The following is a 72,089-nucleotide window of genomic DNA, read 5'->3' as shown; positions in this document are numbered from 1 at the left end:
CCATAAGCATGCGTAGGACCGCGCGCACATCCATCTTTAGTTACCTGAAATACATGTGAGTTTTGGAAAAACGTCAACATAATGTTGGTGTGGATTCATGCAGGGATTGTTTTTGAATGTTTAATATCCTTGAATGAAAACATAGTATGAAACTTGTAGAATGAATGAATGTTTGAATGTAACTCGTAAAACGTATATGTAACCGGGTACTATGACGGTTTGAATGTGTGAGATTGCTAGTGGTTTGCAAGGCCACTAACATATGTCACGACATAGGAAGCCACCAAACCTAGGCATTTTTGTCACCTTGACTGAGACACAGAAGCACTCATTGGTAGAAGTAGGCCAAGAGTGGGGTTGCCTGAAACCCATTAGATCTAACCTTTTGTTCCGCGGTATGAATGTATACGTTGATTAACGGTGCTTATGATACCCTATTCGAGACATGGTCTAGAATGTTTCACTTGAATGTTTTTGTACCCATCATAACACATGTAAACAATATAAAATTTGTGACATGTATTTCACCCCCGAAGTGTAAAACAAAAACAGTTAAAGAAAAGGGGGAGCATGAACTCACAACTTTGCGTTCCTGTGCGTTGTAAACTTCACCGGGTTTGCTTAATTAACGTCGTGACCTATACGCGTTTTCTTAACGTTAGTTACTAGACTTGCGTCGCACAAGTACAGTCACTCTCTTTTGTATTCGTATTGTTGTGTTAAAAATATTTTATATTTTTAACTAGGTATCTTACTTATATTATTTTCTCTAAAATTAATATAAGTATCTCGTGTTTTACACTTTGCACCCGAATTATGTATCTTGTATGTTGTTTGTGTATTTTTTTTGTTTATACTCCTTATGAGTATTTGGTGTATTTTTAAGTCTTAATACACTAGCACGTATAACACATACTATATACACTTAGCACAAAAGTTGGTGATCATATAATATATATATTTTTCTCTCAAAAATATACATACTTATCATAAATTTACACAAGCGTTTTACTATGAAACATATATGCTAAATATATATTTAACAAGTTTCGTTTACGAAAACCCACTTCCGACGCTTGGAAAGTTTGTAACAAAAATCATGGCGAAATTTATTTGGAAAAGCAAGTTAAAAATATATTCTTAACACTTGTTGTAGAAGTATTTCCAAGTGTTATATTTCTGGAAAAATTTTGCCAGAGTTTCCTCTGTAAATGGAGGTGGCCACGCTTTCTAGCGTATCATTTTCTTTTCAAAATTTAATCATTAATTCTCCCAACATCAATCAACAAAGTTTCATCATCAAAATAGTCAAAATAGATATAAATCGCAAAACACATGAACTTGTGGTTTATCTAAAATATGTAGTAACTTTCCTCATGTTTTTAGTAGATCTTTTTATAATCCACTCGGTTTCTTGAGAATCTCGTTTTTAAAGAAAATACATTTCCACAACTTCTTGTCAAAAATTTCAAAAATAATTCTTTGTTAAAACCTTCGTTACACAAGTGTCTACATACTTGTTTGTTCACAAAAACGCCTTTTTGTTTATGAAAGATCCGGCCTTAAAACATGATTTCATCATACACTTGGTTCTTCGAAAATACCACTTGTAGGTCTTTAGATCTACTAGTTTAGGACTTCATTTTACAAGAAAATTACTTTTACACAAGTTCATGTTATTATGTAGTAGTGTTCATCATCTAGTCCTTTTTATACTTTAACATACACTAGCTCATGTTTTATGAACATAACCTAGTCGGGTTAGATGACGATCCGAACTACTACTAGCATTAAACAACACAAAATAATCATCACAAAACAAGTTTAACAAGTTTTACACCATTACTTTCCTTTTATCCAACGAGTTCATCATTTTGCAAGACTTTTAGTTAGTGATCTTTAGTGTTTATGATTTTTAGCCATTAAATCATCTATTAACCATCATAAACAAGAACAAGATGAAGATTTGAAGCACTTACTACTAGCACAAGGCTAGGGAAGTTCAAGAGTGCAAATGAAGTGGATAAAAGCAAGTGGTGATGGTCCTTCAAGATCCGCTTGCACCGAGCTTCGTTAGTGGCCTTCTTACACCTTCTAGTAGCCTTAGAATGGAAGTTTGAAATCGAAAAATGGTGGTGGTGTGGCCTATGGTTTCGGCCGAAAGTCAAGAGAGGGGAGAGAGAGATGATCAAGTTTTGTGTGATGGTTTAAATGAATGTGATAGTCCTAGAGATATATTTATAATCCACTTCAACATAATTGTCCATAGGATCTCATGTTCACTAGATATGAAACAAGAGGGATTATTTTAATCAAAGATGTAAGAGGGTGTCCCCTCATTCTAACCGAAATCGTTGGGGGGGGGGGGGGGTTCATGGGTTGGTTTCTAACTATTTAGTTAAGTAATCTAGTTTATGTTAATTAGGTGTTCAAGATTAGTGTCATGTGTGTTGTAATTTACAACGGGTGTTAGGGTACTCGGGGACCCCTACTAGCTCAGAAAAATGAAAAACAATGTCAATGACAATATTTTTATGTTCCGGGTGATATCCGGTTGTTCGGTTAGGAACTGATTCGTTAAAGTGCTTAATTACACTTTTTAGTGTCTTTTATGTACCCTTTTTGTATCCTTTCAATTCCCAACACCTAGGGAAATATTCTGGATAATAAAATGACATTTTTGCATAATATTTCAGTGCCATAATGCTGATAATAGCTGAATTATGTAAATTTCTGCACTTAAAGTGCGTTTCGGGTGCTTTTTGGTGCTTATTTTTGCTTCCGTAATGTATATATATTAACCCTTATATGTACTCTTGGGTTTTAATGTATTTTTGTTATTGGACCTACACCTAGGCTCCAATTTTATTGTCTGCTTGCTTTCTGCAGTTCTGCTGACACAGTGTGTCTTACCGGTGAGTTCACTAGTGTTCCTGACGCAACGCTCTCGATTATGCATAAAGCAATATTTTATATCATACAACGTGCATGAATTCACTTGTTTAGCATCTAATCAGTCAATGTTGACATTTAAGCACACAATTGTAATCATTAAATAGTAATTAAAGTGTATGGAAGTTACCGGTTCTGTGCCAGTTGTCACAGTCTCCCCCCGTTAAAAGAATTTCGTCCCGAAATTCAGGCTGAACTAACTCTCGCTGGAGTCTTCTTGAATAGGTGGGGGTACTTTTCTTTGAACTGGTCTTCACGTTCCCATGTGTACTCGGGTCCGTGTTTAGAGTTCCAACGTACTTTGACAAGTTTCACACTGCTCCTTTTGGTCTTGTTGATTTTCCAGTCAGTAACCTCAACGGGTTGTTCTGTAAATCGGAGGGCGTCATCAATATGCACTTCATCCGCAGGGATGATCACGTCTTCTTGTGTTGGACTCTTCTTGAGATTGGATACATGGAACGTATCATGTACCCCATTAAGTTCCTCCGGCAACTCCAACTTATACGCCACGGTACCTATTCTTTCTAAGATCTTGAATGGTCCGATGTATCGTGGATTCAGTTTTCCACGCTTTCCAAATCTGACTACGCCCTTCCAAGGTGAGACTTTCAACAAAACTTTGTCTCCCACCTCGAATTCTAATGGTTTACGTCTTCGATCAGCGTAGCTCTTTTGTCGATCTCGAGCCGCCTTAATGCACTCTCGGATCTGTGTAATCTTGTCGGTCGTCTCTTGAACCAATTCAGGACCAACCATTCTTTTGTCTCCAGCGTCTGCCCAACATAGAGGCGATCGGCACTTGCGGCCATACAGAGCTTCGAATGGTGCGGCTTTGATGCTTGTATGATAACTGTTATTATAGGAACACTCAACTAAAGGTAGATGAGTATCCTAGCTGCCGCCTAGGTCCATGACACATGCGCGAAGCATATCTTCTAATGTTTGTATAGTCCGTTCGCTCTGGCCGTCTGTTTGTGGGTGGAATGTCGTGCTTAGATCTAGCTGAGATCCAAAGGCTTCCTGAAATGATTGCCAGATTCTTGAGACAAAGCGTCCATCTCTGTCTGAAATAATGGAGGTTGGCACTCCATGACGTGCCACAATTTCCTTCAAATATATCTCTGCCAGTTTTCCAGTGCTATCCTTTTCTCGGATTGGTAGGAAATGCGCGGACTTTGTTAGCCGATCGACTATCACCCATATCATATCGTGTCCTCTTGGGGTCCTGGGCAATTTCGTTATGAAGTCCATCGAGATTTGCTCCCACTTCCACATGGGAATCTCTGGTTGTTGTAATAGGCCAGACGGTTTCTGATATTCAGCCTTAACCTTAGCACAGGTCAGGCACTTTCCAACATAGACAGCAACGTCGCTCTTGAGTCTTGGCCACCAATAGTATTCTTTTAAGTCTTGATACATCTTGTCCGACCCTGGATGGATCGAGTATATTGACTTGTGCGCTTCATCAAGGATGACTTCTCGTAGTCCACCATAGAGCGGAACCCAAATACGCTTCTTAAAGTATAAGGATCCCTCTTTATCTGGCGCCATGCACTTCAATGCACCCCAGAAGTATTCAGCTTTGCGGTTTTCCACCTTAAGGGCTTCTTGTTGTGCGTCACGAATACGTGAAATGAGGTTCGTTCGAATAGTCATTTCCAATGCTCGAACCCTTAGGGTCTTAACCCTTTCTTTTCGGCTCAACGCGTCCGCTACAACGTTTGCCTTTCTAGGATGGTACTTGATCTCACAGTCGTAATCATTTAGCAGCTCGACCCATCGCCGCTGGCGCATATTCAATTCCTTCTAATCAAATATGTGTTGCAGGCTTTTGTGATCTGTGAAGATTGTACATCGAGTACCATATAGATAGTGTCGCCAGATCTTCAAGGCAAATACCGCTGCGCCCAGTTCCAGGTCGTGAGTGGTATAGTTTCTTTCATGCGCCTTCAATTGCCTTGAAGCATAAGCGATGACCTTTTGGCGTTGCATGAGCACGGAACCCAAACCTTGTCGTGAAGCGTCGCAGTATACCACGAAGTCTTCTGTGCCTTCGGGTAGTGACAGTATTGGTGCATCGCATAGCTTGTTTTTGAGTAGCTGAAAAGCTTCTTCTTGTTTAACACCCCATTCATACTTCTTGTCTTTCTGCGTAAGGGTTGTTAGCGGCTGAGCTATTTTTGAGAAATTCTCGATGAATCGCCGGTAATAGCCCGCTAAGCCCAAAAATTGCCGAACTTCAGTTGGGGTTTTGGGGGCTTCCCAATTCTTTATGGCTTCGATCTTGGATGGGTCTACGTGAATGACCTTCTCATTCACAACGTGACCAAGAAATTGAACTTCGCGAATCCAGAATTCGCACTTGGAGAACTTTGCATAGAGTTTCTCTTTCTTCAGTAGTTCCAGAATGGTTCTGAGGTGTTGATCGTGCTCTTCCTTCGTACGTGAGTAGATCAGGATATCATCGATAAATACAATCACAAATTTATCAAGGTATGGTTTGCATACGCGGTTCATCAGATCCATGAAGACCGCTGGTGCGTTCGTCAGTCCGAATGGCATAACAAGAAACTCGTAATGCCCATAGCGTGTTCGGAATGCAGTCTTTAGGACGCTTTCTTCTTGTATCCTTAACTGATGGTATCCAGATCGAAGATCGATCTTGGAATAGTAGCTTGATCCTTGCAACTGATCAAATAAGTCATCAATCCTCGGTAGTGGGTACCGATTCTTGATAGTGAGCTTGTTCAGTTCTCTGTAATCGATGCACATTCACAGAGTTCCATCCTTTTTCTTCACGAACAATACTGGAGCTCCCCAGGGCGAGAAGCTTGGCCTTATGAATCCTTTATCCAACAACTCCTGGAGTTGTGTAGATAACTCTTGCATTTCGGATGGTGCAAGTCGATAGGGTGCCTTGGCTACAGGTGCGGCTCCTGGAACCAGGTCTATATGAAATTCGACTTGTCGTTGCGGAGGAAGTCCTGGCAGATCTTCGGGAAAAACATCAGGAAATTCCTTCACCACAGGAATGTCTTCGAGTTTCGGCTCCTCAGCCTTCTTATCTACAACGTGTGCTAGGAAGGCAACACATCCTTTCCTTAAGCACTTCTGTGCCTTCATGCAACTGATGATTCGGAGTGGCGCGTCTCGGTTTTCTCCATGTACGATGAGAGTTTCATCATTCGCCAAAGGGATGCGAATGATTTTCTCATGACAAATAACTTCAGCTTTGTTCTTGGATAACCAGTCCATTCCGACTACTACATCGAAGCTACCTAATTGGATAGGTAAGAGGTCGATGCTAAATCTTCGTTCACCAAGTTCTAGTGTGCATCCTCTAACAACTTCGCTTGACTCAACAAGTTTACCATTGGCTAATTCTATGGTGTATGGAATATCCAATCTACTAGACTCTATCCCAAGCGTACGTTTAAATTCCACAGACATGAAACTATAATCGGCACCAGAGTCAAATAATATGGATGCAAAGTGATTGTTAACGAGAAACGTACCGGTGACCACGTTAGGGTCCTCGCGTGCATCCTTTGCTCCAATCACAAATGCTCGAGCCTGAGCGTTGTTTTTCTTCGGGCAGTCTCTCATGAAATGTTCATGGCTTCCACATCTGAAGCATCCTTGGTTTCGCCCAGCTTCATTTCCAATTCGGTTATTGTTGCCATTTCCATTTCCGCCATTGTCCCCATTACCAGCACCGTTACGGTTTCCATTCCCGTTCCTATTACCATTGCCATTGCGGCCTCCAATACCTTTACCCCAACAATCTTCGGTGCGATGGCCTGACTTTCCGCAGTTCTCGCACTTCCCAACACGACAATTTCCCACATGATGAAAACCACAGCGGTTACACTTGGGCAGAGTGCCCTGATACTTCTTAGCTCCAGACTCATTTGTAGCTGCGAAGGTTTTTGCCTCCCTAGGTGGGTTAGTGTCACGCTTCTTGTTGTTCAAACCCTTGTTGTTGCGAGTTGCTTGATTCAGATTCGAATGCTTCCTCTTCTTGTCACCGGACGACTCAGCATGTGTCTCGGTCTTCTCTGTTGGGTTCAACGATAATTTCTCCATACGAACACAATCTTCAGTAAGGCTGACAGCCAGAGTTACAGCCTCGGTGATTATTTGAGGTTTGGCCGAAGTTACCATGCCGCGAAACTCTGGGGCCAGTCCCCAAATATAGCGCTCAACGCGCTTAAATTCCGGAGTCACCATGTAGGGAATCACTCTGGACAAATCATGGAACCTTCGAGTATACCAGTGATGTCAGCACCCACCATAGTCAAGTGCCAGAACTCTGTCTCCAACCTTTGGAGTTCGGCACGAGAGCAATACTTCTCTCGCATTTTCTCTTTCAGTTCCTCCCAAGTCATGCCATACGCGACATCATCGCCTAGGGTTTGGACTTGTAGGTTCCACCAAGTCAAAGCTTCATCGACAAATAACCCAGTAGCAAAGGTGACTTGTTGATCCGCGGTACACTTGCTCATGCGGATAGTGGCCTCAGTCTTCTCCGTCCAACGCACAAATGCTACCGCTCCTCCAGTGCCATCGTAGTTCATTGGTTTGCAGTCGAGGAACTACTTGAAGGTGCAGCCTGTAATTAACCCAACCAATTCACATATGAGCATTCGAAGAAATAATGAAGCAAGGACCGTTCATAAATTTCTCCATGCTTCGAAAATTGTCTTAAGGTTACCTTGGGCTGCGTTTCCTCCCGACGAATCTCCATGTTCGTTACGCCTAGCATTGCTTGGCCCTCCACTGTCTTGGGTACGGTTTGCCTCGTACTGGGCGATAGCAGCAGAGATTCTCTCTTCCAGTAGAGCGTTCAGCTCTTCAGTAGTTCTTGGCAGTGGGGAGGAGGAGGTTGATCACCATTTCGAGCATTCACAGCTCTCCTGGGTGCCATGTTCTGACAGAACATAACACAACAGGGTTAAATACTTGTTTGATGTCGTCGTACTAAACAGTAGTAGCATATATATTCACAGGTATATACCACATAATTAACATCAAACACTTATTACTCTAGCAGAGTACTTAGTAGGCTTGCACTGAGGGAATCTACACGTGACAAGACTTGCTGTGGTTTCTGTGCACTGAATTCCATAATTATGTATGCATCCATAATTACGTAACTCCTTGCACAGTCCGCACAGTTCGTTTCATCCTCGTATTTCTTCCTTCAGTTAAGTCATTGTTTTCAGGCAAAGTCATGTATACTAGGGGTATTCTACATCTAGTACATGTATATGCTAATTATCACACATAATTGCAAGTAATCCTTAATCATAGACAAGTGCTACCCCAGTGCACCCTAAGTCACGTAGTGTCCTTTCTAGACTCATGTAAACAGTTTCAGGCAGTGGATGTCGCGGGACGTTTTATGCAATGAAAACTTTTTGTAAACTTCACCGGGTTTGCTTAATTAACGTCGTGACCTATACGCATTTTCTTAACGTTAGTTACTAGACTTGCGTCGCACAAGTACAGTCACTCTCTTTACGAAAACCCACCTCCGACGCTTGGAAAGTTTGTAACAAAAATCATGGAGAAATTTATTTGGAAAAGCAAGTTAAAAATATATTCTTAACACTTGTCATAGAAGTATTTCCAAGTGTTATATTTCTGGAAAAATTTTGCCAGAGTTTCCTCTGTAAATGTTGGTGCAGTCATCTGTCGTCTTCGTCTTATGTCGAGTATCGGGTTCGTTGCCGAATTGATCAAACATGATGTCATCATATATGATGATGACATCATATTGATGACATCACATATTGCATCATCACATGTCTTTTACAAGAAATTCAAGTCAATCATATTTGCCAAACAGTAAACGACAAAGATTAAATTGGTTTTGAAATTGTTAAAGTGACCGTTTGTTGTGATTGGACCATTTGAAGGTCCAATGAGGTGTCTACATTTGAAGGTCCAATAGAAAGGTTGGCTTGAAGGTCCAATAGAAAGGTTCGCTTGAAGGTCCAATAATGTGGTTCGCTTTTATGCAGTTGGAGGTTCGCTCTTAATGTAATTCATGTGGTTCGCTTTTATGGTTGTTGTCATTACAAGCGAACCAGAAAAAGTATATATAGGCTAGTTGTCATTTCAGTTGTAACGATTCCAGATTTGATACCGAGGTATTTCCCGAAGTATCATCTGAATTTTGAAACATGGCTGAAGAGTTCTACAATGCGTTCGCGACACCCGTTGCCCCTGTAACCACTGCTGAAGCGTTGTATAATGAGAATGAGACGGGAACTCATCAAAAACCGCCGAAACTCATGTACATTGAAGATTTTCAAGGTTGGAAGAATCGATTCGAGAACTGGGTTCAACTTACAGATTCGACGCATGGTGTTCATTGCTGAAAGATTATGAGAAACCAAAGAATGAACGTGGATTAGAGAAGGGTTTTAATGATTTTACAGAAGCTGACAAGTTGAAATACACAAGTGAGAAAATGATGATCAGCATCCTTCAGCAAGCTGTTAAAGAAGACATCTTTGTTTTACTTCAACATAATGGTACAGCTAGATCAATCTGGGAAGCGTTGATTCAAAAATTCAGAGGAAGTGCTGATATGATCAAAAACAAGAAGGCATTATTGAAGAAATCGTTTGACATGTTTACTGCATTTGATCATGAAACAACCAAGCAGACTATAGATAGATACTGTCATTTGGTGTTGGAAATGGGTAGGTTGGATATCAAGAAAGAGGACGATGAGTGGGTCGACAAACTAGCTGAGGCGTTACCAGAACACAAGTGGGGAACATATTTGATGGTTGTGAAACTCATGAGAAAGTCTGAGAGCATGAATTTGGCTCAGTTTATTCAGAAAATCGAAGAGCAGGAGCTGGATATTCAAAAGACAGCTATCATGACAAACCCAAATGCAAAGCAAGATGTTAGTTTGTACTATCGAGGGAACAAGTTTGAAACCACTCCCAGTCAAAGTCCAAAGATTAGTACTGCATTCAGTGCTGATAGTTCTGCAAGTCCAAATGCAAGTACTACAACTCAAAGTGGTGGATCTACTTCATCATTCTCAAGCTTTGATCCAAACAACAACACACCTAGCCCTCAAAAGCAAAATTCTACAAATCTGCAGTGCAATGTGACACTGAACATCCAGAATGGTCAAAATCTTTCTCCTGAGGTGGCAAAGCAACACATGGCATCTCTTGTAGCCATGTTAGAGTCGTATGAAAGTTTGATTGCACGAAGAATTGGTAATCCAATGCTCACAAAAGAAGATTACGACCAAATTGATGCAGAAGAGCTTGAGCTGATGGATGTGAAGTGGTGCTTAGCTAGTGCCTGCAGGAGAGCTGAAAAATTTCAACAGATTACGGGCAGAGACGAGTTTCGAGGAATGGCTACCTCTCCACTTGGTTTTGACAAGTCAAAGGTAACCTGTTTCCGATGTAAAGGAAAAGGTCACTTTAAACGGGAATGTAAGAACCGAGAGTCAACCGGTAGTCAAGAAAAGAGCAATTACTATCAGAAATCAATCTTTCATCAAATCGATCACAAACCTCAACAAAAGGAACCGCAAACTGCTCATGGGAAAATGATTGAAGAAGCCAATAGGAAAGCTTATTATGGGATAATAGATCAAAGTGATGAGTTTGTTGCACAGGGATTTAGCTGGGACAAGTATATACCTAGTGGAACTAAATCTGATGTTGCACTTGTTACCAGGATTCTGGATCAAAATGAGGATTGTCAGAAAAGAATTCCAATATTTCCAGATCTTGGAAGTGATGTTGATACGGATGATGAGGAAGAGTATCTTAACAAATGTAGAAAAAGCATTAATCCTGACAGTTTTAATTTTTTCTATGCAGATAAAGTTGAGATGCTGAATCAGAAGAAGATTGCTCGATTGCAGAGAGAGCTAGAAACAGCAAAGCTACTCGCTGAAGAAAAGGCGAAGACTGAAGCTGTAGAAACAAAAGATGAAGCAACTGCTGAGATTGCAATAGAGAAGATTGTTGAAATAGAGAAAGTAGTGGAGAAAATTGTCGAAGTCGAAAAACTCGTGGAAGTTGAAAAAATAGTTGAAGTTGAAAGAGTGGTCGAAGTAGAAAAGATTGTCGAAAAGATTGTTGAGGTCGAGAAACTTTTTGAAGTTGAAAAGACTGTAGAAGTTGAAAAGATAGTTGAAAAGGTGGTTGAAGTTACTAAGCCTTGTGAGAAGTGTTCAGAATCTTGTAAAGACTGTGATGAGAAAGATAGAAAGATTGCTGAGCTAGAGAAAATGAAAGAAGATTTACTGTCTGATGTGAAGTATGTTAAAGAGTCATACGATGTACTGAACAAGACAGTTGACAGTTTAAAAAGAACAAATGCAGAAATTGAAAAGGCAAATGACAAAATGAGTGCAACTTTGATGACAAAGCAAAGTGTCATTAATGATTATATCGAAGATTGTGCTAACTTGAAGAAGGAGTTGGAACTTGAGAAGATAGAGAGTGAAAGGATCAACCGATTATTTTTGAGTTATACTACTTGTGATTATCTGATTGATCGTGCTTATCCTACTGTTGCAGGTCTTGAAGCGTTCAAGAAGAAAGAAAAAGAAGAGGATACTGGTAAGAAACCAAGTGTCAAGTATAACAGATGTCCGCGTCCTATCTTTGAGAGTTATTCCCCCAGGAAACCAAATGAGGAACAAGTAGACAAGGCTCTAAACATCAAATTAAAGTCTGAAATCACTGATGAATTACCAGACAATATTGATGTTACATTCACAGCGTCTGACACTGATCATGAGTCTGAGTTAGTTAAGAAAGTTGTCGATCAGGTGTTGGATATGGATGAAGAGTCAAAGTCGGAGTCTAAGTCATATAGTTCGAGTTCATCTAAGAAAAGTCCAAGTTCGCCGGTTAAGAGGGTTTACAATAAAGAATTCCTGTTATCAAAATCTAATTTGAATGACGAATCAATCAAAGTAGCATATACGTTGAATGATTCAGACAAATTATATTCTGATGAGGAATTTCCAATAAGAAGTGTCAAAACTGAAATGATCAAACAGGTTTTCAAATTAACAGAAATTAATATTTCTGAAATAAAAGATGTAAATCTCACTGAAAACCCTAAAAATACACTTCAAGAGTTCAACAGAGATTGAACAAGAAAAAGGGTTACGATTATGGTTCAGGTTATCGAAAGAAATCAAACCATAATGGTAATCTCAAAAAGAAAGGTCTTGGTTTCAATTCTTCAGAAAATTATAAAAATCAGAAAACTTATAAACCAAAAATAAAATTTGTTTCAGGTGGAAGTTCTGAAGATGAGCAGAAGAAACCTTTCTGGAAACAGTCGAATCAAGAGTTTCTTGCTGAAGTAAAGAAGAATGTAAGGAAGTTTGCTTCGAGAGTTGACAGAAGAACCTGTTTCAAATGTCAAGAAGTTGGACACATAGCTTGGAATTGCCCCAAGACCAACTACCAAAAACAGGGAGTTTCTTCTAACTCTGTTTTGAGAAAAACTTGTGTTGATAAGAAAGAACAATCTGTAAAAATTGTTAAAAAGTTTGAAAAGTCTACTTCTGAGGAAGGAGAAAGTTCAAACAGGTTTTATAAAAGAAGAGGTGATTTAAGTAAACAAAAATGGGTTGTTAAATCTGCGAGTAATTCTGACAATGAATCTGATTCCATAATCAGAGGAGTCACTGGTTGATAAAAAGATTGTGAATTCCGTTCCAGTGGTGAACGATGAGAATTTTCCGAAATTGTCAAAAGAAAATTTGATGAAGAAAGTTGGAAAGGTTGAAATCTCAAATCAATTCTTTGCTGATAAAGGAGAATTTGATGTTGAGAAGGCTTTCAATGGGAAAGTCAAACACATTTTTGGGAAGATGGTTGATAAGAAGGTAAAGGGTGCTAAAGAGTTTTATAAATCAAAATGTTGGTGGGACAGATGTGTTCCAAAGTCACCCAAGGCTGGTGAGGCTTGGGTGGACATTATGTTTGAGTAATACACCGGACTTGCCGGAGATCCCAAGTTGGTAATCGTGGATCAGGAATCGGCATCTTTCATGTTTAATTAGGATAATTTGAAAGTGTTTGAAATTGTTAAAATTTTTACAGGTTGAAGGACTATGCTGGAGCTTCCAGGTTGGTAAGCGAGGAGCAGGTATCGGCATCTTTTTTGAGGAATTTACTATGGTAATGTCAATCATACAAACGGTAAAAAAGGTTTGTTTGTGCTTGTTTACAAGTGGTTAGAAGATTTGTTTGTGCATAACTTGTGCATATGGTAAATCAAGGACATTAATTTGTACTTGCATTTTCCTACAAGCAATTGAGAGACAAGATGATGAACCATATCCCCGAACTTAGTATTGATATACCTACAAGTGGTAAAATCAACCAAACTTATTTTCCGGAACAATCATTTTGATTAAAACAAACTTAAGTGTTTTGAAATCTAAATGAGAAAATAGTTTGTTGATAGGGGGAGTTCTGATTGTTTATGCCAAGTGAATGGCGAATTAAGGCGATTTAATATCGGTTGTCATGTTTCTGTACAGTTTGTTTTCAATTTTCGTTAATGTGTTTGCATTTTAGGGGGAGTAGAAATTTTCAGAAAATCCAAAAACATTATAAAATTTGAAAAAGACAAAAACATGATAAAATCCAAAAATGAGTTTGTTATGAAAAAGAGGAAATGATAGTACATCAGCGGACTATCACAACATGCTAAAGAATTGGAATGTTTAAAAGTGTTAAACAATCTTACTGCGGATGTGTCAGTAGATTTTTACACATTTAGTAGATTGTGTCGAGATATAAACTAAATTTCAAACTTGCTTGTTCTGTGGGTTAACACAAACTTGGATATATAGGTAACCCCTGAAATCTTGTTTGAAAGGTCCCTTATTCTGAGATACTAGGCCTTTATGCTCAGTGATATCTGGGGTATTATCCCGGGACTTCTGCTGTATGGAAGTACTGACCTAGTCCCCGGATAATACTTTCTGCAAATGCTTGAAAAAGCGCCACCCTCAGCAAATAGATGAAACAATAAAATTGATAGTCATTGCTGTTGTAAAAAAGATCCTCTAAAGGGGACCCACCAAAAGTCGAGCCGTCATCTCTCTGCTGAACGGAAGTTCTGACCTGAGCTCTCACGGTTTCGCACCTAACCCCTTACAGATATCATATGTGGTATATTCACCTGTAAGACTGAATATTGGGATCTGGATACGGGAGTATATTCAAGTAGTGGGACACACGGATAAGTTTAAGTGCTTAAAACATTAATATCGTATCTCGGATCAGTTGAACGTTGTGTGAAAATTTAAGTGGACCAGTATACTGACAATCTAGGTAAATTGTTTAGAACTTAAAATGAAATCAAGCTTAACGGTGCTGGTGATTTGTCTCATAAGCTGATATGATCCTCTTACACAAACTCACAAAAATAATGTTTGTAAATATTTCTTTACTGCATTTTATTTCTTTTATGTCAAAAATCCAAAAAGATTTTCAGTGTGTTTTAGCATAAATTTTTTTTTGAAAAATTCAAAAAGATTTTCGACAACTGGTATTGAAAAGTTGATTTTCAAAATTCCGGGTGCTAAACATGATGAACAGATGGTTTGGGAGAGTGTGTTGTTTTGAAAATTAAAATGATAAATCTTCGAGTGGTTCATAAAAGATTTACATTGTAAAATCATTCTTTGTGATTTATTAGATTTTTACAAGTTATCATTAGAAAATTTATTGTGAGGTAGAGGATGTGCAGGTTTCTAAGAGATAGAGATCCAGGTTCCGATACCTGAAGACTTTGTGATTACAACATGCCAGACTGCGATCCCAGCATATCGAAAGGGGGAGTCTGAAGACATCCGAGTAGAGATTGTTCGTGGGGAGTCTGTAGATGATGATGAAAAGAGAAGAGAAAGACTTGAGGATGCTTACACTGTGAGATATTTCAGACAACGTTCAGACTGATAAAGAATGAAGTTGTTGAAGACTCGACATTTAAGACTCATCAACATCTGAGGGGGAGTCTGTTTGTGCAGTCATCTGTCGTCTTCGTCTTATGTCAAGTATCGGGTTCGTTGCCGAATTGATCAAACATGATGTCATCATATATGATGATGACATCATATTGATGACATCACATATTGCATCATCACATGTCTTTTACAAGAAATTCAAGTCAATCATATTTGCCAAACAGTAAACGACAAAGATTAAATTGGTTTTGAAATTGTTAAAGTGACCGTTTGTTGTGATTGGACCATTTGAAGGTCTAATAAGGTGTCTACATTTGAAGGTCCAATAGAAAGGTTGGCTTGAAGGTCCAATAGAAAGGTTCGCTTGAAGGTCCAATAATGTGGTTCGCTTTTATGCAGTTGGAGGTTCGCTCTTAATGTAATTCATGTGGTTCGCTTTTATGGTTGTTGTCATTACAAGCGAACCAGAAAAAGTATATATAGGCTAGTTGTCATTTCAGTTGTAACGATTCCAGATTTGATACCGAGGTATTGCCGGTGTTCCTTGTAACTGTAAACGCTGTAAAATCAATATACAAGAGGTTTAAAGAATGATTCAAGCTGTTTTCACGACCGTTTCTTTGTTTCCGCCTCTGAAACGGTTTTGAGCTCTTCCAAACGACTCGTTTAGGTCACAATCGATCCTACAGTAAATGGAGGTGGCCACGCTTTCTAGCGTATCATTTTCTTTTCAAAATTTAATCATTAATTTTCCCAACATCAATCAACAAAGTTTCATCATCAAAATAGTCAAAATAGATATAAATCGCAAAACACATGAACTTGTGGTTTATCTAAAATATGTAGTAACTTTCCTCATGTTTTTAGTAGATATTTTTATAATCCACTTGGTTCCATGAGAATCTCGTTTTTAAAGAAAATACATTTCCACAACTTCTTGTAAAAAAATTCAAAAATAATTCTTTGTTAAAACTTTCGTTACACAAGTGTCTACACACTTGTTTGTTCACAAAAACGCCTTTTTGTTTATGAAAGATCCGGCCTTAAAACATGATTTCATCATACACTTGGTTCTTCGAAAATACCACTTGTAGGTCTTTAGATCTACTAGTTTAGGACTTCATTTTACAAGAAAATTACTTTTACACAAGTTCATGTTATTATGTAGTAGTGTTCATCATCTAGTCCTTTTTATACTTTAACATACACTAGCTCATGTTTTATGAACATAACCTAGCCGGGTTAGATGACGATCGAACTACTACTAGCATTAAACAACACAAAATAATCATCACAAAAACAAGTTTAACAAGTTTTACACCATTACTTTCCTTTTATCCAACGAGTTCATCATTTTGCAAGACTTTTAGCTGGTGATCTTTAGTGTTTATGATTTTTAGCCATTAAATCATCTATTAACCATCATAAACAAGAACAAGATGAAGATTTGAAGCACTTACTACTAGCACAAGGCTAGGGAAGTTCAAGAGTGCAAATGAAGTGGATAAAAGCAAGTGGTGATGGTCCTTCAAGATCCGCTTGCACCGAGCTTCGTTAGTGGCCTTCTTACACCTTCTAGTAGCCTTAGAATGGAAGTTTGAAATCGAAAAATGGTGGTGGTGTGGCCTATGGTTTCGGCCGAAAGTCAAGAGAGGGGAGAGAGAGATGATCAAGTTTTGTGTGATGGTTTAAATGAATGTGATAGTCCTAGAGATATATTTATAATCCACTTCAATATAATTGTCTATAGGATCTCATGTTCACTAGATATGAAACAAGAGGGATTATTTTAATCAAAGATGTAAGAGGGTGTCCCCTCATTCTAACCGAAATCGTTGGGGGGGGGGGGTTCATGGGTTGGTTTCTAACTATTTAGTTAAGTAATCTAGTTTATGTTAATTAGGTGTTCAAGATTAGTGTCATGTGTGTTGTAATTTACAACGGGTGTTAGGGTACTCGGGGACCCTTACTAGCTCAGAAAAATGAAAAACAATGTCAATGACAATATTTTTATGTTCCGGGTGATATCCGGTTGTTCGGTTAGGAACTGATTCATTAAAGTGCTTAATTACACTTTTAGTGTCTTTTATGTACCCTTTTTGTATCCTTTCAATTCCCAACACCTAGGGAAATATTCTGGATAATAAAATGACATTTTTGCATAATATTTCAGTGCCATAATGCTGATTATAGCTGAATTATGTAATTTTCTGCACTTAAAGTGCGTTTCGGGTGCTTTTTAGTGCTTATTTTTGCTTCCGTAATGTATATATATTAACCCTTATATGTACTCTTGGGTTTTAATGTATTTTTGTTATTGGACCTACACCTAGGCTCCAATTTTATTGTCTGCTTGCTTTCTGCAGTTCTGCTGACACAGTGTGTCTTACCGGTGAGTTCACTAGTGTTCCTGACGCAACGCTCTCGATTATGCATAAAGCAATATTTTATATCATACAACATGCATGAATTCACTTGTTTAGCATCTAATCAGTCAATGTTGACATTTAAGCACATAATTTTAATCATTAAATAGTAATTAAAGTGTACGGAAGTTACCGGTTCTGTGCCAGTTGTCACAGTCTCCCCCCGTTAAAAGAATTTCGTCCCGAAATTCAGGCTGAACTAACTCTCGCTGGAGTCTTCTTGAATAGGTGGGGGTACTTTTCTTTGAACTGGTCTTCACGTTCCCATGTGTACTCGGGTCCGTGTTTAGAGTTCCAACGTACTTTGACAAGTTTCACACTGCTCCTTCTGGTCTTGTTGATTTTCCAGTCGGTAACCTCAACGGGTTGTTCTGTAAATCGGAGGGCGTCATCAATATGCACTTCATCCGCAGGGATGATCACGTCTTCTTGTGTTGGACTCTTCTTGAGATTGGATACATGGAACGTATCATGTACCCCATTAAGTTCCTCTGGCAACTCCAACTTATACGCCACGGTACCTATTCTTTCTAAGATCTTGAATGGTCTGATGTATCGTGGATTCAGCTTTCCACGCTTTCCAAATCTGACTACGCCCTTCCAAGGTGAGACTTTCAACAAAACTTTGTCTCCCACCTCGAATTCTAATGGTTTACGTCTTCGATCAGCGTAGCTCTTTTGTCTCAACATGGGAACGTGATGCTTGCACATGGAACCATGGATAGAGAAGCTTGGCTTTAGCATAGAAGATTAGGGCATCCTTCTATCGGTTATTTACATCTTTTATTTCCAAAATTATTTCCTTCAAATAAACCTTCAAATTGTGAGACTTGTGTTTTGGCTAAAAGCCATATACATACTTACAAATTTAACAACACCAAAGTTGATTCTCCTTTTTCGCTTATCCATTATGATGTTTGGGGGCTTGCAGAAGTTATTGGGGGACAAAATTTTCGATACTTTGTTCTTTTTATCAATGATTGTACTCGTATGACTTGGATTTATTTTTTAAGAAACAAATCAGAAGTGTTTGACAAATTCACCACTTTTTATACAATGATACAAACACAATTTAAAACGAACATCAAAATTCTTCGATCCGATAATGGGGGGGGGGGGGCATTTGTAAATGATCCAATGAAATTTTTTTGTCAAAACAAAGGGATTATCCACCAAACAACTTGTCCGCATACTCCTGAACAAAACGGAACCGCTGAAAGAAAGAATCGTATTCTCTTAGAAATAACTCGAGCACTTCTAATAGAGTCTCAGGTCCCTAAATCCTTTTGGCCCGAAGCTCTAGCCACTGCCACCTATCTTATTAAAAGACTCCCTACCAAAGCTCTTAACCTTAAAACCCCCCCTAAAAGCCTTGTTTGACTTTACTGAACTCCCACCTACTCTAACACTTGAACCACGGGTAATTGGATGTTCCGCCTTTGTCCATCTACCCAAAACAGATCGAGGAAAACTTGGCCCATGTGCAGAAAAGTGTGTCTTTCTAGGGTATGGTATCAATCAAAAAGGATATCGTTGTTATAGCCCAAAGAGACGCCATATGTACACCACCATGGACTGCGACTTTCTTGAAACCGAATTTTTCTATACCACCCAACACATTGGTCAGGGGGAGAAAGACATCGACACCCTGAGTTGGCTAAAATGGGTTCCTTCCGTTCCTTCCTCGCAAGAAACTGCCCACAATACCCAAGATGAGTCACTAACCTCTCAAGAACTCGACAAATCTACCAGTGCCACTAACCAAGATTCTCCTATCCTGGTACATGAGGTAAGCGACTCTCAGAACTTTGAGGATGACCCTCAAAATAATTTTCTAGACCCTCATGGGTCCAACAATAATAATGCATCTGATGATCTTGAAAATAATATATCTAATGACAATGAGATACCTGTAGAAACTCGTGTGCAGGAAGAACCTGTACAAGAAGAAACAGTGGAGAGATATATTTTACCACCCAGAGCCAATAGAGGTGTTCCCCCAAAATGCTATTCTCCTGAAAAAGAACCAAAGTCGTCTAGGTACCCCATGGCAAACATTTCCATAGGCAACTTCTCCAAGGAAGCACAAGCCTTCACTTCATCCTTATATAATGAAGAAATTCCTAACACGATGGAACAAGCCTTGAAGTCACAAAACTGGAAGAAAGCAATGGAAGAAGAGATGGGGGCTCTTATGAAGAATAAAATATGGGAGAAGAGTGTCCTTCCTTCAGGGAAGAAACTCGTAGGATGTCATTGGGTTTTCACAATCAAACACAAACCCGATGGAACCATTGAAAGATATAAAGCCCGGCTAGTTGCGAAGGGATACACCCAAATGTACGGGATTGATTACTCAGAAACCTTCTCCCCAGTAGCAAAAATTGATACAATTCACGTCCTTTTTTCCATCGCCGCAAATCAAGGATGGCCTCTTCACCAGTTTGACATCAAGAATGCCTTCCTACACGGGGAATTAAAAGAAGAAGTTTACATGGAACCTCCACATGGGTTCACAGAAAAGTTCAAGGATAACAAAGCATGTCGACTAAAGAAAACTCTTTACGGGCTTAAACAATCCCCTCGAGCTTGGTTTGGAAGATTTACTCTAGCAATGAAGAGTTATGGCTTCCGTCAAAGCAACTCTGATCATACTTTGTTCCTTAAATGCAAAGGTAAACTTATAACATGCTTGATTATACAAGTTGATGATATGATTATTACAGGAAATGATGAAGAAGAAATTACGAAGTTAAAAGCAAAGCCATTCACGAAATTCGAAATGAAGGACTTGGGAAGACCAAAATACTTCATTGGAATTGAAGTCTTGAGGTCCAAGCAAGGGATCTTTATATGCCAAAAGAAGTATATCCTTGATCTCCTAGCTGAAACAGGAATGATTGATTGTAAGCCAGTTGATACTCCAATGATAGCCAACCAAAAGCTTTATATGGAAGACGGAGCAAAATTGGCCAAAAAGGAAAGATACCAACGTCTAGTGGGTAAACTTATATATCTTTCACATACTCACCCAGATATTGCATATGCGGTTGGAGTTGTCAGCCTTTTATGCATCAACCTCAAGCTGACCACATGGAAGCAGTATGGAGAATTATTAGATATCTTAAGGGTACTACAGGGCACGACGTTCTCTTCCAACCTAACAAACATCTAAAAGTTCAAGCGTATACAAATGCAGATTGGGCAGGAGATAAGGAAGACCGAAGGTCCACATCCAGCTATTTCACTCTAGTTGGTGGGAATCTCGTCACTTGGAGAAGCAAAAAGCAAAAGGTTGTTGCCCTATCCAGTGCAGAAGCAGAATTCCAAGGAATTGCACGAGGTTTGGCAGAAGTCTTATGGATACGCAAACTCCTAAATGAAATTGGATTTACTCAACGCGAAACTAGTACGATAATGTGTGATAACAAAGCCGCTATACAAATCTCAGAAAACCCAGCCCAACACGATCGAACAAAGCATGTGGAGGTTGACAGACACTTCATCAAAGAGAAACTTGAAACAAGGGTTATTAAACTCCCTTTCATTCGATCATGAGACCAGTTAGCAGATATTCTAACTAAAGCCGTTAATGGGAAAATATTTCATCATTGTCTTGGCAAGTTAAGTATCGGAAACCCCACTACTCAACTTGAGGGGGAGTGTTAGAAAGCGAAAATATTTCGGGATCAGCTCTACATCATTTCCCTTTTTATGGTTTCCTCCAATTCAGCCATTAAGGACCGTTTGTCCTTCAATCAAGGAGAGCCAGCCATATTTTTTATTTTGTTTCCTTGTATAGTTTTATTAACCATCTATTTAATGTCCCTGTCTCTTGTAAATTATCATCAAACAAATCAAAGAAGCAATAGGAGTAAAAATCAGCCTATGTAATCCCATTGAAATAAGTTACAACGGCTAATTCCCTAAAACAGAACACTGGCTTATATAGCCTTACAACTAAGATAAACAACCCTAACAAACTACAACGTTCAAGCTTAACAGTCGGATCTGGATGGCTACTGACCCACGAACCCTAACAAACGACGCCCGACTCAAACAGAGAAAATGCGAACAAACAATAGACCAAATCAAGACTAAATACTTTAAAAAATAAACCAGAAAATAAACCCGGTCCAAAGAAACCAGTCAGACCCGTTTTATTCTTCATTGTGTACCTCTACCTTAAGCCGAATACATTTTAAACCATGCAAACCGAACATGAAGCCTTTAGCCGTGTTAATCTAAATGTGATAAAAGAGTTGAGAAGTTGTAATAAAGCTATAAATGGATCATAAACGTATTGACGCCTTGACGAGTTATAAAATGGTTGTAATATAGTTGTACACGAGTTAAATACATAATACACACACTTTTTATGTTCCTAATCTTATAAAATGATTAACGACAATTTAATTTTTATACAATCTGAATACTACACCCTTTGTTTCCATTAGTTTCGTGCCGTAACCTTTAGAATGCCATCTGCACACAACCTAAGTTCCGCTTTACCCCTTCCTAAATGTTAGTAGGGTATTTTCAGCTACATATTAAAATTAGGGTCGTAATATTAACACATGGGAAAAACTTATTTACACATGGTGTATACGGGCCGTATACTGTTATACGACCCGTATAGACTTAAAAAAACTGACAAAGTCTGTGCCAGCAGACTTTGTCAGTTTTTTTAATTTCATACGGGCCGTATAACAGTATACGGCCCTTATACACCATGTGTAAATATTTTGCCTGGTCGTATACAATGTATACGAACATGTATACGGGCCGTATACTTTTATACGACCCGTATTCTTCGAAAATTAGTTTTTTCTCAAAGTATTTAAGGGATTTAAGGTGTCAATCACACGAGACATTTTACAGTCATGAGGGTGCTCAAACCTTTCTAAAAGTAGAAAAAATAAAACATTAACAAGTAACAAAGATTGAAGAACAAAAAAACGTGTCGTATGACTGTAATAAAACGAAAGCTATCAATGCGGGATTACGGGCATGGTGTTATTCTTTATTTAATATTTACAGAATATAAGGAAGGGTGAGGCATTTGATGAGAGTTGTAAGGAGTCTGAGTCTTCGGTTTCATCAGCCTGTACCGAAGAAACCAAATTCGCAACAATGAGTCTGAGTCCATTGTTGTTCATGAATGTTTCGAATCATCATAGAAGACGTGTCGGGTTCTTCTGCTAGTGGTCGGGCTTCCAATGCTCACACAGGGTGATAAACAACGCTGATATGAACACAAACCAACTGCTTTATCTTGAGTCGTCAGGAAAACTTTTCCTCAGGGGAGGGTGAGTAGTATGAGTCTGAGTCCATTGTGGTTCGTGAATGTTTCGAATCATCATAGAAGACTATCAGGATTTTGTTGGTTTGTTTCCAGGTAGGGTTTAGAATGTTTGAAGTATTCTTGGTTCAATACTAACTCTTCTGAAAGACAAGAATACAACGTTCATGTATCACAAGGAATGACCGATCTAAGGCAGAGAACCTGATTTAGATACACAAATTCATCACCGGTTTCTACAACACAAACACATACACAATTTGTTGAAAGAACCCGACACGTCTTCTTCTAGTTACTCTTTTCTTCGATTTCAACAAATCTTTCAAGGTCTTAAGTGATGGATAATTGGTTAAAAGATGTAGAAGAGTTTGTGTAGAGATCTTTACGTACAAATTTGCATCATCCTTACGGTTACAAATGAAGTATTAAAAGATGTTAGTTTCTTGACAGTATGGTTTCTCGACAAATGAAGTATTATCTGACAAATGAAGTATTAAAAGATGTTAGTTTCTTGACAGTATGGTTTCTCGACAAATGAAGTATTAAAAGATGTTAGTTTCTTGACAGTGTGGTTTCTCGACAAATGAAGTATTATATGTCCTTGCCGCCTCTTCGGTTGGTAAAAGACATAGGATGGTTTCTAATACAGGCTCTTTTAGAGAAGCGTTGGGATTCAAGGGTTTATGAGTTAAAGTTAACATTCAGATTCAGAAAGCAGATGATTTTGTACTTGGTTTATTCTCTTTAATCTATTAGAACGATCCTTGTTTTGTCACGTACATGCGTTTAATTCCCAACATCCTTGTTTTGTCACGTACATTTCGTAAGAAACTTTTCGTGCACTGAACCTTCAGTTGTGTACGCAAATTCACCACCGGTTTCTACAGCACAAGCACATACACCGGTTTCCAAGTAGGGTTTACAACCTGATTCAATATAAACAATGGTTCTCCAATTCCAGAGTAAGCAAATACACAACGGTTCTCCAATTTCAGAATAGTAATGAATGTTCAGTTGTGTATACAAATTCATCACCGGTTTCTACAACACAAGCACATACACAGGGAGAATGTTCTCGAAATTGAAGGAAAAGAAAAAATGGTTGCTGATGTTTTACACTATTAGGATTTTGTTGGCTTGTTTCCAGGTAGGGTTTAGAATGTTTGAAGTATTTGTGGATCAACAGAAATAACTGAAATAACAGCTATGTTGGTTCGGTTTAGTTATTTTCCGATTGTTTCAGTTTTGATTCAATAAATAATATCTTATTAAGAAGCACTAAAACGGTTGCGGTTGTCCAATTGAGGGTTACTCTGTTATATACATCAACAAATCATTGGTTTAATACCAACTGCTCGAAATCCCTTTCGTTTTTTGGATCGTTCTAATAGATTAAAGAGAATAAACCAATTTTTACCATTTTTTACCATAAGAATACGGGTCGTATACAATTATACGGCCCGTATACACAAAGTTAAAAAAAATTACCGGATCGTATACTATGTATACGATCTGTGTATACGGGTCATATACTATTATACGGATCGTATACTATGGGTAAAAAATGATTGTATCAGACTCTTTTTTCCTTTCCTTTTCTCTCTCTGACAACCCTAGACCCAAACCACCGCAATCCACCACGTTCTGCGAAAAAAAAAAACATCATCTGTTCATCATTGTTCTTGAAGATGAAGATGAAGAAACGAGGGTTTATTCTCTTTAATCTATTAGAACGATCCTTGTCTTAGAACCTGATTCTGATTTAAACAATGCACGAAGATCCTTGCATTAGACACAATTTGATGGAATTTGTGGATCAACATAAATAACTGAAATAACTCGCCATTCTCTTGCACCTGTATACATTGATTGTGGATTTAAGTTGCAATACTTGAACCTGTATACAGTGGTGCCAATGCCCTACTACTACAATCCTTCCAACGCCTGATTCCGATAGGGCCCACAAGAGTTGAGCAAGAATTGGGTCCGTCGCATGATAGAAGATACATATCGTTCAAGTTGTGCTTCCTGATACATATCATCCGTTCAAGTTGAGCTTCCTGATACATATCGTTCGTAAGAAACTTTTCGTGCACTGAACCTTCAGTTGTGCACCCTTCAATCTTCTTGAGTATTTTTCTAACTTTGTGCTTGCATCCACCACAGTGAATATTAACTTTGAGTGAAAGAGTTTGGAAACCGAACGAAATCTACGAAGAAACTGTTGGAATTTATGGATTTCGGTTGGGTCAGAAACTTAACAAGAGAAGAAACTAAAACAATACAATTGATTACTCGGTCAAATAATGGCCAATAATCCGTCCATGATAGACGAGTTGAGCAAGAATTGGGTCCGTTGCATGATAGAAGATACATATCGTCCGTTCAAGTTGAGCTTCCTGATCTCACAATCGTCGACGTCGTCGCTGGGTTTTTTCTCTTACGGTTACCAGGCCTATCATCTCCGTCTACGTTTGGTTTCCTCAACGAAGAACCATCAGCCATTATCTTGATTCAGGGGAGGGTGAGGGTTTTGAATTGATTCATGCGCTCAAGTTTCAAGTACTGGAGTGAAAGATTTGTTGAAGTTTGTGGATCAACAGAAATAACTGAATACAACCGGTCAAATCACACACTATATAAAGTGTAAACTTATCGTGTATTGTAGTTTGGAAAGATGACCAAATAGAGATCTGAATCAAGATTTACGTCTGATGTCTAAGTTTGATCACATTTGACTTTGTTCTTCATTTTTTAGATCGTTCTAATAGATTAAAGAGAATAAACCATTTTTTTACCCTGAGAATACGGGCCGTATACTATTATACGGCCCGTATAGACCATGTGAAAAAAATTTACCAGATCATTTTTTACCATTTAAATACGGGCCGTATACAGCATGTGAAAAAAATTTAACCGATCGTATATAATGTATACGATGATTTTATACGGACCGTATAATATTATACGGCCCGTATACTATGACTAAAAATTGGTAAAAAATGGTTTATTCTCTTTAATCTATTAGAACGATTTTTGTAATCATCAACCGGCTTTGAACGAGTGTAGAACACTCGTAATCCTCAACCGGCTTTGAAACCGGACGGAATCTATGAAGAAACTGTTGGAATTTGTGGATTTCGGGTGAATAGTTTTCAGTAGATACCATTGGCAGCTTTCATTTGAACTTGTTTGTTTTCATAGGATTCACTTGAATCGTGTCGGAAGTACTGAACGACTTTGAAACCGGACGGAATATACGAAGAAACTATTCGAATTTGTGGATTTTGGTTGGTTCTTGAAGAAGAAGATGAAGAAACGAGGGTTTATTCTCTTTAATCTATTAGAACGATCCTTGTCTTGAGAACCTAATTCTGATTTAAACAATGGAATTTGTGGATCAACAGAAATAACTGAAATAACTCGCCATTCTCTTGCACCTGTATACGTTGATTGTGGATTTAAATTGCAAGAATTGGGTCCGTTGCATGATAGAAGATACATATCGTCCGTTCAAGTTGAGCTTCCTGATACAATTTGTTGGAATTCGTGGATTTCGGTTGGTTCATATCTCGGAAGTACTGAACAACAGAAATAACAGCTTCAGTTTCATCAACCGGCTTTGAAAACCGGACGGAATCTACGAAGAAACTGTTGGAATTTGTGGATTTCGGTTGGTGTAAAAGCTTACATTTTACTACGTTGACCATGTTTTTTGACAAATCATCTGCTTCCTGAATCTGAATCTGAAAGTTAACTAGACCCCTTAAGTTGTCATTCATAACAACTAAGCGTCTGGAGAAGAGTATGTTGATATAGGAGAGTTGATGCAATTTTCCAAGCATTTTATCGTGTGTTGTAATTTTAATGAAGCAATGAAGATTGAATATGCAAACCGCATCCGTCTTCTGTTATGATTCGAAACATTCCGAATAACTAGCAGAACCCGACACGTCTTCTGTGATGATTCGAAACATTCCGAATAACTAGCAGAAGAACCCGGCATGTCTTCTGCTAGTTACTCTTTTCTTCGATTTCAACGAGGCAACTTTCCTTATCAACCGAACCAGTGATTTCTTATCCATACTATTCTTCATAGCCATATTCCCACTCACAAGTTGTTGATCTTTAAGTGCTGATTTACTCCCGAACAAACCATGCCCACCTTGACCAGAATAGATAAGCGTATCACTCGATCCACTTACATTCGAATAACGCTGAGAATCCACAACGCTTATGGCCAGATTCTTTCCTTCAATCTTGGCAAAATCAATGCCTGCTTGTTTTATTATCACGAAAGTACTGAACTACCGAGATAACAGCTCCGGTATTTATCACCAACTCATCTTTAGTAGTGTTTGTTTGAGAACATGATTCAGATACACAACGGTCTCTTTGCTTCGTCCACTAGAACTATTTGTGTATGCATTCTTTTGATAGTTAACAACGCTAATTAGAAAAAAATCTGTAAAATTAATCATATCGATTGCTATAACAGGATGGATGTGACACACACAGATAGATAAGTTGTCACAGTTGTCAAGACTGTCTGTCGGGTTTCCAATGCTCACACAGGGTGATAAACAACGCTGATACGAACACATGTGTTTCGAAATAGGCTTTGTTCTTGGTTTAATGAAGTTATACGTAACATCTAGTTATATTCAGATTTAAACAATGCCCGCCTCAACTGAGATAACAGACATCCATCAAGCTCAAAAAGAAAACTTGTGTTTCCCATAGTCACAAAAGATTGTGGTTTGTATTTCGCATAGCCACCGTTTCCGTAGTAAAAAACGGTTGGGTTTGCACATTCAATCTTCAATACTTCATTAAAATACCAATAGTAGAAGAACCCGACACGTCTTCATGTTACGGAGAATGTTCTAGAAATTGAAGGAAAAGGAAAAGATTTGTTGAAATCGAATTTGACAACTATGACAGCTTATTAAAAGTAGCAATCACCTCCAATCATTTCCTGGTCAAATCACACACTATAAAGTTTAAAGTTATCGTGTGTTGTAGTTTGGAAAGATGACCGAATAGAGATCTGAATAACAAACTGTGGAGAACTTGTCTGTGTCGGGTTCTTCTGCTAGTTACTCGATCAACGGACTGATCGGTAACGTTACTCTACTTGTGCTCCGATTTAAGCGACGTGTTCCGATCAACGTTGTTAAAGGTGATGAAGAGTTTAGAAACCCTAGAATGATGGTGTTTTTATTGGAAAAAAACGTGATACTTGAAAAAACATCCTTATATACGACCCGTATATATTTGGTAACATCAAAAACCTACCAAAATAATTCCATTGAGCCGTATACGTTTTACAAATCGTATAAACATGTATACGGCTCGTATAACTATATACGGGCCGTATATAGTAAAATAAAAAAAAACATTCTCTGCGTATTTTCCTATTCAAAAACATTCTATACGACCCGTATATTTTGTATACGGCCCGTATATTTTGTATACGGCCCGTATACATTAAGGATGTGAAAATAAGATATAGGGGGTGTGGGAACAAGGGGAGCCTAAAATTATTATATTACTCAGACCATGTGTAGTGACGAAGTGACATAAAGCCCCTCTCTTGGGCATGAAGTGACTTGTGGTATATGGGGTATTATGGGGGGTTAGTTAAAAAGGGGTGTAGTGGAGATTTGTGAAGATATGGAGAAATCTGATTTTTAATTTCTTTTTTGTTTAAGTTAAAAAAGGGTTTAAAACAGATATGGGAGGATCTGATTGGCCATTCAAATTCATCTCAGATGTGTTTAAAGAAACGCCATTAAAAAGGCAAAAATGCCGAGATGACGGTGTAGTAGGTTTTATGAGGCGTTTTCGGGGCATTTTATGCCCAATTCCACCTCACTACGGATAGTCTCACTTATTTATTATTATTACTCAAAAAAAATAAACAATCTACACCCACTTTTTAGACACCAATCCAAACACGGGAAAGTAGCATGTTATTCTGTTGTAAAACCTGGTCAATGTTTCGAATTTTCGAAGACTTGGAATCTTCCTAAATCTGATCTTCCCCTTTTCTTTCTTTCTTGTAGCCCCCCACCCTGCGATTCCACCTAATTCCATCACTACAGCTGTTTTCTGTCATCCAATATTATCCCGATTCACTTAACAGCACCACCTCCCTTCACAATAGTCCATCATGGATCCAGAAATATTTCTTTCTAAGTAGTCCGACCCGTAAAAGGCTTGCTTGCTTACAACAAATCTCATCGGGTTTTGGCTTTGATGGGTTCAAAGCAGTGGATGCAACCAGCTCCAACCTATCATCCATTACAGACTTTTTGGGACACTGAAGATGACGCTCCGGGTCCCCGCTGCGCCCACACTCTCACCGCCATCGCACCCACCAAAACCAACGGCCCCCGCCTCATCTTATTCGGTGGCGCCACCGCTATTGGCGGCGGACCCTCCTCCGCAGTCCCCGGAATCCGTAAACTATTATTTGTCCATCCTTCATTCCTTATTTTTATCAGAATTGTGTACTAATTAGTTGAAATGTTTGAGTTTCAGGGTTAGATGGTGTCACGAATTCGGTTCATGTGTATGATGTTCTTACTAGGAAATGGACCAGGTTGGTTTCAGTTATACTTTGTTCGTGGATTAACGCAATTGGTTATTGTAGAATTCGAGTGTTAATTTGTGAAAAAATGGCAGAATTCAACCAGCAGGCGAGGCACCTTCACCGAGGGCTGCTCACGCAGCAGCGGTTGTGGGAACCATGGTTGCGTTTCAGGTGACTTTACTTTGAAGAGTAGGTTTACGATGAAATGTGTAGAGTTTACGTTTTTTGGTTTGATAAATTTGTGATGTTGTTAGGGTGGGATAGGTCCTGCTGGGCATTCGACGGACGATCTTTACGTGCTCGACTTGACTAATGACAAATATAAATGGCACCGGTAAATGCGTGCAGTCAAGTTTATGTCTTCTTGTTATTTTGAAGTAGTAGTTGTTTTTGTTATTTTTTTTTTTGGTGTGCAGAGTTGTTGTTAGAGGGGAGGGTCCCGGCCCTCGGTATGGACATGTAATGGATTTGGTAGCCCAACGATATCTTGTTACTGTTAGTGGCAACGATGGTGAGTTTATCACATCTATGCACATTATGAGTTTCTCGAACTTTTTGTCATTTGTTGTTGGAATCTTGAAATCAGTTAAAAGGAAAAGGGGGTTAATTTGTTATGTGAAATGCTTGAACGTCTTTTATTTGCAAACTTTTTTTTTTTTAAATTTGTTTTTTTTTTCTGTTTTTATAATGGAAAATCAACGCGCTCTAAACCGTGGCTCGTTTTGGAACGTGCCATTTCATAAACTACATCTTTAGTACATAGACTTAAAATAGCAACGTCTTCTTGTCTTCTAGGAAAGAAAGTGCTTTCAGACGCTTGGGCTTTGGATACTGCGCAAAAACCATACGCTTGGCAGAAACTAAATCCAGAAGGTGATAAACCGTCTGCTAGAATGTAAGTACATAATTTAGTTGTGACTAAAGTATTAATTTGTCATTTGTCATACGACTTCAATGGCCTTTTTGTTCGCCTAGTCATGGCTCTGAAATAGTCAAAATAGTTCCTTACCATTATATTAGCCTTTTGAATACATCTTAATCTTTTACTGTATAGCCCGGTTGATTCTTATTCGTTGTTAAGAAGTGAATCAAATATTGCAAGTAGTTATTTATAAAAGATTACAATTAGAAAACAAACTTATCGTTACAAAACCAGACCGTACCAAAACTTTCATTATAATTATAAGAGTAAACTGCCATTTTGGTCCCTGAGGTTTGGTTACTTTTGCCACTTTAGTCCAAAACTCAAACCTTTTGCATCTGGGTCCCTGTGGTTTCAATTTTATTGCCATTTTTGATAGCAGCGGGTTCGGGTCATTCGAAACGGGTGGGCCAATGACCATGGGTTGTTGAAGAAAAATGGAGCCCCATTATGAAGAACCCCACGTTAACATGTTTAAAGGCTTCACCCATTTTCTAATACTTTATTTCTTTTTCATGCATTTTATTTCTTTTCATGCAGTTGGTTTAGTTTATTTCCATTACCTTAAAAATAGGAACGTGGGTTGTTAGTTTTTTTATTTTCCTATGTATTTTGTAAAGCACGAGATGGACATCAGTGAGTTTATGTTTTGAGAAAAGAATTTTGTTGATTTATCTCTCGAGTGTGAGAGTTAAATTAATTGTCTATGCTAGCTCAATTTTGGCACATTGGGTGGTGTTCTTAGACACGATTTCTGAACCGAAGTGGTGAATCTGTATCTTCGGTTACGACATCGCAGCCCTACCGTTTGTTTGGTGGTGTTTTCTATATCCAAACGAACCGTAGAACTATCTTAAATTTTATTGTTTGTTTTGAACCGGTGATTCGAGGGTCGATTCCTATCAATTTTGGTCCAAAAATGAAATCAGGTCATATTTGTCTTATAAAATCCTGCAATTTTGTCATTTTTCTCAGAGGCAAATCAGGTCATATTTGTCTTATAAAATATGGTATTTATTTATAAAAAAGAAATGATCATTTTGTCCTTGCGGAAAAGGACAAAATAGCAGGATTTTATAAGACAAATATGACCTGATTTTATTTTTGGACCAAAATGGCAATAAGACTGAAACCACAGGGACCCAGATGCAAAAAGTTTTGAGTTTTGGACTAAAGTGGCAAAAGTGACCAAACCACAGGGACCAAAATGGCAGTTTACTCTAATTATAAAAAAAACTTAATAGGTAAGAGTAAAGTAAGTCACATGGTTTTTCGAGTTACAAATGAAGTATCAACTATCAAGTCAACTACATACAAGGGCGTAGCTTTGTGGGGGCGGCCGACCCCCCGAACTTTTCACTCAGTAGTGGAGAGTATGTAGCTTCCGTACAGAAATTTTTGGGTATATACGTTTTTGACCCTTCGGTTTTATAGAAATTTTTGGTATATACGTCTTCGACCCCCCGGTTGGAAATCTCAAGCTTCGCCACTGACTACATACATCCAAAGAGTAAATTTAAGGGTAAGATGCATAATTACCATATTCGTATGTTACAATTCGCAGGTATGCAACTGCTAGTGCCCGCACAGATGGTATGTTTTTGCTTTGTGGTGGAAGAGACATCTTAGGCACGGTATGCGCTATTTCTATAGCTTATTCTCAGCATTGTCTTACTAATAACTCTACTTATAAATGTATGGAAATATTATAAATTTTATTTTGAATATATACTAGCATTATATTGTCCTTGAAACTATTGTTTTTGTGTGTGTATTGCATTTGCAGCCGCTAGCAGATGCCTATGGATTGCTCATGCATAAGAATGGTCAATGGGAATGGACACCTGCACCCGGAGTTTCACCGTCACCAAGATACCAACATGCAGCCGTAAGTAGTATTATTTATTTTTTGTATCCCTGTCAGTGAATATTAATAAAACTGAAGATATTAATTAATCATCTAATATGTGTATATAAATTTGTTGGTCATCAGGTGTTTGTTGGTGCTAGATTGCACGTTACCGGAGGTGTTTTGAGGGGAGGACGAGCAGTAGATGGTGAAGCAGCTGTTGCAGGTTAATTTTGGTTATATTTATAACATAAATTGTAATCGCTGTTGTCAGTTGCGATAATAGTGTTTGCTATAGCGCGCTTCATAGCCGAGCGACCCTATCTCGGCGTTGCGCAATCTGATTGTTAGCAACTCCATAGCGTGAAAATAGCGGGATTTCGGGTTTTTTTTCGTTTTAATATAAATAGCGGGATTTTAGGCCCTTTTTACGTATTAATATAAGTATTTAATATAAATTGCGGATTTAGATTAAAAAAACAGCCTATTGGAAGATATTTCTAGAAATTTCTTCTAGTGTATCGCTAAACATAAAATAGCGCCCGTTATTTCATCGCTATTGCTACGCAGCGTATAGGTAGCTTGTCGCTATCGTCTGTTATTCGCTATTGACAACTATGATTGTAACCTTATTGATGAAGTATGTATACGTTTTCAACATGATTACGTTTACAGTTTTGGACACGGCTGCTGGTGTTTGGTTAGATAGACACGGCATGGTGACTTCTTCACGTAATAATAGCAAGGGTGGTCAAAGTCAAACCGAAGATTCTTCTTTGGAGCTCATGCGGCGTGGTAGGCATGCCGCTGCATCTGTTGGTGGTCGCATATATGTCTATGGCGGTCTTAGGGGAGGTAAGGGTTACTTCCCAGAATACCCTTTTCTCATCAAACGTATCATGTAACTTTATTTATGTATTGTTACATAATATTAAATTGTTTCATGTATTGCAGATGTGTTACTAGATGATTTTCTTATCGCTGAGGAATCGCAAAATTCGGATTCTCGAGCTCCTATGTTAACATCTGAAACCACCTCAGGTGTGACAAGTCCCAGGTCAAACAATTCGAGCCCGTTTGGTCCTACTCCTTCGTCTGGCAGATTAAGGTTAGGCCTGGTTTTCTTCGCATTCCTATAACCTACTGTAGGCTTTGTTTAAAAATGCGCTAGTCGAAGTCTAGAATTACACGAGTCATAGCTGTTAGTAACGAGCAGAGCGCCTGCTATAGCGAATAGCATAGCGAAGCGGCAGTATGTTGCATTCTGATGGTTAGCAACTCCATTGTGGGATTTTAGGTTTTTTTTTTCGTTTTAATATAAATAGTGATGCCAATTAAGTTTTTTTTTTTGTGTTTTAATATAATAATTTAATATAAATAGCGTATTTAGGTGAAAAAACGGTGTATTTTGATAAAATATACATATAAAATATTTCGTAATTTTCCTTCTAGTGTGTCGCTGAATATGATATAGCGCCCGCTATATAACCGCTATCGTTAGTAGCGTCTAGGTAGCTTGTCTCTTAACGTGCGCTATTCGCTATTGACAACTATGTCAAGGATTAACATTAATACATTATAATAAACATTATCTAGAATTTCATTTTAGTTACAATATATATACATGGCGCCTTGCGTACGTGATGGGTGCGACTCATGTTTTCTAAAACCAATAATGTAGGTTAAAGTTTAGTAGAATTTTCGACCCTTTTACTTATGAATGCGACGAATTGGGTTGCTTTTTTTTTTTTAATTCTAAAATGGGTCAAATTATTAATTTTTTTTGCTAACATGGGTTAAAAAGTGCACAAAGGTTTTTTTTTTTTTTTTTTTTCAAAATTAGATAATTATTACAAAAATTAGCTTTCCAGTATGAACAGGGAATCTATGGAGCGGCTGGCAGAAGCATCTGCCGCTGAAGCACAGGCTGCTAATGCTGTATGGCAAGCCGCACAGGCACATGCTATGATTTCAAATGTTTCAGATGACTCGCAACCTGCCGAAAACAATTCAGAGGGTAGCGATACCGAGAGAGATGTTACACTTCACCCAAGAGCTGTATGTGTTTCTTAACCTTAGTCTTGTGTTTGTTATGGACCAATGAAGTTACAGTCCTTTTCATTGTAATAAAAACTCGCTATATAACACTTTTTTCTCGTTATATATCCAATAAGCTCCAACCCTTTAATACACTAGGTCTTCTTAATTTTCAAAAATTTCAAAAATTTTTCAAAATTTACTATTTTTTTTTTTTTGTAAACTTATTTGATAGTTTCTTGATCTTTTTAGTCATATACATATGTATAAATAGTGTGAAAAGCTAATGAACACATGGTGTTTATACACTGCAGGTTGTGGTTGCCAACGAAACTGTAGGAAACCTCGGTGGGTTGATCCGGCAATTATCTTTGAATCAATTTGAAAATGAGAGTAGACGAATGATTCCTTCTCAAAATGACCGCGCATATCCAACCAGAAAGTTCACAAGGCAACCGTCACCTCAAGGCTTGCATAAGAAGGTAGACATGTACAAGTCGTTTTTTTTTTTTTTTCCAAACCGAACCGGTTTATTTTGCTGATAAAGACCGGTTCAGTTTTTAAACCAAAAAACTGAAGGTTAAATTACATTTTCATTTCACATTTTTTATTATAGAAATACCGAGATATTTATGTTAAATTTTGCAGGTCGTATCTACTTTACTTAGGCCTCGAAACTGGAAACCTCCTGCCAACAGGAGGTTTTTCCTTGATTCTTACGAAGTAGGAGAGCTTTGCCATGCAGCCGAACAAATATTTTTGCACGAGCCTACGGTTCTTCAATTAAAAGCTCCAATTAAGGTGTTTGGCGATCTCCACGGGCAATTTGGTGATTTGATGCGGTTGTTTGATGAATATGGATTTCCATCTACTGCTGGAGACATAACGTATGCTTACAAATTTACTATCCAATTTTCATATTTAAAATCTTAAACCTGTTGGATTTGAGTCGTGCTGAAATCGAATTGCGTTGACCAGATACATTGACTATTTATTCCTTGGCGATTATGTTGATCGAGGACAACATAGTTTAGAGACGATCACTTTACTTCTTGCGCTTAAGGTACGCGTACAACTTATAGCTCTAGTTACGAATCTATATTCACCTTTTTTTGGCTTTTTTATCGTTTTCAGATTCAGTATCCCGAGAATGTGCATTTGATACGTGGGAACCATGAGGCTGCTGACATCAATGCACTCTTTGGATTTCGGCTTGAATGCATCGAAAGAATGGTAATTGGTGATTTCATTTAGAGTACAGGTGGCAGATTTGACCCGTTTAGGGGTAAATGGGTCAAAAAAGTTTACTGGTCAGTCCACCTGATTTGACCCGAAGGTCTTCAAAATGTTCTTACAGTTGGTGTATGATGATTGTACAGGGGGAGAATGACGGGATCTGGGCATGGTCACGGTTCAATCAACTGTTTAACCATCTTCCGCTTGCGGCGATGATTGAGAAAAAGATAATATGTATGCATGGTGGCATAGGGAGGTCGATACATTCAGTCGAACAGATAGAGAAAATAGAGAGACCGATAACAATGGATACTGGATCTCTCGTCTTGATGGATTTATTATGGCAAGTTTTGTTAGGTTTCACTCACAAGGCTTGACATAAACCATGTTTTGACTTTTTTTCCCTTTGACTTTTTGCAGGTCTGACCCGACAGAAAACGATAGCGTGGAAGGTCTACGGCCAAATGCTAGGGGACCGGGCCTCGTCACTTTTGGGGTATGTATGCAGTTTATTAGCGAGTCAGTAAAAAATTAATAGTGCCAATGATAAATAAATCTGAATAAAGATTTCGATCCATTTGCTAATGAATATGTTTTATCTGTAACGGGTCAAATAAATAAAATCGTATAAAGATTTGCTAATTAACAAGTCGAATGGGCTGAAAGTCACCCAATGCAAGGGTGTTCATAAACCATTTAACTGACCGAACCACTCAAACCGAAGCAAATCGGCATGTTCGTTCCACAGTATATGGTTCAAAAAACTAGGTCTACTTGTTTGATCCATGTTTCGGGACTTGGAACCGACCACTTAACTTTAGTCTTAATTTATTATTATTATTATTTAATTTGTTATTATTATTATTATTATTATCATTATTATTATCATTTTTGGAGGCTGAAGTTATGCATATCTATGATATTCATGAACCATCTTTATCATTTTCCAAATTTGATACAAATCAACTATTATGAAAAAATAAAAAAAAAACAATAAAACCTGGTTCCAACCGTCCGAACCAAACCTTTTCGGCCAGCCCGGTCAGTCAAACCAACCCAGCCCGTTTTTCTAAACCGTACTTCGCGGTTTGCCTTAAAATTTTTATCAAAACCAGCCGAACTTGACCGTGAACACTCGTAAGTCCCTAAGTGTATTATTAACCGATAGAACATTTTAAACCAATTTATTCAAACAGTTACGTTATTATTGACACTAATGTTTACAGAAATGGTTAAAATGTTCGGACAAAAAACTGTTTTGGTCAACTAATTGACCCGTTAACTAGACCATTTTGCCATGTCGGCTTTTTATCACTACTTTTGCAGCCTGACAGGGTTACAGACTTCTGTAAAAGAAACAAGCTTCAGATGATTATAAGAGCACATGAATGCGTAATGGATGGGTTTGAACGATTTGCTCAGGGCCAGTTGATTACCCTTTTCTCCGCCACTAACTATTGCGGTACGTACTACGTACCCTTCGCTTAACATTATTTAGACATTAATTAAATAAATGCAAACGTTCTCTAACTGTGGCGATTAAATTCAGGGACCGCAAACAATGCCGGAGCTTTACTAGTGGTCGGCAGAGGACTGGTGGTTGTTCCTAAACTGATTCACCCGTTGCCGCCTCCTTTTAACTCACCGGAAGCATCTCCAGAGCATGTTCAAGACGACACATGGATGCAGGTAGCTTTCATACATTAAGATCATCAAATCAAATGTTGTGAATATTATTATTAACATAATAAATGGATTAAAATGGTTACGAAAGTGAAACCACTGGGACTGAAATGGTTATGAAAGTGAAACCACAGGGACTGAAATCGCAATTTTTAAACTAATGGACTGAAATAGTGATTTTTGACAAACCACAGGGACGAAAACAGTAAGTAACTCTATTGTTAAAGTTGGGAAATCATGTTTGTTTTGTTGTAGGAGCTTAATTATCAAAGACCGCCAACGCCTACCAGGGGCCGACCCCAGCCTAATCATGACAGGAACTCACTTGCATATATTTGATTAGTGATATGATATTGGGATTTTGATTCAAGTTATATACACAAGAGATTAAGATTGTATTTAGAGTAAATATGGCTTTTTTCATAGACTTGATTGACATTGCTTGTATGATAAGTGATGATGAGATGGTTTGTATCTCATGAATAATTTCTGCATTTAGATGAGCACTTTGAAATACATATTTACATGTATCACAATATAGCTCGTGACTTGAAGCTTGTTAAAAAAACTTGCTCGAAAATGGTTTGGCTCGTGGACGGGTTCACAAATACATCTAATATGATTGACATTTTTGTAAATAGTTAACTATAATGTTTAATTTGTAACCAAAGACAAAATTTTGATCACAATTAACCTCATTACTATATAAAAGGTCTTCTGTGTTTATTACGAGTTCATGTTAACCTGTTTATTATAGCGAGATGTTAATTAAGATTTTGATTATGTGTTAACAAAAAATACTGTTAAAAATAAATAGATGACATTGGACAAACTTGGAAATAGACAGAAAACCATTTTTATCTTCAAAAACTATAAATATAATCCCCAAATTGTTTTCAAGAATATCTAAAGAAATTAATGATTTCAATTTCAAGGCCTCAATCAATTACATAATCTATATATATATATAAATGAGATGGATTTGGGCTAGGTGGCATTTGTATTTGGCCATCTTGGCTGATGTGGCAACTTAGTTTAGGAGGGAAATCACACAAATTCACAATGGACACGGGATCCAGAAAGCATCGGGTCGGACTTTTGGATTTGGATCAATCATGATGGATCCTTTATATATGTCTTTTTTTCTAATTCTTCTTCCATACTCTTCAACAATCTTCACAACCCTAAAACCAAACCCTAGATCAACTCAACCTTTCTGGACGTCACAGCGATTTCTCATCTCTCTAATCAGATCTTCTTCCGCTATTGAAGGTATGTGGTTTTACCCTTCAATCTATTTTTCTTAGCCGTAGATTTTAATTTTATTCTTTTGATTTCTCTTTCTGATGTTATTTTGTTTCTTCACATATAATCTACCTCACATCTTTGTCGTTGTTGTTCCATAACAGATTCATGTTAGCAAGAAGTATTTTGATGATAAGCACCGAAAAAATTCTACCTGCACGTCTATTATATATGTAGTACTACAGATTCGATTCTGGCATAAATGTCCGATTGATGTTAACTTTTTTTGTATTCTTATTAATTTTATGGAAATTGGTTGATTAGATCCGTGATGACTGAACGTTAATTTTAGTGTAAAATGTTTGAAAATGTTTTAGTTTTTGGATTGCACGCAAGGTGTTTGATGAAATGCTTGAATGGGATAACGGGTTTTTTTTTCATAATTTATGAGTTTATATTGATGGTTCTCTATGTTTGTGGTGATTTAGTAGAGTTTTTGATGCACTTTTTATAGATGAATTCATGTCTGTTTTGCTTAGATCTAAAAGATTTTATATTGAAGCGTCACATTGAGTTTCAGAGACATGGCTTCTGGGTTAGTTTTGCTTAGATCTGATCTAATGTTGTTCCGGTATATTGAAGTTCTTCAGTTTTAGACGATATTTAAGTTTTCTGAAAAAATTTATTATTTTGGCGGAAAACTGATAATTTGAATCCTGATATGTAGTAGTTTTTCGTGATTTTTTGATTTTTTTTTGTTGTAATTGTTGTAAATGATTGTTTTTATAAAGATTGTTTCGATTGCTAAAAACCATTTGTTTTCTCATTTCTGTAGATCCGATAAAAGAAATTAAAGGTGTTTTGTTTTTTATGTTATTCGATTGTATTATACAAAGTTGTTTTTATGAATATTGTTGTGATTGCTAAAAATCATTTTTTGTCTGATTTCTGTAGATCTTATCAAAGAAATTAAAGGTATGTTTTTATTTATGTTGTTCGATTGTATATAAAGTTCATTTTATAAAGATTCTTTTGATTTCTAATAACGTTTTCTTTGTTCTGATTTCAGTAGATCCGATCAAACTTTATCTTTTTCTTTCTTTGGATTTCTAATAATCTTTGTTCTGATTTGTAATAACTTTTTCTTTGTTCTGATTTCTGTAGATCTGATTTCGGACTCCGATAATTCGTCAATCAAAAGAGGTTAGTTAAGTGTTATAGTTATTTTATCTTTTTTAAGTATGTAATATGTAATTTTATCCTTTATGTTCATTATTTTTTTACCTATTAATATATGTTCTGAATGATTTATGGTTTGTATTTTCTCATGGTGAACCCTCAATCTTTTTTGAAATTCGGACTCGGATTGTTAGTCTACCAAAATAAGTTATGTTGTTCTGAATTTTGTAGATCCGATCATAAAATTGAAGGTATGTTGTTTTAGTTTGTTGCTTATCTACCGTGCATCTTTAATCTAAGCGATTGAACATTTATATTTTTTTTTTTGCAAACAATATCAAGATCAGAGGTTTTGTTATCATCATCTACATTCTCTGATTTATGTAGTGTCTATGAACGTTAATCATGTCTTGGACATTTATCAAACTTACTGATTTTTGTTTATTTTGATTTTCATGTGAATCCCTAAATCTTGGATAACAATCGGACTCCGATCATTCAACAAGCAACAGAGGTTAGTTGAATGTTATAGTTGTTTTATCTTTTTTAACTTTGTAATGTTTGATTTTATCATTTATGTTCGGTGTTTTTTTTTTCAAAAATTAATAATATATGTTCTGAATGATTTATGGTTTGTTTTTCTCATGTTGAACCCTCAATATTTCGTGACAATCGAACTCGGACAGTTCGTCGACCAAAACAGGTTAGTTCAATTTTCTTGGTGTTGTTTGTTTTTTGATATCTATAGTCTTTGGTTTTAAATTTTGTCTTTATGCTATATTTTGAGAGTTTATGTGATTATCTTTTGAAGTTCATATGGTTTGTTTTGTCAGTTATATTTTTTTGCTATTTAGTTATGTTGTTAATTATTTAAGGATACTTTAATTTCTTTTAAAATTGTTTTTGTTTCTATAAACAGATGGCCATTTTTAATGTTAATTTTTTGTATTCGAAATTATTATTCGGTTTCTGTAAATAGACATTGTTTCTATAAATAGATTATCTTTTAAAATTATTATTCCTTTGCAGTTATGGATCCTAAAAACAATGCTCTTTCGTTGTTAAAGTTGATTGATCACTATAATCCTAATTTTTTGATATGTTTCTTTAGTTTTCAGTTTTTTTTTTAAATTAGAAATATATGTTCTGAATGATTGATTGTTTGTATTTTTCCATGGTGAATCCTTAATCTTTTTTAAAATTCGGACTCGGAATGTTCGTCTCCCAAAACAGGTTAGTTAAATGTTGTTGGTATTGTTTGTTTTTTGATGTCTATACTCTTTCTTATTTCTTATTAAATTTTCTGTTTATGCATAATTTTGAAACTTTATGTTATTATATTTTAAAGTTCATATTGTTAGTTTTGTCAGTTATGAGTTTTTCTATTTAGGTTTAAGATACCTTTAATTTATTTCTAAAGATGTTTTTGTTTCCATAAACACATTACTGTTTTTAAGGTTAATTTTACTATTCTCAATTATAACTCTGTTTATGTAAGAGTTAATTACTGTTTTCGTCCCTGAGGTTTGTCAAAAATAACGGTTTCAGTCCATTAGTTTAAAAATTGCGATTTCAGTCCATTAGTTTCATTTTCGTAACCATTTCAGTCCACTAACTTAACTCCATCCATTTATTTTGTTAACTTTGAGTTAACTAACTAATTCAGGGACGGTTTGCGTCAGTTTTAGAAACACAGGGACTTAAGTGTAAACTCTAAAACATTAAAACAAAAAAAATAGTAAATTCCAAAAAATCAAAAAAATTCCAAAAAACCAAACAAATTCCAAAAAATTCTAAAAAATAATAAAAATTCTAAAAAATCATAAAAATTCTAAAAAATTCTAAAAAATCCAAAAAATCCGTTTCGGCGCAAACGGTTTCGAACCCGAACCGTTTCAAGCTGAACCGTTTCGAGCTGAACCGTTTCGAACCGAACCGTCTCGACCCGTACCGTTTCGAAGCCGAACCGTTTCAAGCCGTACCGTTTCGAACCGAACCGTGCCGTTTCGAACCGAACCGTTTCGAGCTGAACCGTTTCGAACCGAACCGTGCCGTATCGAACCGAACCGTTTCGAGTTGAACCGTATAGAACCGTACCGTTTCGACCCGAACCGTTTCGAAGCCGTACCGTTTCGAAGCCGAACCGTTTCGGTTCGATACGGCACGGTTCGCGTCGAAACGGTACAGCTTGAAACGGTTCGGTTCGATACGCCACGGTTCGGTTCGAAACGGTTCAGCTCGAAACGGTTCGGTTCGAAACGGTACGGCTTGAAACGGTTCGGCTTCGAAACGGTACGGGTCGGAACGGTTCGGTTCGAAACGGTTCAGCTCGAAAAGGTTCGGCTTCGAAACGGTACGGGTCGAAACGGTTCGGCTCGAAACGGTACGGGTCGAAACGGTTCGCGTCGAAACGGTTCCGGTCGGAACGGTACGGACGGTTCAGCTCGAAACGGTTCGGGTCGAAACGGTTCGCGTCGAAACGGTTAAGCTCGAAACGGTTTGGGTTCGAAACAGTTCGCGCCGAAACGGATTTTTTGGATTTTTTAGAATTTTTTAGAATTTTTTAGAATTTTTTAGAATTTTTATGATTTTTTAGAATTTTTATTATTTTTTAGAATTTTTTGGAATTTGTTTGGTTTTTTTTGAATTTTTTTGATTTTTTGGAATTTACTATTTTTTTTGTTTTAATGTTTTAGAGTTTACACTTAAGTCCCTGTGTTTTTAAAACTGACGCAAACCATCCCTGAATTAGTTAGTTAACTCAAAGTTAACAAAATAAATGGATGGAGTTAAGTTAGTGGACTGAAATGGTTACGAAAATGAAACTAATGGACTGAAATCGCAATTTTTAAACTAATGGACTGAAACCGTTATTTTTGACAAACCTTAGGGACGAAAACAGTAATTAACTCTTTATGTAATTAGACATTGTTTCTATAAATAAGTTGTCGTTATATTTTTTAAAAAAATTCCTTATTCCTTTGCAGTTATGGATCCTAAAAACAATGCTCCAATCGTTTTTAAAGTTGATTGATGACTATCATCCTATATTTTTGGTATGTTTCTTTGGTTTTCATTTTATCAACAGACAAAAAGTTATTTAAGCTTATAAGTTTTTTTTCGATTCATAGGAAATACCGTATGATGAGCCAGCTTATTGTGGGAAGGAAAAGTTCCATATGCTCAATGTATTGAACTTATTGATGATGACTTATGCAACTGCAGGAGTCTGAATCTTCTTCGAACACAAGAGGTTAGTTTAATTTTATAGTTTTTTTGGTGTTTTTTGATCCGGTATAATGATAGTTTTCATCGTTTATGTCAGTCTCTATAATTTTTAAGTTATTTTGTTTAATATTTTTTTTCGCAAATCTAACTATGATATTTTTTGAAATTTGAAAATCTTTGTTTTTTTACTAATAAATTTTGTATTGTATTAGTATGTATTAATGATTCTTTTGTTTTGGTTTTTTATTTCTGTTTTTTTTTTCATGATTAACTAATAAATTTTAGATTCTGTTAATTTTGAATCCATTAAAGATTATGTAAATTTTTAGTGTGTGATATGTTTTTTTCGGAATATTAATTGTGTTTCTAAAAATAAATAGGTTTTAAATTTTTTTGAAACCGTTCCTTTTTAATTATTTGTTTTAGAAGTTTCTCCCGATATTATAAGTTTGTTTCTATAAATAGTTTAGCCTTTTAATTTTTAAAAAGCCTTCATTTTTAATTTCCATATATGGATCAGAGTAACAATTGTCCTTCATTTTTAAAGCTTATTGAGGAAGATGTCTCATTACTTTTGGTATGTTTATTTGTTTTTTATTTCTGTTTTTCTTTTTTCATGATGACTATGATCCTATATTTTTTATATGTTTCTTTAGTTTTCAATTTTTTTTAAATTAGTAATATATATGTTCTGAATCATTGATTGTTTGTATTTTTCCATGGTGAATCCTTAATCTTTTTTGAAATTCGGACTCGGAATGTTCGTCTACCAAAACAGGTTAGTTAAATATTGTTGGTATTGTTTGTTTTTTGATATCTATACTCTTTCTTATTTCTTATTAAATTTTCTGTTTAGGCATAATTTTGAAACTTTATGTTATTATCTTTTAAAGTTCATATTGTTAGTTTTGTCAGTTATGAGTTTTTCTATTTATGTTTAAAGATACTTTAATTTCTTTCTAAAGATGTTTTTGTTTCCATAAACACATTACTGTTTTTAAGGTTAATTTTTATATTCTCAATTATAACTCTGTTTCTGTAATTAGACATTGTTTCTATAAATAAGTTACCATTATTTTTTTTTTTAAAATTCCTTTATTCCTCTGCAGTTATGGATCCTAAAAACAACGCTCCAATCGTTTTTAAAGTTGATTGATGACTATCATCCTATATTTTTGGTATGTTTATTTGGTTTTACATTTTATCAACAGACAATAAGTTATTTAAGCTTATATGTTTTTTTTCGATTCATAGGAAATACCGTATAATGAGCGACCTTATTGTGGGAAAGAAAAGTTCCATATGGCCAATGTCTTGAAATTATTGATGATGACTTATGCAACTGCAGGAGTCTGAATCTTCTTCGAACACAAGACGTAAGTTTAATTTTATCGTTTTTTTTGTGTTTTTTGATCCGATATAATGATAGTTTTCATCGTTTATGCTAATCTCTATAATTTTTAAGTTATTTTGTATATTTTTTTTGGCAAATCTAACTATATGAACTCATTTGTAACAGTTAGCAAGTTAGCAAGCGAAGGCAACTTTCCGAGTGAGCTGAAGGCATTGATAAACAAGAGGTTTGCGTTTAAGATAGCCATAGCTTCGTTTAATATAAAATAGAAATCAGATGGCTACTCGGTTTCCAAGTTGACTGAAAATCCTTCCATCATCAAAGATCTTGATATTCATTTTGATGTTTACCAGGTTCTATATGTACCCTAAACGTTAACTTAAATTTTTTATTATAGAAATCTTATACCACTTATGAATACTTATTGGAATTTATGAAATACATACAGGCTGCTGATGAAGAACCTTTAGATCCTGTTGCTTCTGATCCAAATCCAATTGTTAACGTTAACATCCGGGTTTGTTAAGCAACTTCTTTATATCAGTAAACCTTTATTATTGTTTTGTATTCAACTTTTATGTCCATTTATATTTTTTACTTTTTAAATTTTGTTGTACAGGATTCTGTTTCCCGTGTCGTTGATGAAGACACTCCCATGTCCAGTTTGAACAACAGCATCTTTACTACACCCTCTGGAGCTCATAATAGTTGTTCTTCAAAGATGCTGGACAATGAGCTGAAGCGTAATTTGGAGACGGTTTATGATGTGGATCTTTGTTATTCTCAGTCTTCAATTAAACCGCGTCAGGGTGATTGTGAGAACAATGAAGGTTTGAAGATGAAAGCAAAGCTGGAAAATTAGTATTAACATTTAATAGTCATTTCAGTTTTTTCGAACAATTTGAGATGTTTTCTTTTGGTTAATTTTTTCCGGAACATTTATTTTAGTACTTGATGTTTGGTTTCATATGGATATTTCGTTTATTATCGTGGTATTAAAAGATTATTTGTTTGCTTTAATATTTATTAAATTTCCTCTTCTCTATTGCATTAATTCAAACCTTTTTCTTTTGTTACATGTAAATTGAATAGTTTTATGGATTAAATTATTTTACATAAATTGTCAAGTTAATTTATTTTGTTATATAACATTTAAGTTTACACAATTATTTGTTTAAAACTCAATAATATAATTTACAGGAAACATTTTGAGATCAACGGATTTGACTAACATCATTTTTTCGCCTAAAATTCCGAAATCACATCTTATTGGTTTTAATATTCGATCATCTATTCCATGCGATTGTATTACAAAATGACCCTTTCATTGTTTTATGTTACATGGCATTCTTTTAATGAAATTTTTATATACTTTTTAAAGCTTTCAATGAAATCTTAAGCTGCAATGTTATTTGATGTTATTATTTACATATTTTTTTATCTACATCTACATTGTATATATATGATATTAATTGTTCGATATATTTGAACTGTATTAGACTTTTACAAAATTAAGAAAGATTCTTTCCTTCCCAACTTTTTTTTTAAAAAGAATATTTTTTTTACGATTTATAATACACGTATTATAACATATTAACATTTGTTTGTAAAAAAACATGTTATTCGAAATGTAATATTGATGATATAATATTTATCCGTTATTTGATTAATTTAATTGATTAAATACCAAAAAACAAAAAAAATACTTTAAAATATATATAATTTTAAATTTCGAAACACTTATTAACCATTAATCAAGATGATCTACATAAATCTTTCATAAGTTTTTCATTATTTGATAAAATCGTATATTAAAAAATTAAGGTTTCCAAATTAGATTTCCACTATATGATGAAAGTCCTATAAATACCCATATTTCGTGTAATTCTTACTCATTAGAAAATTCATATACATAACACCTCCACTTACACGGTTAGTTACTTTGTACTGTATTATAAATGTTTAATCTTCCATTGATAATTATCAATTTTTTATACAATAACTTTGTATTCAATCTTTTTTTTTATTTATTTTTTCAGATTATTAGGAATCATGGAACTTATTGGGGATGACATGATATTTGAAGAGATCTTATCGAGACTACCTGCAAAGGCAGTTTGTCGTTTCAAATGTGTTTCTAAACAATGGTGTTATGAATTATCCACACCAAAGTTTGTTTTCATCCATACTCGGCGAGTTGGAAATTCAATACAAAAGAAGCTGCTCTCCTTGAAAGAAAGTTCCATAGTCGTTGACGACATAGTATCTGGCAACTTAGAAGTCGATACTAGCAAAACCGTAAATTTTCCATATGATGTCCATCCATCCTTTTTAAGCATTATATGTTCGTTTAATGGTCTGATTTTAGTTTGCATTAAAAGGAATCCCAATGAGCTGGTCCTTTGGAATCCAACGACGAGACGTTTTAAGTTGATATCGGACGACTACTTTATTCGTTATTTTGGTCGACACTACGATACTGGTGGAATGTACTTAGACGAGGACAACGATCTAAAAGTGCTTCATATTAATTGTTACTGGGACGTAGTTACTGCTCGTGTATATTCACGACGTCATGACTCATGGAGGAAATTAAACTTCTTGAACGGAACTCAATTCGCTTCAAACTTTTATTCATGGTCTTCTGGAATTTATTCCGGCAAAACAATATATTTCATTGTTTCAAGTTACTGGATTCCACCTGGTGAAAGGAACATAGTTGCTTACGATGTTATCTCTGAATCTTTCAGTTTACTTCGTTTTCCGGAGCGTATTGAAGTCAATCCTTGCCAAGTACATTTTCTAACAATTTCGAACAAGCTCCATGTCATTGTTGTTCATTATGCTGGTGAACTAATTGCAGATTTGGTCAAATATGAACATGATGACTGGATCAAGGTCTTTTCTTTCAATAAGGCTCGCATAGTTCAACATTTGGAGCCTCGGCAAAGGACAAATGTAATTCAAGACAACAAGTGGTTGATAACCAGTATTTGTGGAGATACTGTTGAAGTTCTACTTTGCAATGATTCTTTTAACTACATCCAACACGTTGACAGCTACAACGGACCGAAAGGCGCATTATTTTTGGAGACAATTGTTTCGCCTTTCGATTAAAAATTAGGAATTAATTTGATACTATTTCATCTTTTGTTTCTCGAACAATCTAATTTGTTTCAATTATCTGAAATTTTATCCTATCGTTACTTTAATAATAAAAGAATTTAGTATTATTTTTCATCTTTTCTTATATCCAATTAAACATTACAGTAAATTACATATTTTAACATTCACTGTGGTGACTGCATTCTTTATTACCAAATACCATCATTGATTAAGATCCATCCTAAAAAAATTACAAATCTTATAATTAAAAAAAAATATCTTTGATGTTTATTAATATAGATAATAGATTGTAACACCGTCATAAGCATTAACAATAAATATGGAAAACTTTTTAAAAAAATTCGTATATTTTGATTATACAAAATAAGATATGTAGTTCAATAGTTTAGAAATTATATATGTATTTCAATACAAAATATGCCGATCATAATTTCCATAATCAACTTTTTTTATATGCAGTGTCTAAAGGTGTTTCTAAACATATATAGTAATCAAATTATAGGAACTATTACATATTGTTGTTTACTGAATTTATGATTTCATATGAATAAATAATTAAAAAACATACACATGACGTTTCATGAAGAAACTATTACATATCGATTTTATATTATAAGATGTTGTTCACATATTATTTATGTTGTTAGTAATATTTTTTTAATAACTAATTAGATGTGGTTTCTTTATGTAACGTCCTTTTGTAGGTATTTCTTATGGCTGAAGGTTCATCAAGGTATTTATTTTTAATTTTGTTACTTTATGTAACATCTAATTTGTATTATCTTTGTTTATTTTTTCATATTTTTTTTATTTTTCTCACACTAACCTTTACTTATTACTCTTTATTAATGTTGTAATTTTTAAATTAGTTTCAGAGGATACTGGTTCTGTAGGCTAATGAATGTAGCGGACGAAGTTATTTTGGTATTTTGATAACTTACTTTATAATTCATATTTATTATTTTGTTTTTTATCATTATTAAATACACTTTTATATTATTGTACTGTTTATATATTTCTTATTATACTAATAATTAAGAATGCATATGTTTGTTTTTTTAGTCTATTCCGGACGACGCTGCGTGCAAAATATGCGGTGTAGACCAAGGCCCTACAAATGTCATGATACACACTGAAGATGAGTTTATTAAAAGCTGACCTATCAATTAATAGAATATACATGTGAATACTATGAAAATATGCACATCTTATTTGTTAACTTGCTTTTTTTATACTTTTTGTGAACATATCTTTCACTAAGAGCTTAGTTACCTTGTGATGTTATTTAGAATTGTCTTTTAACTTGCAGATCTATAGTGATGGCCGCAACAAGATATTATAGATGACTCTGAGAAAGAGTAACTGTTGTTTGTCTGGAGACACTTTAATTCTTAACAAAAGTAAAAAAATTTATTGTTTTTTACTTTAGTGCATTTTAACTATATTTTCATATTGTTAACAAGTAATTTATGTAATGTGTCACTTTTATATTTGTATTTATATTTATACACTTTGTGATAATGTAGATAAAATTTTCCTACCCGCGAAGTTCGCGGGTGATAACCTAGTAATAAATATATATATGCACAAAACTGTAAAACGCATGGTGACAGATACATAATTCAACTTTTTCTTTTCTTTTTAACTTGCATACGTTTTCTAGTTATTCCATTAGAATCTTGCCGTTCAAAAAACAAGTTATTTCATTTATAAATTAGCAAGTTTTTTTTTCTTTACCATAAGCTTGGGAAATTTTTCAAAAAAAAAAAAAAAAAAAGAAAAAAAAAACTTTGTTCAACCTAGAAGTTTTATCTTTTACATTTTACCCATTTGAAATTTTTACTTTTAACTCAAAGTTTTTTTATCTTTTGTAATTTAACACAACACTTTATTATTTACAACTTTGGTCCCCCATACTTTTTATCTTTCGCAAGTTTTTCGTTTTACATTTCGTTCTAAATTTTGCGAGTTAACATGTCGTAGCGTGCATGTGAGGTTCAACGTTTTTTCCTCTATTTTTTCATATTTGACAGACTCGTCGCAGCGCGTCCATTTTTCCCATTTGAAAAGTTCGCCGCAACGGGTGGGTCCTAGATCGACTAAGTTTTTTTCTACGTTTTACGTTTCTGGTTAATTTCTTCTTATTAACACACTGTAACGGCTTTGCGTGGTTCAACGATTTTAGTATGCTTTTCTTTCAGTGTAATTTTTACCATTTTATCTATTTGATTTTTACGATGTTTAGAGTCGATGTCGTTGTGGCATTGGTGCTACTTGGCACAGTTTTACGAACGCTTTTAAAATTTTAAATCTTTTACTAATATTTTGTTTCGGTTTACCCCTATACTTCCTTTACTTAAAAACTATTTTTTACGTGCATATTTTATGTATGGGTATGTATAAATATGATTTGTTCTATATTCCGAGGTAAACTTTTTTTATAGACGAGTCAGCTCAAATATAATACGATTTCATTTAAAGAAGTCATTTTTACGTGCATATTTTTATGTATGTTTTGGTATAAATTCAAGTTGATCTACATTTCGACATAAACTTTTTTGGGAAATGATTCAGGTCAAATATAATATGTTTTCGTGTTTATTTTATGTATGTTTCGTAAAGTTTGTTTCGAACCAAGTGGAGTCAAATTATAGTTTCTTTTTCTCCCCTTTTTTCGAAAGCTCTAATTAATCCCTTTCGATTATATGTGCATATTTTTCTTCATACCCGTTACATTTTCTATGTATGAGTTAGGTCACATATAATACGTTATGATTGTTCGATATGAATTTGATTTACTTTACGTTTGATTCAATCACAATGTTTATACATGTTACATTGAGTTTAACTGGATACGTCGAAATGTGTGTTTTCATATGGTTAATACATCATATAACGTTTGGACTAATACATTCAATGTTTACGATGTACCCGCGCCGCAATGCGGACGGGCCTTACCCTAGTATTATATATTATAATAAATAATAAAAAAAGATTGTGAAATAAATATTCCAAAAACACATCCTTAAAAGGACACGAATCCTACATAAGACTCAAACTCAGGTTCCATACTTTTTCTTGTTCCCCAAGTGTTCTTTCATCTTCAGATCTTCATCTTCGTCATTCAATCAATCCAATCTTCAATCAATTCAATCATGTTGATCAGAATCCGCAGCCGCGACGGGATCGAACGGCTACAAATCGACAATCCCAACACAACAATCGCCCAACTCAAAACCCTAATCGAATCACAGCTCAGAGTACCCATCAACAACCAAACCCTCTCAACCAACCAACAACTCTTACTCGCCAAAACGCCCGCAGAAATCGCACAATTTACCGATATGTCCAACCCCCAAACCCCAATCGCCACCCTTAACATAACCCACGGAGCGCTTATATTCCTCGCTTACGAAGGCGAACGGACAATCGCGGGCCCGAAGATCGTGCCCGCAGGTTCGTTCGGGCGTAAGATGACAATGGATGACTTGATAGCGAAACAGATGAGGATAGTTAGGCAGGAGAGTGCCAACTGTGAGGTGTCGTTTGATCGCGATGCGGCTAACGGGTTCCAGCATTATGTGAACGAGACGTTGGCGTTCGCGGTGAAGCGTGGAGGGTTTATGTACGGGACGGTTGAGGATGGGAAGGTTGAGGTTGATTTTATATACGAACCGCCGCAGCAAGGGACGGAGGAGAGTTTGCTGTTGTTGAGGGATCCGGATGAGGAGAAGGTAGTCGAGGCGATTGCGTTGGGGTTAGGGATGCGGAAATTGGGGTTTATATTTACACAGACGGTTGGTCAAGGGAAGAGGGATTATACGTTGTCGAATAGGGAGGTGTTGCAGGCGGTGGAGTTGCAGGCGGAGAGTGAGGTGAAGGAGTGGGTGACGGTGGTGGTGAAGTTGGAGGTGAACGAGGACGGGGGTGCGGATGTGCATTTTGAGGCGTTTCAGATGAGTGATTTGTGTGTTAAGTTGTTTAAGGACGGGTGGTTTGAGGGGGAGATTGCGGAGGGTGATGACCCCAAGTGTTCGAAGATGAACAAGGATGTAGTCGTTGGTGGGAAGGATACGCGGGAAGTGGATAATGATTTCTTTTTGGTGGTTGTGAAGATCTTTGATCATCAGGTTCGTTTGTGATTCTTGATGTTTGATTTTGAATATGTTTTTATATACGATTTAATATATAAATAACCTCTACGTAAAGAAGCACAAAGTCTGACTCGTGTAATTCTAGACTCCGAGTCGCGCATTTTAAAACTATGCCTGCAGTAGGTTATAGGAATAAGAGGAAAAACCAGGCCTAACCTTAATCTGCCAGACGAAAGAGTAGGACCAAACGGGCTCAAATTGTTTGCCGTGGGACTCGTCACATTCGAGGTGGTTTCGGATGTTAACATAGGAGAACGAGAATCAGAATCAAGTGAGGGCTTTTTTAAGCCAAGCGCATAGTATGAAGTACCATTGTGGGGGGTTTTAGACATGTCTTAGCTTCTTAGGCCTGTTTAGGGCTGTTTTCAGTTGCTTTAATACTTATTCAGGTTGTTTTCAGCCTTATTAAGCTAATGACTGAAGGTTATTCGTGTCTGCAGTTTGTTTGTATATGTATTTTTTGTTTGGTTATGGTTCAGTCATTAGCTTATATGCTCGCCACTATGTTTCAATATCATTGTTCATCGACTGTTCTTCCATTAAATAAAAGTATTTATGTATCATCCGTATTTTTGCAGGGTCCATTATCATCAACATTTCCAGTTGAGAACCGAAACACAGCGATCACAATGAGAACTCTAAAGAACCATTTGGATCGTACCAAGAATCTCTCTTTCGTGAAGCGTATTTCTGACTTCCATTTACTGCTTTTCATAGGCAGGTTTCTCGACGTGAATTCCGATGTCCCAGCATTAGCAGGGTGTGTCCGCGCACAGGCAACCATTCCCGAAGGTTACCAGATCCTGATCGAGTCCATGGCAGCATCTGGTTGAAATAATCGTTACCACACTGTGCAGGATCTTAATGATGTTTCTTTCAACCAATCATATCGATTGTCGTAACATCCTGGGGTTGCTTATTGACTTCTGTATGGCCCGGGTTTTACCATAATCGTGTATGCACATTCTTTTCTATGTTTTATGCACACCTATGTATTTATACTCGTTTTACTCATGGTCGTTAAATTAGTCTTGGAGTATTTGCTTGGCGATGTGTGTTCTCGTTTGTTTGATTTTAGTTTAAAATGCGTGTGCTTGTTGTTTTATGTTTGGTTTATCAGTTGATATGCAGTCTGCTACATGATGGGAGTTGATTTAGTGGATCTTATGTTAGTATACATGTTTGGTAGTTTAGTAAACAATGATGTTAATCATAGGCCCGGCCTGAGCTCGAGACCGAAACCAAAACATGGGATATTGAAAGCTGAGGGCCGAAAATTAAATGTTGGGTCGGGTCTCGGGTTACTGTGGATGGGTGGGGCAGGTTGGGTTAGGACTAATTACCAGATCTTGTTTCCAGCAGCCTAGTATATCAAAAAAATCTTAAAAGACTATGTAGCCAGGTCTAAACCCGGATAATTGGAGCAACAGTGGTCTGGTCTTTGGGTAGAATGTGGTCAGGTGGTTGTTTCAGTGTTTGTTTGTCGTCTGTGTTTGGGTCTGTCCTTTCTTAGCTGCTTGCTAAGAGAGTTTCGGTTGTTTGGTGATGAATAAATTTGTCTTGGCTGGCCCAAAAAAAGGCAGGATATGGATTTCACTTTCACTTGGTTTGTGAATGGTAACTGGTGATTTAAATTAGAGTTAACTGTCATTTTCGTCCATTTAGTTTGTCCAGTTATGTCAGTTTAGACCAAATTTCAAATTTGTACTATTTCCGTCCCTGACATTCTTGAAACATGTCAGTTTCATCCAAAAAAACATGAGTTAACTGTCATTTTTGTCCCTGTGGTTTGTCATATTATTCGATTCAACCTTAGTTTTTTTATGGAACTGGCACGTTTCAAGAATGTCAGCGACGAAACTGGTACAAATTTAGAATTTGGCTTGAACTGACATAATTGAACAAACCAGAGAGACTAAAATGGCAGTTAACTATTTAAATTAATTTTATAACCCATTGATTATTTGAAACAATTAATTTTCATTAAACAATAATGATATTGAAACAAATATATTAACAACATAAATAAAATATTAGTTCTAATTTAATTTTTTAACAATGCATGAAAAATACATAAAATAACTAGGGCATCATATTGTACATAAATACTAGTTTCGATTTCAGTCTATTAGTTTAAAAATTGCGATTTCAAGTCCCTGTGGTTTCATTTTCGTAACCATTTTAGTCCCTGTGGTTTCACTTTCGTAACCATTTCAATCCATTATTCTGTTAAGTGCAGGGACTGAAATGGTTACGAGATGGACTAAAATGGTTACGAAAGTGAAACCACAGTGACAAACCACAGGGACGAAAAGAGTAATTAACTCTACATAAATATATTGTTATGTGTTTTTTGATCGTTGATCATCACCTTATTTGCCTCTCTCTCTTCTTCAGTGATCTCTACTACATAGGCCAGGTAGATTACACCTTCAAAGTTTTAGTAAAACTAGGGCTGCAAACGAACCAAACGTTCGGCGAACAGTTTGTGAACCGTTCGGCGGGAAGTTCGTTTGTGTTCGTTTGTTTATTAAACAAACGAACACGAACAAGAAATTTTGTTCGTTTAGTTAAATGAACAAATATGAACAGGGGTCGTGTTCGTTCGTTTATGTTCGTGAACATTCGGTAACGTGTTCGTTTGTGTTCGATACTTCATTAGTGTTTTTAGTTTTTATATTTATTTAAATACTTAAAATTCCACATATTAAATATCTAATAAGTGTCGGTGTATTATATATTTTGTTCCTAAACGTTCGTTGCCTAAAATAAACAAACAAACACAAACGAACATGAACAAATTCATTTCCTTAACAAACGAACACGAACATAAAATCTCGTTCGATAAGTGTTCGTGAACGGTTCGCAAACACATATATTTCTTAACAAACGAACACGAACAAGGTCTTGTTCGTGTTCGTTCGGTTCGTTTGCAGCCCTAAGTAAAACGCTTGTCCTACGTCATCGAAAATCATATTATGTAAAATTGCACGAGCACACATTATGTTCCAAATTCTTTTTTTCCATCCAAACCCAGGCCGGATGACTCAAGATGTACCATTGCTGCTTTAAGAAACTACTGAACGCTCGCTCGATGTCCTATCTTCCACTTCCTGGAATTGTTTGAATTTCTTGCTTTTATCATCCAACTGGCATGCATATGATTTGGCAAATGTAGCATATTTAGATAAAAACCATTGACAAGATAATACTCGTGTTTGTATTGCACTCAATTAACCGAAAACAAAGTTCGGTACAACTCCATCTATGATGGAGTTAAAGGTTGGTTACTAATCTAGAACATTGATATCATTGTCATATCCAAAGATCATGAGACTAGTGCTTTAAGTATTATTCTCGGGTATGAATGATCATCTCACATGTGTGGACCTTGCCACGAAGTAGGATCTCGTATGTTTTTGGATCTCACTGGATGCCGGGTTCCTCAAGAATATTGTACCGTAAAGGTTAATCACACATTCACAAATGATCACCTAACATCAGTCGTGTGCTATGCAATTTGACGAATTGTGGATGCATTTTTTTGTAGAGCAGTAAAACCCCATCCGCCTAGTGCATCCACTCGTTTGAAAAAATGGCACCTCTCGTTCTAAATTGTTAACTATTCATACAAGCAATTGCCTACTCATGCGAAGACAACGCCTAAACTATTCTTAATTATATAATGAAGTACCAAAATAATCGTTGAATTGCCGGTAAACTCGAGCTCTTTTTGTTAAAGAATGTGATATAGATTGCTCAGCACGATGAACTATCAATTGGACCATGGATAGAACAAGACCCATGAAAACCTCATATTATTCATCGGATAAAGACGTAGACGATGACAATGACGATAAACTCATATGATAGCAAACGGTTCGGTAACGGGTAGGAAATTAAAACTCTAAATAAAATGGATAGATCTAAGGGTCTTTTGTGATACAGAATCACCACACAAGAAAACGGTTAGGGCAAAACTAAATGAGAATCATGATACAGATACACCACTTGACTCTAATCTAGGCTCCAAGAACACCATTCAAACATGCCAAGTAAAATTAACAAAGATATTTTCACAAAAACAAAAACCACACCTTTGCATCTTGCCATTTGCTCGTCCGTATAGAAAAAAAAAAAGAAAAAGAAACTGACCCAGTACCTAAAAACATACAAACTGACTTTGACCACTACCACAAACTTTGAACTAAATGCAGGAAAATAAAAAGAAGGAAACATGGGAATTAAGTTGCATAAATTGGAAATAAAAACAAGGCTCTAATTTGCTGCAGATGGGTCGGATCATGGCTGGTCTTCAGGTTCGGATGCGGGTAAAAATGTGACCCAGTTAACCCATTTCAGTAACCGAACCTGATGTATATCATCATCGTATTTTGTAAATTTGGAGAATTTTCAAGATGAATATTAGAATAATTTGTGAAGGGAGAATGATGGGATCTGGGCATGGTCCTGGTTCAACCAATTGTTTACTTGCAGCAATTCACAAGGCTTTCTAGCAACCGTGTTTTGACTTTTTTTCTCTTCGACTTTCTGCAGGTCTAACTGTCTAAGGCCAAATGCTAGGGGACCGGGTCTTGTCGCTTTTGGGGTATGCACGCAGTTCTCCAGTGAGAACTCGGTGCTCCCTAGGGAATTAACAGTCAGATTTTCATTTTCAAAATTTTACCCTTTTTACTTTTAGCAGCAATTTCGGTCCATTTACTTATAAATATATGTAACGAGCCAAATAGATAAAATCAAATAAAGATTCACAATAAAGGAAACGGGTCAAATGGGCTAAAAGTCACCCAAAGTAGATAAACCGTTGAAAACGACCAAACTGCCCAGACCGAAGCAAATTGGACGGTTCGATCCACAGTTTAGTTGGTCGGTCCACAGTTTGTAACTTGGAACCAGCCTTTTAGCTTATTTTCTTTTTCATTTTTGGAACATGTAGTTATGCATACATATAATATTCATGAACCATCTTTATCGTTTTTAAATATTTGATGCAAACTAACTATTTTGAAAAAAAAATAATAATAAATAACAGACAAAATCGTCCAAACTGTACTTAGTGGTTCAGCCTAGAAATTTTATCAAAACCGGACGAACCGGATCATGACCACTTCTAAGTCCCTACGTGTATTTCTTAATCCATAAAACCTTCTAAACCAACTTATTCAAACAATTATATTACTATTAACACTAATTGTTCACAGAAATGGTCAAAAAAATGCTGTTTTGGGTCAAACAAAACCCTATCCGATCTGTTTCAACTTGAACAAAATAGAATATATAAAAATAACATAAATTGAAGTTGCACCATCCCTCAAAAAACTATTCATACAACAACTAAAAACAAAGAAAACAACAATTTAAACTTCTCGCAAGGCGCTTTATAACCGAAATAACATCTTGTAATGACAAAAACATAATCATATCACCTTACTACTAGTATTCATCTTCTCCCCGCAATCTTCAGTAAAGGAGAGATCATACCTTGTATTTCCTGCAAAGATTCTTGAATCCTTATCTCCTCAGCGACTGACCTCTTAAGATTCCGAACATACCCTTTTAATTCCTCCGAACCACTAATATCCTCAACTCGGTTTTCCACAACTTTCTTCGCTAAAACAATCAACACATTTGCATATCGCGGCATTGTGGAGTACTTCTGTAAGAAACTCAACAGCAAACCGAGCTCATCCGTTCCCAAATTCGACACGCACTTCAAGAGCTTCTTTCTTGACACCAATTCCTCCATCACCGCCACTACGTTTTCGGGGTTTTTCGCCGTCAATGCAGCCACCAAAGCCTCTTTGTGATGAAACTTCTTCAATAGCTTATCGTGTTCCGCTAGCTTCACCTTTTTCGGTCTTGTGATTATGTAATCCCCTTTCGAAGGCTTCTCGCTTTGCCCACGATGAAAGTAACGAAAATACGAAGGCCTTAACACCCTCTTCTCGGGCTCATCTATCGCTCCAAACCCAACGTATTTCCCCCACTCAGATTTCACCGATTCCGCATTTTCACTCGTTTTTCGCTTCCCTGCGTATAAATCCCCGTTCGAACTACCAACAACCCTAGTAGAACCATCCGGCGAAAACGCAACCGACATCAATGATTTCGGGTACCTTATGGAACTGGTAACCTTCAACCTCGAGTAATCAAACACTTTCAAATACCCATCCAACGAAACACTCATAATCCGAAACTGATTACCAAAATCCCCATTACGGCCATCGTCCCCAATTTTCGCGACACAGAGTTTCGTCACCGTCTTATTATGACACTCCATCGAATGCAACAACTTCCCGCCCCCAATCACATCCCAAATCTTCACCGAATTCCCACCCGCACTCGCAACCAACCCACCCGACGGCAAGTATACCACATCCTCAACCGGAGCCCCATGATCCACACTCAAAACCAAAGCTGAACTATTACTCGATTCCCTCACATCCCAAAACTTAACCGTGTGGTCATACGAACCCGAAACAAACATGTGATCATTAACAGGTGATCCATCGCCACACCGGACATAATCCTTATGCCCGGTGAAACTACGATGAGTACCCGACCAAACCTCCCAATACTTTACAACAGAATCATCCCCACCCGAAAACAAGTGCAACTTATCTACACGCGGATACGTAACAAAATGTACCGGACGGGTGTGGCCGGAGAGTTTCCGGAGAGGGGCGCGTTTCTTGACATCGAATATCTGAATGAGGCCGGATAAAGAGCCGGCGGCAAGGAGGAGGCCGTCGGAGCGGAAGCAGCCGGAGGTGGCGGTGTCTTTGAAGGCGGAGATGGTGGATTTGGGTTGGAGGGTTTGGGAGGAGAAGATAGTGACGGTGGCGGAGTGGGTGGCGGCGAAATCGTGTGGAGAAGTTGGGGAGAATGCGAGTGAAGTTATGGAGGAGATTAGGGGTTGCGGTTCTTTGGATTTGAATGATTTCCAGTACTTTTGTTCTGGGGTTGATGATGATTTTTTGGTGGTGGGTTTGAGTTTTGGTTTAATGGTGAAGGTTTGCTTGTCATTGATCGCCATTGGAGAGGAAGAGGAAGAAGCAGAATGAATAAGGTGTCGTCGGTTGTTTGTTGTTAAGAGTTTAGGGTTTTTAGGGTTTTGGTTTTTACATACGATGAAATGGTTTTATTGTTTTTTTTCTTTCTTTTTTGTTCATTTAGTCACTAATGTTTGGGATGTTATAGTTTGAACACTAAAGTTATAGTTATATTATTATTAGTATTTGACAAATTGGATTTAAATAATCCCAGTTTTCTCAATTTGACCAATAATAATCCTAACGACAAAAACGGTGCTTCAATTCAGGTGTTTAAACTTCTAATTAACAAAAATCAAGTCGTTTGAAGTATCGTTTCGAGGTAAGTTTTACATAAATCGACTCGAATTCTCGTTCTGATCAAAATCCATAAAACGTCAGTTTGTAATTCGGAAAAAAAGCTTAACTCTGTTAAGCTATTTTTAATGGCGGACTACTATCGGCCAAAAGTGGACTAGTTCGGATTATTATCGGCCAATAACCGAGTTCGGATTATTATCAGACAAATTGAGAAAGCTGAGATTATTTAAATCCAATTTATTCTACCCGCCACCGTAATATTTTTATTGGATTCAATCGTAAATAATGTAGGAGATTTATCTTTCAAAGGCGTGTCACCGACCCATTTATCAATCCAAAACCGGATAGTCTTGCCGTCCCCCGACTTCCCTTTAAACAGGTCCCCCACTTGAATATTATATCCTTCCAAATCAGTTTCCACCTTCACTATTGCATTCCAAACACCAACTACTCCGGCCTTCACAGGAAAGTTCGACCAAGCTCGTGATTTATAGTGTATTGCTTTGATTACCTTTCTCCACAGTCTGCTTTCTTCATTTTTATACCGCCACCACCATTTTACCAACAGACTCACATTCATATCCCGTAATGATCCCAACCCCACCTTTTTCTTTTGGGCCGATTATCGGTTCCCAAGAGACCCAATTCGTCTTCTTTTTTTAGTCATTCCCGCCCCAAAAAAAAAACTCCTTCTAATTCCTTCAAGAACCTCCGGAACACATTTGGGAGCTTTATAAAGTGAAAAAAAGTAGAGCAGAAGGCTATCTAAAACCGATTTTAATAGCATTGTTCGCCCCAATAGACAACGCGATCGCTTTCCACCTTGATAATCTTGTTTTACTCGCCTCGATCACAACATTCCAATTACGTGCAAGGTTCATATTTGCCCCAAGTACCAAACCGAGGTATTTGCAAGGAAATCTACCAACTCTACAATTTATAGCTGATGCCAAACATTCCACAGCCACATCTCCAACGCCGACCCCAAATAAATTCGATTTTTTTGTTATTAATTTTCAGCCCAGATATTATGTTAAAACATCTCATCAACCTGATGATATTTTTAACATTTGATTCCCCCCACATTCCGATAAAAACTATGTCGTCCGCATACATAAGGTGAGTAAGGCAAGGGCCGTGAGCGGTCATTTAATCCCATTTATTATTCCCAACATTTCAGCCTTTTTGATAAAACCCGTAAGGGCCTCCATTGCTAAAAGAAATAGGAACAGAGAAAGCGGATCCCCTTGTCGCACCCCTTTCTCACACCTGAATTCACGAGTGGGCGATCCATTAACAAAAGGTTCTACTAGGGGTGTGTAAGTTACGGTCTACTGAGAAAAACGGACAAACAAGCTTAAAACTTGAGTGACCGGAAACAAATGGGTAATAAATGGTTTGATTTTAAATGCGGTGTCGTCTAAAATTAGTCTAAACTGAAACAGGTTGGAGTTGTTATGGAAAGTTGTGCTTTTTGCTAATGGTTTTATATTTTGGATTTGATTATTATCATTAAACTAGGTTTTATACCAGCGGGCGTTGCCGCGCACTAAACCGAATCGTTTTCTGTTTGATAACATAGCACAATCTAGGGAACACTGGGTCACAACATTAATGTATGTCACAGCACAAAGTAATAAAGTATTTTGAAGTAGGTCTGGCTCTGGCATAGTGATCATAAATCTGTCATGACAAATTTTTTTACATAAAAAAGTGAGTACAAAAGTTTTTGTCTTGGATTCAAAAGCCTTTTGGACTTTTGGTTATTTGGATATCTTTGATGCACCAGTCTTGTCACCTGCGTGTAAGGTTTACTAATACAGACAATGAATCACTTGCAAAGTTGCAATGCAAATCGAGCCAAAATCAATGTAGTCTTAAAACATGCGACATTGTTTCGCATCAGGAGGTGTAAGGTATATACCTTATAAATATATGTCCATCAAACGGGTATTAGATGCCCGATGCCACGAAAAACCTGTTAAAGCTTTTAGACAAAATAAAGTTTCATTAGCGTACCAAATTTGAAAAACTATAATATGGTAGTGTTGGAAAATAGGTGAAAATAGCATTTTTCACAAATATAGGAAAATGATTTTTTTTCCTATTTTGGACTAGAAATAAATATAATAAAATGAGCAGGTTTTATATATTTATTTGTGGGTTTGTGTTCTACGTTGGAAGAGCTTCGCAACGAACTAAACCACGTCCAAAACGGAGCTAAGATGAATGAGATATCGATGCTCAAAGTTGGGTGTTTGGAACATTCGATGCTGAAACTAAAAGGAAAGTAGCACCTTGTCCCACATAGGAGGAGAGATGGAACTTAAATGGGTATTTAAGGTGGAACTCTCCATCCTTATTGTTTCATGGAAGCACACACTAGTGTCTTCGCGAAGGGTGCGGAGCACCCTAACTCGCACTCGCACACGCTCGCGCGCGTCGCGTGGGCGATGAGGCGCAATGTGGCGCTTTGATGACGCACTTTGCACTTCGCCCGCTTGAGAGCCGCCTTTGTATTTTTGACCGCGCGCGCATGGTGGAGCACAAGGGTTGCAAGGACCAAGTGGTGGGTGATGCGGCGCATGACGTGGCAGTCATGCGCATGCGCGCACGAGTTCACATGGCACGGATGCGCGCGGTGCGCGCATGGTGCATGGGTCCTGCTGTGTCGTGCGCGGCGCACCAAAGTGAGCCAATACGGCGCGACTGTGTGGCGCGCTCGTATAGGCTCACAGGTGACGTGGCGCACGCGCGCATGGACTTGAGCCAAGAGGACGCACCGCGCATGGTGACGTGGCGCATGCGCGCATGGCAGTGAGCCAAGAGGACGCACCGCGCATGGGCATGCAGACCTGGGCGCGCGCGCACCAGGGTGACTTGCGCGCGCGCGCGCAGAAGCTTCCAGCATTGAATGCCAGTGCAGTTTCAGTCCAGCTTCGTAACTGACGAGTTAGTAAGCTTTGACTGAGAATTAAATGACGTATTAAATTGCATTGAAGACGTTTAATGAAATTTAAACCTCTCATTTAATTCGTTTTTGGCTGTTTCAAACCGGGAGCTGTATATATACAGCTCCATACCTTGCTGTAGAGGATACCACGAAAACCCAGCAACACAACAGCAATACCACTTTCTCTCATCAGCTTCCTGATCTTTCTCTAGCAAGTTTCAAGGTAACCTTCGGGTTGTAGGCGAACTCCGACAGTACTACTGCTCCGGCTGTTGTACCCTGGGAAACAAAACGAGTACTCTTGGGAGACTTGGAATTTGTTTTAAGGGAAGCGTGTGTACACGTGACTCAGCCCCTCTGTTTCTACCCCCTTCTTGTATTGTCTTTTATTTCAGTTGTAATTGTAATAGTTGTTAGCTTTCTAATTTCTGTATTGTAATCAGTTAATCAAAATTTGTTTATTTTATTTATTATTACGCGAACAGTTCCTACAATCTTAAAACAAATTTTTAAAACCGTTCGTGTAATCAAAACCATTCTGTTTGTGATTCAAACCAGTTTTGTTTTCACTCAGTTTGTGTTTTAAAAACAGATTTTTTTTGTTTTCTTCTTCAAAGGGGCGACTTTGGTTGAAAACAATTTTGATTACTTCAGAATTGTCCTAAAAATTTGCTAAAACTTTCTGATTTGGTCTTCAAAGTTGGACTTAGAAGCCAATCAGTAAGTTCTAATTATTAAAAATTTTCTGTTTTTGGTCTTCAAAGTTGGACTTAGAAGCCTAAACAGTAAATTTGTGGTAAAAATTAAAATTTGATAATTTACTTCTGGTTTTTGCGTAAATCAGAACTTTTTGACTAAACTTTAAAATTTTAATTTTTTCAGCATATCGAACGAAAATGTCAACGTTAACAACACCACAAATGTTGTGATGGGAACCCCTTTCAACGCCACCATTGTGGGAGCGTCCACAGTGGCTAGTCACGCTGAACGACCCGAGAAGTTCTCGGGTCTACACTTCAAGCGGTGGCAGCAGAAGATGTTCTTCTACCTGACCACCATGAACCTTGCGAGGTTCTTAACTGCATCCGCTCCCCAACCTGCGGAAGGGGAGACCAGCGCTCAGTCTCTGAGCGCGGTAAAGGCTTGGAAGCACTCGGATTTCATTTGTCGAGGCTATGTGTTAAACGGGCTTTCGGATGCATTGTATAACGTGTACTACAATGTCAAGACTTCCAAAGATCTTTGGGATGCCTTGGACAAAAAGTACAAAACGGAGGATGCTGGCACAAAGAAATTTGTGGTAGCCCGTTTTTTGGATTTCAAAATGGTTGATTCTAAAACAGTTATGAATCAAGTCCAAGAATTCCAAATTATACTACATGACATCTCTGCGGAAGGCATGACACTTAGCGAGACATTCCAAGTGGCAGCGATGATTGAAAAGTTACCTCCTAGTTGGGTTGATTTTAAGAATTATCTTAAACACAAACGAAAGGAGATGACTATAGAGGATCTTATTGTTCGTCTTCGGATTGAAGAGGACAATAGAATTGCCCTAAAAGGCAGCCTTGCGCAGACTAGTGCTAGCGCAAATTTGGTTGAGCATGGGCAATCCTCTAAGGGCGCGAAGGGCAAGGGGAAGAAGGACAAAGGGAAAGCAAAGGCTAGCAACCTTGGACCGAAGAAAGGGGTTGTGAAAAAGAAACCTCAAACGTTCCAAGGGACTTGTTACAACTGTGACGAGCCAGGGCATCGGGCTAACCAATGCAAGAAACCAAAGCGTGAGCGTGCGCACCTGGTGGATGAAGACGGAATGCCTTTGGTGGCAATGATTTCCGACAAAAGCGCAATGATGGATGAGGTCAATACGGTGACCAACACTCCAAAAGGATGGTGGGTTGATACGGGCGCGACCCGTCACGTTTGCGCAGACAAAACCCTCTTTACCACCTTCAAGGCGCTTTCTGGAGAAGAGAAGCTGTATATGGGAAATGCAGCCACCGCTGACATCATGGGTGAAGGAACGGTGATCTTGAAGTGGACTTCGGGGAAGGAGCTCACTCTAAGCAACGTGTTGTATGTCCCGGACTTGCGCAAGAATCTAGTCTCGGGATGGTTGCTTAATAAGTTTGGATTTTGTTTAGTTTTTGAGAGCGATCAATTTGTACTAACTAAACGAGGAATGTATGTAGGCAAGGGCTATGCCCAAAATGGTATGTTCAAATTGAATGTAATGGCTGTCAAGAACATGAATAAAATTGCTACTACTTCTACTTACATGCTTGAGTTTTCTGATTCGAATAAATGGCATGGTAGATTAGGTCACGTCAATTTTAATTCAATACGCCGTTTAATCAATTTAAATTGTATACCAACATTCCATATTGATTCACACTATATATGTGAAACATGCGTTGAATCCAAACTTACAAGAACATCATCGAAATTGGTTGAACGAATAACCGAACCCCTTGATTTAATTCACACTGATATTTGTGATTTAAAAGCGGTACCCACAAGAGGTGGAAATAAGTACTTCATCACGTTTATTGATGATAGTACTAAATATTGCTACGTATATTTACTAAAGAGTAAAGATGAAGCAATAAGTAAATTTATCTTGTATAAAAATGAAGTTGAGAATCAACTTCAAAAGAAGATAAAAGCTTTGCGAAGCGATCGAGGAGGCGAATATGTTGCACCTTTTGCCGATTTATGCGCAAAAAGTGGCATTATACATGAGTGTACACCTCCTTATTCTCCACAATCAAATGGCGTGGCGGAACGAAAGAACCGCACATTGAAAGAAATGATGAACGCCATGTTGATAAGTTCTGGGGTGAGCCAGGAAATGTGGGGGGAAGCCATTCTCTCGACTAATTATCTTTTGAACAAGATACCACTCAAAAAGAGAGACGAAACTCCATATGAGTTATGGAAAAGGAAGAAACCTTCATACAAATACTTGAAAGTGTGGGGGTGTTAGAGCTTATGAGATCGTTGGTACTTGTGCTGGATTAGTTTAGATAGTAGTTTGTATGTATTTTGAATGTTTAGGGGCTTATTTTGTAATTGTCTAGAAGTTGTGATCCTGACTTGGTGTAGTTAAGATTCCAGCAAATTTATAAATTTGCTGGCAAGTCAGGAGTCTACTATAAATACCACAAGCATTGTAACCTAGCCAAGCTTTTGGCTCTTGGTTGAATCAAGTGTTGTTTACATTCATATCCATATTGTGTGCTTAAATCTGATATCCAAGGTTGTTCATTGCTATATCTTATTGTTTGGATTCAATACAACACTAGTTGTATTCATCAATCCATTAGCTTCATCTTCATTCTTGATCTTTCTTGACTTTTCATAAGTTCAAGCACTTAATCAATAGGTGTTTTGGACTAAAACAACCAACCACTGTGATCCGGATACGTTTTGGGATCTACAATTTGGTATCAGAGCCTTTGTGCTCTTGGTTGTTGTGTTCTTGTTGAGATTTTTCATTGTTTTGAAGGTTTTTCAAAGTTTCAAGGTTTTTCAAATTTTTGGGCTTAAAATGGATTGATTTGGTGTGTTTAATCGATAGGTTGTTGTTAATACTTGATTAGGGAGTTATTTTGGACATTTTGGTGCATCAAAACATGGTTTTTGGGCTGTTTTTGAGTGATTAGAGGGTTTTAGTTCGTGTTAAACCCTCTGTCCAGCGAATTTAACTTGAAGCCAGCGAACAATTTTTGAATATAGCGAAATTATCTGTTGAAGACAGCGAACTCAGCGTTGAATATAGCGAATTAATTCAAATCGTTGAGTGTTTTATCGCATAATCATCAACTTCGCCGACCATTGTTCGAGCGAAATTGTTGATCATCAGCGAAATAGTGTCATTTGTTCCTTGAGCGAATTTATCGAAGGTGACTTCGAGAGCCGTGATAGCGAACCACAGCGTTCTTATCACGGTTACCGGTGAAATTAACCTAACCCCTGTTTGTGTTTTGATTTGTCAGCGAAGATAAGTGATCGCTCGTGCAGGCTTACATAACTCCCCAGCGAAGACAGCGGAATAGCTAGCGAAGGTCCTCAATCAACATCGTTCATTGGCGAAATTATAGTTCCTGTCAGCGAATTTAAGGTCTGTTCAGCTCACGTTTGTCTAAAACAAGGAAAGATGTCGCTGAATCAACTAAGTCCAATTGCTCAAGCGGAACTCGAAACTGGAACCACCACCCGCCCGCCAAAGTTGAAAGGGGCGGAAGACTTTAGCACTTGGAAAACTCGCATTCAATCGTTCTTCGAGTACACGGACTACAACCTATGGCTCTCTGTTACCGCTGGACCTCACATTCCAACGGTAGTTAGAGGAGATGCAGTAGTTGCTAACAATGATGCTACTACCTTCACTGACGAAGACAAGGCTCTCATTCAACGTGATGGTCGCGCACACGCTGCTCTAACCATGGCTCTATCAACCAACGATTGCAACATGTTTGAAGAACACCGAACTGCAAATGCACTCTGGAATGCATTGATCGAGTACTATGAAGGAAATGAAGAACTGATCGAAAGCAAGAGAGATATGGTGCAGAAGCAATACGACATGTTTTGCGGAGTCCGTGGAGAAAGTTTGTCTGATCACATTAGCCGCTTCCTGAACATGATGACCAAAATGAAGAAGGCAGGAAATCCTGTTACCAATCGTGCTGCAATAAAGAAGCTGCTTGATTCACTTCCCAAGGAATGGAGCCTGCAATGCATGATGATTAAGAAGGATTTCCTCAACAATCCTAATCCTGTCACTCTGTCAGATCTGATTAACACCCTAAGAGCCTTTGAAATGGATGTTAACAAGAGAGAAATGAACACTGCTGGATATCAACCTAAGGCAACTCAACCTTCAGCTGGATTGAAGAATGTGGCATTTCTTGCTTCAGGGGGCATCACTCCACAAGCCTCTGACCTAATTTATGCAAACGCTTCCGCAAGCGCATCGAAAGCCCCACAACTTGTTGAGAAGACCATCACTGTTGACACTCAAGCGTTGAAAGTATCCACTGAAAATGTGGCACTCTTCAACACATTTCTGAGCAACTACGAAGCCCTAATGTCTGGGGAACTGAAAAAGGAGATGTTCACTGCTGAAGACACGTATCAGGTTGATCCAGATGATATGGAATAAATGGATCTGAAATGGCAAATGGCCATGATCACCTTGAGGTTAAAGAAATTTCAAGACAAGACAGGCAAGCGTTTGGGTCTTGGAAAAGCTGGCTTTGACAAATCTAAGCTGAGGTGCTACAACTGCAAGAATCTAGGACACTTCAAGCGCAATTGTCCTCAGTTGAAAGAAGGAAACAGTGAAACTACTCCTGCTGTTAAGCAAATCACAGTTGAAGAGAACAAAAACAATGCATCTCCCAGCACGCCAAAGGCTTTAGTTGTTGAAGACTATGATTGGAGTGAAGAGATCACTGAAGCAAAGGAGCAAGTTAACAAAGCCCTGATGGCCAAGATCTCAGGTGAATCATCTGCAAGGAAGTTTGAGAAGCAGACAGCTGGAATTCCAACTGGAGACAATGATGCTGACAAGGGACTGAAAAGCATTCTTTCTTCAGTAAAGCCTGATGACCAAGCAGAAAAGTCTGTTGCTGAAGAAACATCTGAGAAAGGGAAAGATAAGGTCCAAGCTACAGCCATGAAAGCAGACTCATCAAAGGAGAAGGCTGACAAGGACTTGAATAAACTCCAGAAGTGGCTTCGGATGCTCATGGAATACATCTGGCATGTAGACAGCGGATGTTCAAGACACATGACTGGATTGAAGGAACTACTGAAAAACTTCCGCTTTATTGATGGTGACTTCGTGTCTTTTGCTGGCGACGAAAAGGGAGGAAAGATTATAGGAGTAGGAGATGTGGTGTCCGAAGCCCTCACGCTGGAAAATGTCAACTATGTTCCTGAGCTGTGCTATAATCTCATGAGCGTTTCTCAAGTGTGTGATAAAGGAATCTCGGTGCTGTTCAATGACATGGAATGCTTGTTCCTGAAGCCCGGTTATGTTGTTCCTGCAGAAATGATCATGCTCACTGCTCCAAGACAGAACAACACATATGTGCTCAACCTGAAAAATGCCAAGACAAATGACAACTTGACATGCTTAATTTCTAAAGCTTCAGAATCGGAGTCACTGCTTTGGCATAGACGACTGGGGCATGTTAACTTCAAAAATATGAATAAACTCTCTAAATTGAACTTAGTTAGAGGTCTTCCAATTAAAGAATTTCCATTTTCTAAAAAATGTATTGCATGCGCCCAGGGAAAGCAGCATAAGAAACCTCACAAGTCCAAAGCAGTGAACACGATTTCTGCACCACTTCAATTGTTGCACATGGATCTTTTCGGTCCTATCAGTGTTAAAAGTCTTGCTAAAAGCTCTTATTGTTTGGTTGTAACAGATGATTACTCTCGGTTTTCATGGGTATATTTTCTTGAAGCAAAAAGCGAGACAGCTGAAGTGTTAAAACCATTCATTCCCCTGATAGAGAACGTGATCAAGCTGAAAGTGAAGTCTATAAGAAGCGACAACGGGTCTGAATTCAAAAATCAGACCTTCATATCATTCTGTGCAGAAAAAGGAATTCATCTTCAATACAGTGCAGCCAGAACTCCCCAACAGAATGGAGTTGCTGAACGCAAGAATAAAACGCTGATTGAAGCTGCAAGAACCATGCTGGTGGACTCCAAGCTTCCAATTATCTTCTGGGCTGAAGCAGTTAATATGGCATGCTACGTTCTGAACAGGGTACTCATCGTGAAACCTCATGGAAAGACAGCATACGAGCTTCTCTTCAAAAGAAAGCCACTTATAGATTTCTTCAGGCCATTCGGATGTTCGTGCACTCTATTGAACACTCAAGAAAATCTCGTCAAATTTGAAGCGGTGGGTGATATCTGCTACTTTATGGGGTATTCATCCACACAGAAGGCTTACCGTGTTTACAACAAACGAACAAAGATGGTGATTGAATCGTACTACGTGGACTTTCAAGAAGGAAATTACACCAACACTGGCAGCACTCCTGACTGGTTCTATGATGTGAATGTGATCTTCAATAACTTTGAAATTCCGGAGATTGTATCAGACCCTGACCCAGTCGAAGACACTCAAGTTGAACCATTGTTTGATTCGTCTGACATTGGTTTGACTCCTTTTACCACCCGCTTATCTCCATCATCCGCTGATCCGATTATGGCTGTAAATGAAACAAACGGTGACACTTCGCCTGAGAACACCCAAGACAATGGTGCTTCTTCTTCACAGGCGAATGTGAATGAACCAACTCAAGAAGATGATCCACCAGTAATTTATGTAGACGAACACTTCACCAACCTTCCGCAGCAAATCGAATCTCTGACAAATGCCGGATACAAGACAAATAGAAATCATCCTCTTGAAAATGTCATCGGCGCTGTAGAAGAAGGAGTACGTACTCGCGGACAGTCAGCAAGCATCAACAAGGGTCTCTTCGCAGCATTTCTATCATAATCAGTTCCACGTGACATCGAAGACGCTATTCAAAACTTGAGCTGGGTTCAGGCAATGCAAGAAGAATTATCTCAATTCAGGAAGCTCAAAGTGTGGGAACTTGTAGATCTACCTGAAGGAAAGTTTCCAATTGGTACTAAATGGGTCTTTCGAAACAAGATGGATGATCATGGGGTGGTTATCAAGAATAAGGCTCGATTGGTAGTACAGGATTTTCGACAAGAAGAAGGGATTGATTACGAAGAAGTTTTTGCTCCAGTCGCACGATTGGAGGCAATCAGGATATTCCTAGCGTACGCCTCTTATAGAAACTTCAAAGTCTTTCAAATGGATGTCAAAAGTGCGTTTCTGTACGGGAAGGTCAAGGAGGAAGTTTACGTATGTCAGCCTCCAGGGTTCGAAGATCCTCACTTCCCAGGTCGCTACTTCAAATTGGATAAAGCACTCTATGGTCTTCATCAAGCTCCACGCGCATGGTACGAGACTTTGTCCACATACTTGCTGGAATGTGGATACACCAGAGGAACGATTGACATGACTCTCTTCACCAAGAAGATAGGGGAAGATGTTATGCTGGTTCAAATCTACATGGATGACATTATCTTCGGGTCAACCAATGAGGCTCTGTGCAGAGAATTCAAAACGATCATGAAAGCAAAGTTCGAAATGAGCATGATGGGAGAGCTGAATTTCTTCTTAGGATTAGAAGTGAAGCAAAAGGAGGACGGAATTCTTATTCATCAGGCTAAATACATTCGAGACATTCTCTCGAAGTACAACATGAATGACTGCAAAGTTGCAAGCACGCCATTCGCCTCGCAAACAGAACTCACTCTAGATCCTCAGGGAAAGCCAGTGAACAAATCTTTTATCACTCAATGATCGGTTCTTTGATGTACTTGACAGCCAGCAGACGTGACATCATGTGGGCAGTTTGTCTTTGTGCTCGTTTCCAAACAAATCCCAAGGAATCCCATGAAATTGCAGTAAAGCGCATCTTCCGCTATCTCAAATGAACTCCGAAACTAGGGCTTTGGTATCCTAAAGATAGTAATTTTGATTTAATTGCATATTCTGACAGTGATCATGCAGGTTGCAAAGTAGATCGCAGGTCCGTATCAGGAGGATGTCAATTTCTGGGAAACCGGTTGATTTCATGGCAAAGCAAGAAGCAAACAACAGTATCCACATCAACCGCTCAAGCAGAATACACAGTGGCATACAGTTGCTGTTCACAAGTTCTTTGGATACAAAATCAGTTGCTGGATTACGGAATCAACATCATGAAGACTCCTATATTCATCGACAATGAAGCGTGTCTAGGAATTGTGAAGAATCCCGTGCACCACTCAAGAACAAAGCACATAGAAATTCGCATTCACGCAATTCGAGATGCTTATGAAAAGGGATACATTCAAGTGGTGCCAGTGGATACAACACAGCAACGGGCCGACATCTTCACGAAAGCTTTTGACAAAACTCGTTTTAACCAGTTGGTAACCTGGTTAGAAATGGTTAATTTCCTTGACTGGAAATGAATCTTGTGTTGATGATAAAAAAAAATTATTAATATAATAAAGTTTTGCTTGTTGAAAATAAAACTAGTATTGAAAGACGTCGCCCACCAAAAAGATTTTCTGGTTAAAATTTTATTTTCGGGCAAATGGACTCACGAAAATAAAAATTTTAGGGGGGATATTCAGAAACTCCTTGAAACAGATGCTTATGTCAGACTCCTGTTAGAGGAAGTGATAGAAAATTGCTAACACTTTGTCATTTCTTTGAACAGAATACAATATAAAATCAGGGTACCAAGCAACGACGTGTCGGTAGATTCAGCAACACCGACGAGTAAACTGCTATTAGGGAGCAAAACATAATGTCTACACAAGAATTCTGGCTTTTCTCAGGCATTACGCATCTCAGTGGGTAACACGTTGCGGCATATGGCTTAATGGTCTTGAATCTTGCGTTGACAGATTGCCAAAGTCTGAGATTTCGGGTCTTTATATTGGTATCTCATTCGGAGGATATCATAGTTGCTCTTCTGCTGTACGGTGGTACTGACCTAGACACTATGATATTCTTTTAATAATAAGTGCCTTCAAAAAAAAAAGGGCCAAACCCTTTCTAATAAGCGCCATTTTCGGCCAAAATCCATAATAAGTGCCATCTTTGGCCAAATCCTTTGATAAATCAGTTTGGCAACTCTGCTGTACGGTGGTACTGACCTGTTCGCCGAACTATCTATCTTAACCCTCGATAGTTCCTGGAATCTCTGTTGTACGAAAGTACAGACCTGATTTCCGTTCTATCGTTGAAGAGAATGAATCCAATATACTCACCCGTTATGAGGAATCTTTGTGCATACCTTGATCGCGGGGGTATGTCCTGATGTGGGACTCACGAGGGCGTAATGATTCTATTTTCAATAGCTTGTGTGGGGGCCATCGAAGACTTGTCAATATTACCGAAAACATGATAAAACACGCTCTCCGAAGGTATGTTGAAAGAAGGATGCATGGATTTAAGCGGACAAACATACTGACAGTTTTTCTTGTACCCTGGTTAGTAACAAAATAATAATAATATATAAAGAATTTGGCGAATGTTCGCAGTATGATTCTCTGCAGGTAAGTTCGGTAAGCGTCAGACATTTCAAGAAAATCTGAGTTAAATGAATCCTCCCAAAGCAAGAAAGTTGAAGTTCGGAGTCAAAATGGCCCAAATTTTAGCATTACTGTGAATATTCCGAAATAAACAAGGTTCTTAAACAAAAATGGGCACGTTTTTCGAGAAAGTTTGAAATCAACGAGCAAAAACAAAAACAGTTTGTAAAAATGAAAAGGGCGGCGAAGTTAAGATACCAGCGAACTTATAAGTTCGCTGGTTATCCAAAACCGTACATATATATACCTTTTTTTTACCGATTGTAAATAT

General features: G+C 37.4%; 3 protein-coding genes and 1 long non-coding RNA gene across 9 annotated transcripts; 3 read left to right on the top strand and 1 right to left on the bottom strand.

Annotated features, from left to right (window-relative positions):
- The first annotated feature begins 28,680 nt into the window (after window positions 1–28,680).
- On the top strand, window positions 28,681–37,571 carry LOC110890104 (serine/threonine-protein phosphatase BSL1). 2 transcript variants are annotated; one of them, XM_022137673.2, is made up of 21 exons: window positions 28,681–29,144; window positions 29,225–29,285; window positions 29,369–29,447; window positions 29,531–29,610; window positions 29,693–29,787; window positions 30,072–30,171; window positions 31,763–31,832; window positions 31,985–32,086; window positions 32,192–32,273; window positions 32,723–32,902; window positions 33,002–33,155; window positions 33,928–34,105; window positions 34,399–34,566; window positions 34,733–34,971; window positions 35,063–35,147; window positions 35,219–35,317; window positions 35,464–35,663; window positions 35,741–35,816; window positions 36,647–36,782; window positions 36,870–37,009; window positions 37,259–37,571. In XM_022137673.2, exons 1-21 carry the CDS (start codon window positions 28,940–28,942, stop codon window positions 37,340–37,342), a joined length of 2,613 nt encoding a protein of 870 aa, XP_021993365.1. In that variant the 5' UTR covers window positions 28,681–28,939; the 3' UTR covers window positions 37,343–37,571. The 2 variants fall into 2 exon arrangements, with proteins under 2 accessions (XP_021993365.1, XP_021993364.1); XM_022137672.2 differs by having other exon boundaries at window positions 28,683–29,144; window positions 33,919–34,105.
- A 474-nt stretch (window positions 37,572–38,045) lies between these two features.
- Window positions 38,046–48,228, top strand: LOC110891966. 5 transcript variants are annotated; one of them, XR_004872417.1, is made up of 13 exons: window positions 38,046–38,275; window positions 39,203–39,223; window positions 39,413–39,941; window positions 40,114–40,130; window positions 42,415–42,483; window positions 42,559–42,680; window positions 43,765–43,833; window positions 43,910–44,031; window positions 44,175–44,362; window positions 44,458–44,526; window positions 47,840–47,868; window positions 48,005–48,059; window positions 48,198–48,228. It is a non-coding gene; the product is annotated as an uncharacterized LOC110891966 (long non-coding RNA). The 5 variants fall into 5 exon arrangements; XR_004872416.1 differs by lacking the exons at window positions 47,840–47,868; window positions 48,005–48,059; window positions 48,198–48,228 and adding an exon at window positions 44,629–45,029 and having other exon boundaries at window positions 44,175–44,235; XR_002565719.2 differs by lacking the exons at window positions 47,840–47,868; window positions 48,005–48,059; window positions 48,198–48,228 and adding an exon at window positions 44,629–45,029.
- A 1,903-nt stretch (window positions 48,229–50,131) lies between these two features.
- LOC110890105 (NPL4-like protein 2) lies at window positions 50,132–52,392 on the top strand. Its single transcript, XM_022137675.2, has 2 exons — window positions 50,132–51,265; window positions 51,868–52,392. Exons 1-2 carry the CDS (start codon window positions 50,291–50,293, stop codon window positions 52,120–52,122), a joined length of 1,230 nt encoding a protein of 409 aa, XP_021993367.1. The 5' UTR covers window positions 50,132–50,290; the 3' UTR covers window positions 52,123–52,392.
- Window positions 52,393–56,569: 4,177 nt separating this feature from the next.
- LOC110890107 (protein SLOW WALKER 1) lies at window positions 56,570–58,429 on the bottom strand. The gene has a single exon (XM_022137676.2). It carries the CDS (start codon window positions 58,344–58,346, stop codon window positions 56,751–56,753), a length of 1,596 nt encoding a protein of 531 aa, XP_021993368.1. The 5' UTR covers window positions 58,347–58,429; the 3' UTR covers window positions 56,570–56,750.
- Between the last annotated feature and the right edge of the window lie 13,660 nt (window positions 58,430–72,089).

The sequence above is a fragment of the Helianthus annuus genome, chromosome 11 (assembly GCF_002127325.2).
Source record: "Helianthus annuus cultivar XRQ/B chromosome 11, HanXRQr2.0-SUNRISE, whole genome shotgun sequence".
In the NCBI taxonomy this organism is placed as follows: domain Eukaryota; kingdom Viridiplantae; phylum Streptophyta; class Magnoliopsida; order Asterales; family Asteraceae; genus Helianthus; species Helianthus annuus.
Note: the sequence above shows the minus strand (reverse complement) of the source record. Positions and strands in the feature narration are given on the sequence as shown.

Bases quoted from the DNA above. Each gene is read 5' to 3' on its own strand.
- LOC110890105 (XM_022137675.2), top strand. From the start codon at position 50,291: ATGTTGATCAGAATCCGCAGCCGCGACGGGATCGAACGGCTACAAATC. The intron at 51,266-51,867 runs GTTCGTTTGTGA...GTATTTTTGCAG, and splicing joins TGAAGATCTTTGATCATCAG to GGTCCATTATCATCAACATT.
- LOC110890107 (XM_022137676.2), bottom strand. From the start codon at position 58,346: ATGGCGATCAATGACAAGCAAACCTTCACCATTAAACCAAAACTCAAA.
- LOC110890104 (XM_022137672.2), top strand. From the start codon at position 28,940: ATGGGTTCAAAGCAGTGGATGCAACCAGCTCCAACCTATCATCCATTA. The intron at 29,448-29,530 runs GTGACTTTACTT...TGATGTTGTTAG, and splicing joins GAACCATGGTTGCGTTTCAG to GGTGGGATAGGTCCTGCTGG. The intron at 32,087-32,191 runs GTAAGTAGTATT...GTTGGTCATCAG, and splicing joins CAAGATACCAACATGCAGCC to GTGTTTGTTGGTGCTAGATT.